Source organism: Notothenia rossii (assembly GCF_949606895.1).
Source record: "Notothenia rossii genome assembly, chromosome: 5".
NCBI classification, from domain to species: Eukaryota; Metazoa; Chordata; class Actinopteri; order Perciformes; family Nototheniidae; genus Notothenia; species Notothenia rossii.
This window is the reverse complement of record NC_136903.1, coordinates 46,341,508-46,413,596: the sequence shown is the minus strand read 5'-3', so window position 1 is coordinate 46,413,596 and position 72,089 is coordinate 46,341,508. Positions and strand designations below refer to the sequence as shown.

At 40.5% G+C, this 72,089-nt stretch overlaps 2 protein-coding genes across 5 annotated transcripts; one reads left to right on the top strand and one right to left on the bottom strand.

Annotated features, from left to right (window-relative positions):
• Positions 1-31,754: 31,754 nt before the first annotated feature.
• Positions 31,755-71,125, bottom strand: LOC307039967 (uncharacterized protein). 4 transcript variants are annotated; one of them, XM_079682436.1, is made up of 9 exons: positions 70,942-71,125; positions 68,224-68,302; positions 35,099-35,318; positions 34,848-35,016; positions 34,308-34,568; positions 32,819-32,866; positions 32,323-32,396; positions 32,133-32,176; positions 31,755-31,960 (listed from the first exon to the last, which is right to left on the bottom strand). In XM_079682436.1, the coding sequence occupies exons 3-7, from the start codon at positions 35,309-35,311 to the stop codon at positions 32,365-32,367; spliced, it is 723 nt and encodes a 240-aa protein (XP_079538562.1). In that variant the 5' UTR covers positions 35,312-35,318; positions 68,224-68,302; positions 70,942-71,125; the 3' UTR covers positions 31,755-31,960; positions 32,133-32,176; positions 32,323-32,364. The 4 variants fall into 4 exon arrangements, with proteins under 4 accessions (XP_079538562.1, XP_079538564.1, XP_079538565.1 ...); XM_079682438.1 differs by lacking the exon at positions 68,224-68,302; XM_079682439.1 differs by lacking the exons at positions 68,224-68,302; positions 70,942-71,125 and adding an exon at positions 36,239-38,775.
• LOC307041594 (uncharacterized protein) lies at positions 60,930-64,387 on the top strand. The gene is made up of 7 exons (XM_079685056.1): positions 60,930-60,965; positions 61,486-61,921; positions 62,253-62,379; positions 62,637-62,717; positions 62,947-63,154; positions 63,347-63,516; positions 63,609-64,387. The coding sequence occupies exons 2-7, from the start codon at positions 61,820-61,822 to the stop codon at positions 63,692-63,694; spliced, it is 774 nt and encodes a 257-aa protein (XP_079541182.1). The 5' UTR covers positions 60,930-60,965; positions 61,486-61,819; the 3' UTR covers positions 63,695-64,387.
• Positions 71,126-72,089: the final 964 nt, after the last annotated feature.

Genomic DNA, 72,089 nt, shown 5'->3' with positions numbered 1-72,089 from the left:
GTGTGTGTGTGTGTTTGTGTGTGTGAGGGTGTGGGGACCTTCACTGATGTCCTCCCAAGGATGTGTGTGTGTGTGTGTGTGTGTGTGTGTGTGTGTGTGTGTGTGTGTGTGTGTGTGTGTGTGTGTGTGTGTGTGTGTGTGTGTGTGTGTGTGTGTGTGGGGAGACCTTCACTCCAGAGCTATAGGTGCCTGTCTTAACACCCCATGGCCCTGCAGTCGGCCAGAGGCTGTAAAAAGTCCTGGAAAGCAGGCAGGCACCACAGAGATGACTGTGTGTGTATTAGAGAGCCTGAGGAGACACATTTTTACCGCCCATGCTTGACTGTTTATCTGTGCACTTTCAACTGTATACAATACAACACAAAAATGCCCAGTGTTGCTAAGAAATAAGTTCAGAAAGCTCTGAAAGCTCTAACAAAAGTAACTCTCCAGGTATTTCAGACAGAGTATGCGGATTCGGTCTGATCAGAACAAAGAAAACACCTTTTGCCTTCCTAATGTCACACTTTCCTCTTTTCTATGGCCTGTGTCTGTAGAGTTGGGGGAGACTTCCTCACCCCTTCCTTCCATCTCTCTCTCTCTCTCTGTTTCTGCTGATGTGTAAAATATACAAAATAACGTTTTATATACTTACTCTCTTGTTAAAAGGCGATGAAATTTGCAGCGTATGCCAGCCATCAGTGTTCTAGTTTTAAGGCTTTGCATACCTCAAAGTGTGTCTAAAAGTATCTTGGCAAGAGGAAAAAAAAAAAAAAGCCAAAATTCGCCTAGGCCATTTAAAAGAAACCGAATTGCTGCTAAGAAATAAGTTCAGAAAGCTATGACTCCAGTGGAACACTGGTAGAGTCAAAAGTAACTCTCAATGTATTCAGACAGAGTATGCAGATTGGGGCTGATCAGAACAAAGAAAGCACCTTCCTCGTCAAAATTTAGTCACACAACCCCTTACTGTCACCCTTACCTCGTCCTATGGCTGTCAGGCCTTTTGGTGTGTGCGTGTGTGTGTGTGTGTGTGTGTGTGTGTGTGTGTGTGTGTGTGTGTGTGTGTGTGTGTGTGTGTGTGTGAGCCTGGCCCTGCCCCCTCCTCCCCCCTTCCTGCCATCTTATCACTAGACAGAGGGGGGATGGGTTCTCTCTAAAACAAAGTGTCTGTAAAGGTGCCTGCCATCTCTCTCTCTGTTTCTGCTGATACTTACTCTCTTGTTAAAAGGTGATGAAGTTTGCAGCGTAAGCCAGCCATCAGTGTTCTAGTTTTAAGGTTTTGCATACCTCAAAGTGTGTCTAAAAGTATCTTGGCAAGAGAAAAAAAGCCAAAATCCACCTAGGTCATTAAAAAGAAACCGAATTCCACGTTTTACAAATGAACAGACACAAATGCAGACTTGACTACTTGGCAGTTGATTAAAGCATATATGTCCTTTTTCATCTCTCAAAGGTTTGGGTCCTGTTCAACACTGGGTACAGAAATATATTCAATATACAGTCATTTGTACGTAAAGATTTCTTAAGTTGTAAGCACTTAGAAATATACATTGATTGCATTTAAAGTGGCTGTAGACAACTTATCATAATGAAGTAATTGATTGCACAAATTTGTAATGGATGTAAAATAAAGACGACATTAGCATTTAAATTGGCTCCCTATAAGACTCGCTTTCTCTATGAAATTATGTCTGGTTCTGAGTAGTGGTCTCCCTTTCACAATAAAAAGCCCAAACACAATACTTTCTGAATCACTGCAGGAAGTAATGTGCTAAAATGCAAATACAAATAGCTTACAGTAGCTCCCAATTAGTTGAACAATCGGAAAACCGCAAGGACTGTGGAAACACCTACTGGCAAAGGATTGTGGATGCAAATTATGCAAAGAGGAAGAAAAAACATTCTATCTAAAGCTAGATAACACAATCTACGTATTGACAGCATGAGTACAACAAAAACAGTATGCATGTTGATGCAAACGACGATGTTCGGTAAACGATCAATCAAAATCGAAGGATCAAATGTATTTTTAAATGGAGCAGATATAGAACTAGTCTCCCAGTTCAAGTATCTTGAACAGGGATTGTCATATTGGACTCGCACTTGACTTTTTAAGAAACATATCCAGAAAGTATCCAATACCATTAAATTCAACTTGCAACATTTTAAACAAATTAGACCTTTTTCTTAACTGTCAATGCTGCAAAGTCATACCTCCACTGTATGATTCTATCCCACATTGAATACTGTTTTACAAACTGGTCGTTTGCTTGTGCCACACACCTGAAACCCATAGAACAGCTGTTCAAGAGAGCTATACAGGTGTTTGACAGAAAGCCACAGTCATACCACCACTGTATCATCCTTGAAAATCACAATTTCTTGAGTTTTTGACATTTTTATGTCTTTTAAAAGTATGTGTTTTTAAAAAAATAATATTTGCATTGGCTGCCCCCCCCCTCCCCCCCTCCCCTTGGGGGAATTCATCCACAGAAAACACACTGGACGCAGCACTAGGTCAGAAACCAGAGGAGACTGTGAAGTCCACCACAGACGGACCACCTTTGGACAAAATGTCCTCTCCATTAAAGGCAGCTCATTGTGGAATAGCCCCCCAACTGAGATACGGGATTGTCCCACTCTCAATAGTTTTAAAGGTCAACTTAAAGAATGGTTGAGCAACAAACAGACGTGTAATCACCGCTAAATAAATGCACTTTAACACAGGGGTATCTCCTCTTGCACTTTATGTAGCGCTTTTATCTTATCTTGCACTTTATATATCATAGCTGCTACATTGTACTGCCATATGGTAAATGCTTGTATGCTGCTCATGCTCTTTCTGCATATCATGTATTTTATTTTTGCTATATATATATAAATGTCATGTTCTTATATGCTGTATGTGACGGGGCTACAGATGGAAATTAGCTCAGAGCTAAAATCCGGCTCATTTACACTTGTAGGCATTATTTTTGTTTTAAAGTGTTCATCAATGTGCACTACGGTAGCCCTGAAGAAAATTAAACATTAAAATATGTTATCGATGTCCCCATTCCCAGTTTGTTTTTGGGAATAATTTTGATGTTTACTATGTTTTGGTAGCTCTTAACAAAACAGAATTTTTGTAAAAGACTGCGACTCTAAAAGGCAAGTTTGTGATTTTAACACTGTTTCGATGAAACAATACATTATACAATATTACGACTTTTTTGCCATATTTTTAACACAATCTTTTTTTTGTGGTTGTAGGGCTTCAAGATATTTTGCATGTCATGCATAAACACGGTGTCATCTTTTCCTTGAAACTGACGTGCTGCCCGTTTTACAAAACAAGTTATTTTTCTGCTTCTTCATCCTCTGAATTTTCCTCCCCCGTCCCTCTTCCTTCAGCCAGCACAACAAGAATCAAGGTGGATCTGTGAAATGAAACACCTCTTCCCAAAGCGTGACTTCCCTATTGAGAGCATGCGTCTAGGGCAGTAGGGTCTAAACCAATTGGCCAGATAAACTAACATGCAGAACGTACGGTATGTTTGAAGACTAACCATTTATCCAGTTCAAGCTGTCTTTAAGATGTGACATTGCGCTCTGACTATTTCCCGTAAAATGGTGAAAAACTATTACTTATTCTTAAATTTGACCTCTTGCTGCTTGGTTGAAAATGATAGTTGAAAAATAACTTTAAAAAAAAAAAAGACTCAAACAGCGAGGGACATTATACTGGTGAAAAAACTCTCAATTCTACAGATGACTCCCCCCCACTCAACGCAATAAGTCCCTCCCTCCACTCAGCAAAGCATCTAAAACTAAGGACCCCACTAAGACGACAGTTTGAAAACTAGCTATGGATCTGAGAAAAACCAAGTCTCCCCCCGTGAGTTGCAGCCAGGAACAAACTCCTGGACTACCATCATCACCACCATTCTGGACACCCGAATCTTGCAGTACTACTGCTGCTTATTTTGCTCCTTGGGCCAAGACTTCTCTGTTTATGGACACAGTGAAATCAGTGTTGGTTGATATTGTGGAGGGGGTGATACATCGGTCCAGAGAAGAAATATGCAACGGATGCCGAGTCATTCACCCCGGCCAGAGGCAACACGATTGTGTGAATGACATGCCCGATTTTTTCTTCAGAAACAATTAAAACACGTTAATGAAAAGACTCTGGCTCACCGACTTCATTACTGAGATCAACCAGACTCTTATTGATAAAGACATTTTCACGGATGATTGGATGATCCAAGGCGCTTCGGAGGCTTTTCTGCACAATCTCAAAAATTGTAGACGCCTCAAGGAGAGACTTGAAAAGATCCATGCCGAGTTGGATGGAGAAGAAGAAGACTAATAACCTGCGGTTGGTTGAAGCCAGGGATTTTTTCTTTTTCGATACATTGACTTTTTCTTTAAAGTAAAATAAAAATGGGGAACTACTATGCAAAACGCTCGGTATATAGTGATCAGAATGTAGTCAATACCCTTTTAATAAGTGTGGTGATGAGGACGATTGAAAACAGAGTGAATAGTGATCCCCGTGTAAACAGAATGGCTGAAGTTTGTAAACTAGAAGACATTTTGGATATCGTTCGTTCTGGCAGTACTATTCCTGGTCATTGGGAAACTATTGTAAACGAAACATTTAAAGTGGTCCTGGAATCTTCATTTTCCGAAACATTCTGTAACATTACCGAAGAAATGAAACAAACATCAAAAGTGTATCATGTGCTCTCATTGTATGCTCTGTTTGTAGATGTAATGCATCTTTGTGTCAAAAACAGCATACACATGAATATTTTGACTGAAGATAAAAAACTCCATCATGATATTTCCAGTAATCTGGGGAATTCTAAGCTGGAGACGGTCCTGGGGATGTTACAATCAGTATAACTATTGATTTTGTGTGTGAAAATGTTTAGATGTAAATAGGACATTTTTTTTTTTTTAAATAAAAAAAAAGTGTTTTTTACATTTTAAAAACTGTTGTCTTCATTATAGCAAGGGGAGCGTGTCTGATACATGTGTATTACAGTCCTTCACATGCACTGTTGTCTTCATTATAACAAGGGGAGGGTAACAGTGAAGATGTATGATACATGTGTATTGAAACGTGCGTATTATAGCCCCACAGAAACACAGAAACATGGAAACACAGAAACACAGAAACACCGAAACACAGAGACACAGAATTACAGAAACACAGAAACATAGAAACACAGAAACACAGAAACACAGAGACACAGAAACACAGAAACACAGAAACACAAAAACACAAAAACACAAAAACACTGAAACACCGACACACCGAGACACAGAACCACAGAAACACAGAAACATAGAAACACAAAAACACAGAGAAACACAGAAAAACAGAAACACAAAAACACAAAAACACTGAAACACCGACACACCGAGACACAGAACCACAGAAACACAGAAACACAAAAACACAAAAACACTGAAACACCGACACACCGAGACACAGAACCACAGAACCACACAAACACAGACACAAAGAAAACACAGAAACACAAAAACACAGAAACACCGACACACAGAAACACAGAAAACACAGAAACACAGAACCACAGAACCACAGAAAACACAGAAACACAGAAACACAAAAACACTGAAACACCGACACACAGAAACCACAAAAAACAGGCTTGTGTGCTAGTCTGGTTTTTGAATAAACACATCAGTATTTTAAAAAGTCGATGGGAGGCTGATACTATTTGACTTTTTTTAAATACTTTTTAAAATACTTTTTTTTTGTTTTTGTGTTTTTGTGAAGATGTATGATACATGTGTATTGAAACGTGCGTATTATACCCCCACAGAAACACAGAAACATGGAAACACAGAAATACAGAAAACACTGAAACCACTGAAACACTGAAAAAACACAGAAACACTGAAACACCGACACACAGAAACACCGAAACACAGAGACACAGAATTACAGAAACACAGAAACACAGAAACATGGAAACACAGAAAACACAGAAACACAGAAACACAAAAACACAAAAACACAAAAACACTGAAACACCGACACACCGAGACACAGAACCACAGAAACACAGAAACATAGAAACACAAAAACACAGAGAAACACAGAAACACAAAAACACAAAAACACTGAAACACCGAGACACAGAACCACAGAAACACAGAAACACAAAAACACTGAAACACCGACACACCGAGACACAGAACCACAGAACCACACAAACACAGAAACACAAAAACACAGAAACACAGAAACACAAAAACACAGACACAAAGAAAACACAGAAACACAAAAACACAGAAACACCGACACACAGAACCACAGAAAACACAGAAAACACAGAAACACTGAAACACCGACACACAGAAACACCGAAAACACAAAAAACAGGCTTGTGTGCTAGTCTGGTTTTTGAATAAACACATCAGTATTTTAAAAAGTCGATGGGAGGCTGATACTATTTGACTTTTTTAAAATACTTTTTAAAATACTTTTTTTTTGTTTTTGTGTTTCTGTGGTTCTGTGGTTCTGTGGTTCTGTGTCTCGGTGTGTCGGTGTTTCAGTGTTTTTGTGTTTTTGTGTTTCTGTGTTTCTCTGTGTTTTTGTGTTTCTATGTTTCTGTGTTTCTGTGGTTCTGTGTCTCGGTATGTCGGTGTTTTTGTGTTTTTGTGTTTTTGTGTTTCTGTGTTTCTGTGTTTTCTGTGTTTCCATGTTTCTGTGTTTCTGTGTCTCTGTGTTTCTGTGTTTCTGTAATTCTGTGTCTCTGTGTTTCTGTGTTTCAGTGTTTCTGTGTTTTTTCAGTGTTTCAGTGGTTTCAGTGTTTTCTGTGTTTCTGTGTTTCCATGTTTCTGTGTTTCTGTGGGGGTGTAATACGCACGTTTCAATACACATGTATCATACATCTTCACTGTTACCCTCCCCTTGTTATAATGAAGACAACAGTGCATGTGAAGGACTGTAATACACATGTAAAAATGTCCTATTTACATTTAAACATTTTCACACACAAAATCAATAGTTATACTGATTGTAACATCCCCAGGACCGTCTCCAGCTTAGAATTCCCCAGATTACTGGAAATATCATGATGGAGTTTTTTATCTTCAGTCAAAATATTCATGTGTATGCTGTTTTTGACACAAAGATGCATTACATCTACAAACAGAGCATACAATGAGAGCACATGATACACTTTTGATGTTTGTTTCATTTCTTCGGTAATGTTACAGAATGTTTCGGAAAATGAAGATTCCAGGACCACTTTAAATGTTTCGTTTACAATAGTTTCCCAATGACCAGGAATAGTACTGCCAGAACGAACGATATCCAAAATGTCTTCTAGTTTACAAACTTCAGCCATTCTGTTTACACGGGGATCACTATTCACTCTGTTTTCAATCGTCCTCATCACCACACTTATTAAAAGGGTATTGACTACATTCTGATCACTATATACCGAGCGTTTTGCATAGTAGTTCCCCATTTTTATTTTACTTTAAAGAAAAAGTCAATGTATCGAAAAAGAAAAAATCCCTGGCTTCAACCAACCGCAGGTTATTATTCTTCTTCTTCTCCATCCAACTCGGCATGGATCTTTTCAAGTCTCTCCTTGAGGCGTCTACAATTTTTGAGATTGTGCAGAAAAGCCTCCGAAGCGCCTTGGATCATCCAATCATCCGTGAATATTTCTTTATCAATAAGAGTCTGGTCGATCTCAGTAATGAAGTCGGTGAGCCAGAGTCTTTTCATTAACGTGTTTTAATTGTTTCTGAAGAAAAAATCGGGCATGTCATTCACACAATCGTGTTGCCTCTGGCCGGGGTGAATGACTCGGCATCCGTTGCATATTTCTTCTCTGTACCGATGTATCACCCCCTCCACAATATCAACCAACACTGATTTCACTGTGTCCATAAACAGAGAAGTCTTGGCCCAAGGAGCAAAATAAGCAGCAGTAGTACTGCAAGATTCGGGTGTCCAGAATGGTGGTGATGATGGTAGTCCAGGAGTTTGTTCCTGGCTGCAACTCACGAGGGGAGACTTGGTTTTTCTCAGATCCATAGCTAGTTTTCAAACTGTCGTCTTAGTGGGGTCCTTAGTTTTAGATGCTTTGCTGAGTGGAGGGAGGGACTTATTGCGTTGAGTGGGGGGGAGTCATCTGTAGAATTGAGAGTTTTTTCACCAGTATAATGTCCCTCGCTGTTTGAGTCTTTTTTTTTTTTAAAGTTATTTTTCAACTATCATTTTCAACCAAGCAGCAAGAGGTCAAATTTAAGAATAAGTAATAGTTTTTCACCATTTTACGGGAAATAGTCAGAGCGCAATGTCACATCTTAAAGACAGCTTGAACTGGATAAATGGTTAGTCTTCAAACATACCGTACGTTCTGCATGTTAGTTTATCTGGCCAATTGGTTTAGACCCTACTGCCCTAGACGCATGCTCTCAATAGGGAAGTCACGCTTTGGGAAGAGGTGTTTCATTTCACAGATCCACCTTGATTCTTGTTGTGCTGGCTGAAGGAAGAGGGACGGGGGAGGACAATTCAGAGGATGAAGAAGCAGAAAAATAACTTGTTTTGTAAAACGGGCAGCACGTCAGTTTCAAGGAAAAGATGACACCGTGTTTATGCATGACATGCAAAATATCTTGAAGCCCTACAACCACAAAAAAAAGATTGTGTTAAAAATATGGCAAAAAAGTCGTAATATTGTATAATGTATTGTTTCATCGAAACAGTGTTAAAATCACAAACTTGCCTTTTAGAGTCGCAGTCTTTTACAAAAATTCTGTTTTGTTAAGAGCTACCAAAACATAGTAAACATCAAAATTATTCCCAAAAACAAACTGGGAATGGGGACATCGATAACATATTTTAATGTTTAATTTTCTTCAGGGCTACCGTAGTGCACATTGATGAACACTTTAAAACAAAAATAATGCCTACAAGTGTAAATGAGCCGGATTTTAGCTTTGAGCTAATTTCCATCTGTAGCCCCGTCACATACAGCATATAAGAACATGACATTTATATATATATAGCAAAAATAAAATACATGATATGCAGAAAGAGCATGAGCAGCATACAAGCATTTACCACATGGCAGTACAATGTAGCAGCTATGATATATCAAGTGCAAGATAAGATAAAAGCGCTACATAAAGTGCAAGAGGAGATACCCCTGTGTTAAAGTGCATTTATTTAGCGTTGATTACACGTCTGTTTGTTGCTCAACCATTCTTTAAGTTGACCTTTAAAACTATTGAGAGTGGGACAATCCCGTATCTCAGTTGGGGGGCTATTCCACAATGAGCTGCCTTTAATGGAGAGGACATTTTGTCCAAAGGTGGTCCGTCTGTGGTGGACTTCACAGTCTCCTCTGGTTTCTGACCTAGTGTTGCGTCCAGTGTGTTTTCTGTGGATGAATTCCCCCAAGGGGAGGGGGGCCAGCCCATGTAAATATTATTTTTTTAAAAACACATACTTTTAAAAGACATAAAAATGTCAAAAACTCAAGAAATTGTGATTTTCAAGGATGATACAGTGGTGGTATGACCGTGGCTTTTCTGTCAAACACCTGTATAGCTCTCTTGAACAGCTGTTCTATGGGTTTCAGGTGTGTGGCACAAGCAAACGACCAGTTTGTAAAACAGTATTCAATGTGGGATAGAATCATACAGTGGAGGTATGACTTTGTAGCATTGACAGTTAAGAAAAAGGTCTAATTTGTTTAAAATGTTGCAAGTTGAATTTAATGGTATTGGATACTTTCTGGATATGTTTCTTAAAAAGTCAAGTGCGAGTCCAATATGACACTCCCTGTTCAAGATACTTGCACTGGGAGACTAGTTCTATTTCTGCTCCATTTAAAAATACATTTGATCCTTCGATTTTGATTGATCGTTTACTGAACATCGTCGTTTGCATCAACATGCATACTGTTTTTGTTGTACTCATGCTGTCAATATGCAGATTGTGTTATCTAGCTTTAGATAGAATGTTTTTTCTTCCTCTTTGCATAATTTGCATCCACAATCCTTTGCCAGTAGGTGTTTCCACAGTCCTTGCGGTTTTCCGATTGTTCAACTAATTGGGAGCTACTGTAAGCTATTTGTATTTGCATTTTAGCACATTACTTCCTGCAGTGCTTCAGAAAGTATTGTGTTTGGGCTTTTTATTGTGAAAGGGAGACCACTACTCAGAACCAGACATAATTTCATAGAGAAAGCGAGTCTTATAGGGAGCCAATTTACATGCTAATGTCGTCTTTATTTTACATCCATTACAAATTTGTGCAATCAATTACTTCATTATGATAAGTTGTCTACAGCCACTTTAAATGCAATCAATATATATTTCTAAGTGCTTACAACTTAAGAAATCTTTACGTACAAATGACTGTATATTGAATATATTTCTGTACCCAGTGTTGAACAGGACCCAAACCTTTGAGAGATGAAAAAGGACACATCTGCTTTAATCAACTGCCAAGTAGTCAAGTCTGCATTTGTGTCTGTTAATTTGTAAAACGTGGAATTCGGTTTCTTTTTAATGACCTAGGTGGATTTTGGCTTTTTTTCTCTTGCCAAGATACTTTTAGACACACTTTGAGGTATGCAAAACCTGAAAACTAGAACACTGATGGCTGGCTTACGCTGCAAACTTCATCACCTTTTAACAAGAGAGTAAGTATCAGCAGAAACAGAGAGAGAGATGGCAGGCACCTTTACAGACACTTTGTTTAAGAGAGAACCCATCCCCCCTCTGTCTAGTGAGAAGATGGCAGGAAGGGGGGAGGAGGGGGCAGGGCCAGGCTCACACACACACACACACACACACACACACACACACACACACACACACACACACACACACACACACACCAAAAGGCCTGACAGACATAGGACGAGGTAAGGGTGACAGTAAGGGGTTGTGTGACTAACTTTTGACGAGGAAGGTGCTTTCTTTGTTCTGATCAGCCCCAATCTGCATACTCTGTCTGAATACATTGAGTTACTTTTGACTCTACCAGTGTTCCACTGGAGTCATAGCTTTCTGAACTTATTTCTTAGCAGCAATTCGGTTTCTTTTAAATGGCCTAGGCAAATTTTGGCTTTTTTTTTTTTTTTCTCTTGCCAAGATACTTTTAGACACACTTTGAGGTATGCAAAGCCTTAAAACTAGAACACTGATGGCTGGCATACGCTGCAAACTTCATCGCCTTTTAACAAGAGAGTAAGTATATAAAACGTTATTTTGTATATTTTACACATCAGCAGAAACAGAGAGAGAGAGAGAGATGGAAGGAAGGGGTGAGGAAGTCTCCCCCAACTCTACAGACACAGGCCATAGAAAAGAGGAAAGTGTGACATTAGGAAGGCAAAAGGTGTTTTCTTTGTTCTGATCAGACCGAATCCGCATACTCTGTCTGAAATACCTGGAGAGTTACTTTTGTTAGAGCTTTCAGAGCTTTCTGAACTTATTTCTTAGCAACACTGGGCATTGTTGTGTTGTATTGTATACAGTTGAAAAGTGCACAGATAAACAGTCAAGCATGGGCGGTAAAAATGTGTCTCCTCAGGCTCTCTAATACACACACAGTCCTCTCTGTGGTTCCTGCCTGCTTTCCAGGACTTTTTACAGCCTCTGGCCGACTGCAGGGCCATGGGGTGTTAAGACAGGCACCTATAGCTCTGGAGTGAAGGTCTCCCCACACACACACACACACACACACACACACACACACACACACACACACACACACACACACACACACACACACACACACACACACACACACACACACACACACACACACACACACACACACACACACACACACACACACACACACACACACACACACACACACACACACACACACACCCTTGGGAAGACATCAGTGAAGGTCCCCACACCCTCACGCACACAAACACACACACACACACACATGGGGGGCGGGCCCACCTGTCACTTTTTATGCATACTAATGTGATTGAAACATTTTTTATGAGACACCATAAGGCGCAACAGTGGGGGCTTTTCACACCTGTGAATACACATCAACCCCCTCCTATTGACGGATCTCACACCTACTTAGGATATCACACCGACTTGAGATCTCACACCTCGAACAAAGGGGAGGCGGGACTTAGCTCATTAGCATAAGTAGGTAGAGGTGTGACCTGTCACAGCACCTGTCACCTTCTATGCATACTAATGAGATGAAAGCGGGATGAATCTTACTACTCAGGTAGCCTATCGGTAGGTAGACCTTCTGTAAAGACACTTTGTTTTTTAAGTAAAACACAATACTTTCAAGTACATTCAGAACATTGGAAACCTTGACTATTAGAAAACATCTCTCTGTTGCTTCAGAGGCCATAACAGACTTTGTTGATTTACCAACAGTTGATTTAAAAAATCTAATCAATTTCAGTCCAACTCTCTCAATAACCTTGGCCAAAACAATAAACAGTTCAACATAAAGTGCCAGTTGCACCAACAACGTCATAAATAGTTCAACATAAAGTGTACCATTTCAAATCAAAGAAAAAAGTGCCAGTGATTGACCTCAATCCCTCCTATTCTTCCAATATCCAAATGAAAAATAAAATCTCTCTGTTGCATAGGCCACTGTTTGATCAACGCAAATTGGGTGTGGGTCCTTGTACTCCGAATCGGACTAACGTCCACGCTAGCTTCCACGCTAGCTGCTATATGTTTTGCATTGAGGTGATACTTGAGGCTTGATGTGCTGCGGTGATATGCAAATTCCTTTTTGCATAATTTGCAAACAACCGTGCTCTTATCGATGCTTCCATCCGTCCGTTTTTTAAAACCAAATGTCCCATCCACGGGGCCAACCAAAGCGGTCTCATCAGCATCTTCGTTCACGTTTGACTATTGTTCACTGTGGTTTGTTGTTGTTTGAAGTCATGAACGTTAGTTGGTGCTCCAGTATAATCGGTACCCCTGAAACTCATCCAGTGAGAAACGTTCCGCGGTGCAAAAATAAGTGCGATTAAAATGCGTTAATTTTTTTAACGCGTTACTTTTTGTGTAATTAATTAATCTTAATTAACGCGTTAAAGTCCCGGCCCTAATAATAAGGCTCTGCTACTCCGAGATGATGGTCTAGCTTCAGCAGCTACATTACCTACGGGTGCGTTCGTTAATATTAACTGTGCGTCCGGAGTCACTGTGGCACAGACTGGACCGCTGGTGAACAGCTGTTAGAACGGGCTGTTCAGGTGTTCAGAGCAGAGCTCCCTGTCGGAGCGGCAGAGCGTGATGTGAACTGAAAAGTTTTTCTGTGGCAATATTATTTAAGGAATCGTTGAGCTAGCTAGCTTGCATACATTGTCACTATCTGCTAACGTTAGCTTTAGCCTTCTATTTCTAATAGTTTTTTTCATAGGCTATAGACAGAGGTGGTATAAGTATATATATATTGTACTTGAGTAAAAGTAGAAGTACTCAGATCTTGTACTTGAGTAAAAGTAGAAGTACTCAGGTCTTGTACTTGAGTAAAAGTAGAAGTACTCAGATCTTGTACTTGAGTAAAAGTAGAAGTACTCAAATCTTGTAGTTGAGTAAAAGTAGAAGCACACAGATCTTGTACTGGAGTAAAAGTAGAAGTACTCAAATCTTGTACTTGAGTAAAAGTAGAAGCACTCAGGTCTTGGACTTGAGTAAAAGTAGAAGCACATAGATCTTGTACTAGAGTAAAAGTAGAAGTACTCAGGTCTTGTACTTGAGTAAAAGTAGAAGTACTCAGATCTTGTACTTGAGGAAAAGTAATAGTCCCAGAGTGTAGGAATACTCTGTTACAGTAAAAGTCCTGCATTCAAAATGTTCCTCAAGTAAAAGTAGAAAAGTATTATCATCAAAATATAGTGAAAGTAGCGACAGTAAAAGTAGTCATTATGCAGATTGGTCCATTTCAGAATAATAGATATGATATGTTTTATAATGATTGATCATGAAAGTGTTCTCAAAGCTGGTAAAGGTGCAGCTAGTTTGAATGACTTTGTATACTGCAGGGTAGCTTGTGGATTTACTCCAGGTGGAACTAAAGTCTGATTTAACACTTGATTATATTTCACTTAATTAATCCAGATCTGTGAAGTAACTAAAGGTATTAAATACATGTAGTGGAGTCAAAGTACACCATGTACCTCTGAACTGTAGTGGAGTAGAAGAACAAAGTAGCAAAACATTGAAATACTTAAATAAAGTACAAGTATCTCAAAATTGTGCCCAAGTATAGTACTTGTTGAGTTTATGAACTTAGTTACTTTACACCATGTGGCTAAGATAAAAAGACTTAAGCCTTGCACAGAGGCACGAAAATACATTTTCAAAATGCTCAACAGTGCTGCCAAAATTATAAACTGACTGCTACACAATTTAAAATAAATGCTTTTATGTATTTCTATTAGATGTGACTCTTTGGCGTTTCTGTTATTATTAACACTGCTGCTTTAGTTGTTCTGACTGCTAACATCATCTGTCATTCCGTGGGGTGGGGGAGCCCGGGGCTTGGATCCTTGTCACCTTTTTCATACCTGATGAGAGTTTGCATCCCTGTATGTTAAAAAGCCTCAGTCACCTTAATTCATGTAATAATAACATCTCAGGTCAGTAACACTCAAAGCTAAATGTGCAATACCATGTTCAGCTTTGTTACTATTTATAATGTTATTGTTGTTACATCAGAAGATGTACATATTGAAATGATTTCTTAACTTACAGTAGGCTATTTTTTACAATGTGTGTTGGAAGGATTTATTAAATTACATTGAATATTGTCATTGTTGAAGGCTTTTAGAGAAGGGTGAACTATAAGCCTGAATTACATAACATTTTATACCTAAAAACATAAAAGCCACAATAAATAAATCACAATTATTCTAGTTATTTTTACCTCCCGTATTGCTTTCAACCCACCAGCTTTTATGGTGTTGTTACGTCACTAACTGTAAGCTTGTCACATACAGTCTATGGTCACTCAGAGTAACCTACTGTTAATTTAGCTGCTGGAGAAGAAAGATCAGGGGGGGGTGTTAGAAATTAAAATCAATGTTTTAATGGGGAAATGTAGTTTAAACATGCCGTCAGTTTTAATGCTCTTTTATACTGAAAAACCAGAAATTCTTGTGCACAAGCAATTAAGCTTTTAAGCTTTTATTCTGAAAATCCTTCATCTCCGGTTAGCATTTAGCATGTGGCTAATATACGATTTCCTGAAGAGGTGAATTTAGTAGCGAAATGATATGGAGTGGTGCAAACCGAAGCCTACTGATTTAACACTACAACTATAGATGTCGAGATACTATCATGCTGAATATTAAATGAAGGTACAGTTTATTTGAATACATTGTTTACAGACGAGAGTAGCATGTGACAACATCAGGAATGACCGGAAACCAAACGAGCCGAGAAGTATTGTTTAGAGTATTGATTACAGCGTTTAGAATGTGTTAAATGAAAAGTGATGAAAGAGAATATGAGGAGAAACGGCGTGTTAAGCATATATTGAATGTGAAAAGAACCTATCCTCTGTTTAAATGCAATAACGGACATTAGAGACGAGGCGAGCCGGCTGGCGGGGAGGAGCCAGCACACCATATATAAACCACCGGAGGAGAGATCCAGTCTCTTCTCTTCCCTATCGAGGAGCGGATCACAGCTGTTTGTCTGACTGAACAATATTCTGTCTGTAACACTACCGCGCCTTTTTTAATTAAAGTACCCAATTGAACTTTCACAGAGACTCCATTTAGTCTCCTATTTTAAAGCTTCTCTCCTGGTCGGGAGAATAACGAACACAGTTAACAATCTGGTGAGTTCCCTGACGTGATCTCGCTGACCGAGGAGAGAAAACCAACCGGCTGTTTTCTGGAGACGCTTGCAGCCATTCGACACACAAGAGCTCAAATCAATCGGTAAGAAGATGCCTGTTATGACAAAGATTCTTCACTAGTTAAACTAGGCAAAGTTAGATTTGTGTGTTTGATGGCAGCCGGCTGATCCTGAAAATAGCTGTGCATTTTAATGTTAAAACAACCCAAATTCATAAAATAATCACTCTAAAACCACGAGGCGTTGTTTTGTCACAAGCAGGGTGAGTTCACACTTTCTTTTGTTCCATTAACCCTGCATGCTATTAACCACGTGTGGGTGTTGAATTTTAAATATATAGTGTGTGGACATTGTACTTCGGATAGGTGCCTTGCTGCTTTCACATGGGTGTCTCTTGTTACGTTAATAGTTATTTAGCCTATGACGTAAGGGTATATAGCCCATTTAACGACTTTTTGTTAAGATCTGGAGACATAGCGAATCGGTTAAGGGCCGAGAAAGTGAAAAGTAGCGGGGCATAGTGAATCAGCTAAGGGCTAAGACCGAAGTCAGTGAAGAAAGTCCTTTTCAAGAAAGGCTTGGTTAAGGTCTAGGCCTTTACCAGTGGTTAAAACTGTTCTGTTTAAAAAAAGATATTGCGGGTGGGTTACGGTAATCGGAGTTACAGCAGCAGTGCAGTAATAAGACGACGGTCTATTATCAGTGGCTGATAGGTCTCCATATTAGTCCCAGTTTGGCGTGTCCAAATAGCAACAGTTAACCATAGTCGACTATAAAGTCAAATATTACGTGAACAGGTTTATAGCTAGTGCGTAAGGGTTCCTAACTTTAAGTGATGATATCAATAAGATAAAGCCCATAGTCGACTATAAAGTCAAATATTACGTGAACAGGTTTATAGCTAGTGCGTAAGGGTTCCTAACTTTAAGTGATGATATCAATAAGATAAAGCCCATTTTTTCATAGTAAACTAGATAGAAATGTGGTTATTTTAAACTAAGTGTTGTTTTGGCTTGTATTTCAGGGTTTATGATACCACACCAGTGGTTTACTTTGTTACTGTTCGTTTAAAGATCACCTAGCCATTGTTTAAACTCCCACCTGGGAGCCGCATGGACAAATCTCTTTGTCTACAGGTCAGAGTGCGAAATAATCGGGTGCCATCTTGTTTACACCCCACATGTGGAAAAACAAAGACAGGGCAATCGCCATTTCGTGAAATGCTAATTCAAAGCACTCCTTTCTTTGTTCTTATGCAGCTGGTTTCACTCCAATGAGGCATTTTCCTGACCTCCATCTTGTGAAGAACGAATAATACTTCTTGTCACAGTTGGAACTAGAAGGCTGAATCAATTTTTGGATATTAGAGAGAAGGATTGTTGTATTTCCAAAGATTTGAAGTATTGCTGCTGGCAAATGTGTTTTGGCGGTTTTTGAAATATTGCTGCTGGCAAATGTGTTTTGGCGGTTTTTGAAATATTCTTCTTTGCAAATGTGTTTTGGCGGTTATGTGTGTTATGTGTGTTTAACCATAGTGTAAATTCCTATTTTAAAGATATTTTTGAGGAAACTAAGTTTCTCCTTGTTAAAAACGAGTCAGTTTTGAAACAGCTATTCCCTAGTGGATTAAGCTGGAATTTAAAATAGCGCACTCTGGTGGTAGTACAGAATGATTACCCAAATAGCGGAAACACCATAACATTGTGAATATTCTTCTTTGCAAATGTGTTTTGGCGGTTATGTGTTGTGTTGTTTAACCATAGTGTAAATTCCTATTTTAAAGATATTTTTGAGGAAACTAAGTTTCTCCTTGTTAAAAACGAGTCAGTTTTGAAACAGCTATTCCCTAGTGGATTAAGCTGGAATTTAAAATAGCGCACTCTGGTGGTAGTACAGAATTATTACCCAAATAGCAGAAACACCATAACATTGTGAATTTGAACCAAATTCATATTTCAAAGTCAAAACTATACTGTACACTGTACAATTTTTATTTTTAACAATTTAAAATTTGCAAAAATTTTTATTTTTTAAACAATTTAGAATTTGCAAAAATTTTATATTTTAATTTACTTTAATAATATAAAAAAATTAAAAAAAATTAAAAAAAAAAATTTAAAATTAAAAAAAAAAAAAAACCTGATTTAAAGTTAAGATCGGATGACATAGGATATTAAAATCAGGAACAAAGGTGCTAGTCGGAGGATTAGTGCTTCAATCCTTGATAAACTTCATAATTTCATTCGAATAAGAAGAGAACATGTCACTTAAAGACACTAAGTTGAGACCAGACGCAGAACCATGCACAACTGCAGTTATTAAGGAAAGGGTAAAAATCAGATCAGATGCTACAACAGTTCCAAATCTTAGATGGAAGACATGGACCCAATATAAGAAACTGTTGGAACAGTGGCAAACGAGAGGACTGCTTCCAGCAGATAATCAGCCTGAACCAACGAAAGCCCATAGAAAAGCAGTAATTGACCATGAAAATGGAGAATACCTGCGAGAACAACAAGCATGGATCAAAGCCGGACAACCCTCTTGGTATGGACCTGAAAACATTGCTATGAACAGAGCTGAAAAAAGAAAAGCTATGGTTGCAAGTCTGGTATTCCATCTGGAAGATGCCAGCCAAGGATTGACAAACAGCTTACATGTGGTAGAACTCAGCAGAAGAGAGGAAGAATCCAACAGAAGAATAGAAGAACTCGGCAGAATAATGGAAAAGGAACTCAACAGAAGAATGGAAGAGCAGCTCAACAGAGGAATGGAAGAGAGACGAAAGGCAGTTGAAGCCCATAATGACATTATTGCCGAAAGACAAAGGGAGGTGTCTGATAGGGTCGCTTGTCTCAAACCAGTGAAGAAGTCAACAAGAACCCAGCTGAACTAGAGAGTGACTGTTAACGGGAGAACAGTGACGGAGCGACGGAGACTGGCCCAACATTTTCCAGCCAGTACATAAATGGACCCCGTCAGAAGACCGGGGCTGTGTTTAAAGGGGAACTTCACTTATTCTTAGCCAGAAGTGTAGTTTTTAATCAAACAATTATGTGATTTATGGAGTCAGATTACATTTTTCTCAAACACAATTTTATAATCGGTCTGAAGTATCTGTTTTAAGGCATGAGCCGCAGATTAAATAACATAACACTGATTGAGAGCTTGGATGAAGAAGTTGTAGGGTTTTTACAACAGTTTCAAGAATCAGTCTTTATTTATTTATTCTTGAGTAACTTTACTGATTTATAGTGTTGTGCGTAAGGCAATATCTCATTTGAGTGAGGGGCACCAGCCCTTCATGCAGGTCACTCTCTGTGAGAATAGTTCATATTTTCCCTCCAGTTTGGAGAAATATTATTTTATCATATGTTAGTTCAGCAGTGTCAACCAATCCTCTAATCCTAGAATTATTGAGACGCATTAGCGACACCAGGGGTATTGTTTTTCGCAGCAACGATGATGCATAATACCATTACAAAAGCCATTATTGAAACAAGTAAACTATTAGAAGTGCTAATTGCTGATTTTTTTTATAGTGAATATGCATTTATACCATCAGAAAACCATAAATCATACGATATTTTTGTACCCCTTGTGGGTACACGGAGAAGTTATATTTCTTTAATGCAACGTTATGGGTTTTACATGTCCTGTTCAGAATAGGGTAATCATTGCAATATTAATTGAGCATTTTATGCTCAAAGGAGGGAGTGTCATGATTATACAGATATGTTGATTTCAGTGACGTTGTAGTTAATAAATAATAACATGTAGTCAACAAGAGGTATGCCGAAGCTCGGGCCTTCTCCAAGGAGGGAGTGGTCCAGTTTTAGATATTAGACAAACAGAAGTGGATGAATATGTCAGAACTCTGAGTAATATTATGCAAGTTTTGTCTACACAGCAGGCTAGGAAAACTACAGAGATACCAGACGAGACACCAGAAGAGACTCCTGTTCGGCCAGGTGATTGGGTGAGGGTGAAAGTTCACAAAAGACAGTGGGCTGATCCCCGGTGGACGGAAGCGTGAAAGGTTGTAACAAACTTCACACGCGCTCCGGTTTAAAGGTAAAGAAAAAGGAGCAAATTGACACCACCTCACACATTGTCACCCTTCACTGGCGACTTCCAGAACATTATTGGGAGTTAGGACTGATTTGGCAGAGCTGGAACAAAACAATAAATAGAAATAAGATAAAGATAGAAACAGCTCAAAAGACAAATTGTCTATAGATTTTTATAGATTGTACATTAATGTGAAAACCTATTTTTTTTGTTTTACATCTGAAAAAGAGTCCAATTTTTTTGTATGTTATTTTTGTACTCGTTATTTAAATTCTGTAACGGACACAACCAGGGATAAAATAGAGATGATGACGAGAACAAAGCCAAACCAATTGTGGGGTCCCCTAGGGATAAGAGTACACAGGCTACTAACCCAAAAGTACAGCTTTGTACGTACAAACTCTATGAACAAAATTTCCCAGCAGACAGTGGCGACATTGCAGATATGTCCAGTCACCAAAGTTACTTATGTTCTAAATAACAGTGAGATTTAAAGTGATGGAGAAAATATGGAGACGTTCCTTTATAGTGTGTGAAATATGTGGTGCTTGAAGCATCTAGGTATTTAAATGTATGGAAGAAAGTGGTTTCCTGAAAGTTAATTGGAGTAAACATGTTACAGTGGGTGAAAACAATGTTTAGGGATATGGTACAATTATTAGAAAACATTAACTGGTCTTAGATGACATTTAACATCAAAGAAAGATAGTATGGTTAGGAAAATGGAGTGGGAAAGATTGGATTTATTTTACCTCAGTGTGTTAACTATAGATAATGCGTCCCGAGATCTCTCTCTCTCTATCTCTCCGCCTGTCAGAACGCTACGACCCCAACTTCCAAGCAGACAAAAGACCTCACCACGGAAGACTCCTCCTCCTCCATCGAACAGACAGAGAAGCAGAGCTGAACCAACAATGACAAGACTTTATCCTGAACCATCTCCACCTGAGGCATCCAGAACTACAGGTGACATAAAAAGGCACACTCTCATCGGTCCCCCACAGGACATGAAGTTCCAAGCTGAGCCACAAGATTTGGACACAAGAGCAGAGTGTGGGACATGAGAGCAGAATACGCCCTCCATGCAACAAAGTAGAGACTAAAGGAGGAGATGAAAAGCAAAGCAAATGGGACACTGAAAAGAGTTACAGCGGAAGGGTCCAAGCGCAGATGGACTGAGGAGAAGGTGGACGGAGGAGAGGAAAGAACGGAGGAGTTGGCATGGTCCGGCAGAATGTGAGGGGGTCGTGGCTTGACAACCAGAGGGGGAGAGAAGGAAAACGGGAGTGAGTGAGTTTACACATAAACACACTTATTCACCAACGAGAAATACGTAAAGAAAAAGATTTATTAGCCATGAATTAATCAATTGGTGAATTTATAAAGAAAGAAAGAGGAAACTATTAAATAACCCTAAAAACACACTGAGGGTAGAACAGATTATTCAATCTTTTCATCATATGAACAAATTATTCTTTAAGAGTTTTTTATTCATGTGTGAATTTGGGTAAGATTGAATTTGTTACAGTATAGACCTACAGTTTAAAGGGATGGTTTTAGTAACCACTCTATAAAAGCAGACAAATCTTTATTTGTATGGAAAATGTTAAAGGTAGAGCTAGTACCAAGCCAAATATAGTATTCCAATCTAGAGTATTGATATCTCCATTGTGGCTTGGTTATTACCTCAGGAGGGAAGATTAGGGTGGAAATAACATTTGTTTTTCGTCCAAGATGTAGAGTTTTAAAATGACACTGGGCAAAGAGCGAAAGCAAAGTTTAATTTAAAAAAAAAACTAATGTAGTTGGGAGCAATACATGCGGGGCCTTGGAGCACTCATTGTGATGGTGCATATTTGTTACAACAAACATCGTTCAGGGAGAAGGGGTCGCTCAACCCACCCTGCAGATGTTTTAAATCTTACTTGCAGCTTCAGAGGGAGCGCACGGCACCAGAGTATGAGTTTTAAAAGACAAGCGCCACCAGCTCCTAATGGTCATCCATTCACCAGATGACCTGACATTTAGAGATGTTATTTAAAGGAGAAACATATCTGCCATTAATGTAAATTCCTGAATTAAACTACAAACCATTGATGAAATGACTTCTGTTTTTGAAATCCTTGTTAAAGGAGGGAGTAATTATCACATGCTCGGGCACCCAAGGTTCCACACACTGTTAAAGGGGTTAGCATAGCTATTTAAGTAGACCAGAATTGAAAATAAATTAGTATAATGCGTTATTGACATTCCACTGCTTCTCACACCATTTCAGGGACTTGATCACTGCATTAGAACAGACCACCCAAAGGTAATGAGAAGGAACTTTTAAGTGATGAAACTCTACAACTGTTGTAACTGAGCAAAATCTTCTCCCAGAAATGACTGTCTAGAATGCCGTACCCCAGAGTAGAACGTACAACGGCCCCTTCTAGAGAACATATTACTTTCATACCTTAAATGGTATGAAAGGAGGGAGGGTACATTTCTCATGAGGAGACGGTTACAAATGCTAGCAGAACAAGACGACCCACCCCGTATACAGATGTGGATGACAATGATGAGTTAGTTTAAATGATATGGATGTTCGGAGATGAGATTGATCAATGAATGTCCAGCCGATGTGATTCTTTAAATGATATCATGTGAAGAAGTGAGCAAAATTAAAATGGAGTGAATCCATTTCAATTTACTTCATACTATTCCAAGATAGTATATTTTTAATATTTTTATTATTCCAATTAATTTTACACAATTCTAAGATAGTCCATTTTATTTGACTTTATTATTTTTATACTATTCTAATATGGTAGATTTCATGTTGTATAAATCATTGCTATTCTAAAATGGTTTGTTTCTTTTCACTTTGTAAAAACAAGTGCCTTAACACTGAGAGTGGTATGAGAACGGTTTCTGTGAAAGGAGGGAGGAAGAAATGTTCTGATACCAAGCCATTGCTGCTATTTTGAAGAATGATATTGAATGTAAACACTAGAAGTTATGCACAAGGGAAAACTTTTATGTTTGAACACAGACAAGAATTTATTTTGTATTTTTGTAAAGCCGGCTGTAAAACCATTCCATTTGATTGTATGTTTGTTAATATGAGATATGTAATATGCAAAGTTCAGATGAAGAACTCATTGATTTCAGTATTATACACACCTTTTAGGTGTGTAAGGAGGGACTGTTAGAAATTAAAATCAATGTTTTAATGGGGAAATGTAGTTTAAACATGCCGTCAGTTTTAATGCTCTTTTATACTGAAAAACCAGAAATTCTTGTGCACAAGCAATTAAGCTTTTAAGCTTTTATTCTGAAAATCCTTCATCTCCGGTTAGCATTTAGCATGTGGCTAATATACGATTTCCTGAAGAGGTGAATTTAGTAGCGAAATGATATGGAGTGGTGCAAACCGAAGCCTACTGATTTAACACTACAACTATAGATGTCGAGATACTATCATGCTGAATATTAAATGAAGGTACAGTTTATTTGAATACATTGTTTACAGACGAGAGTAGCATGTGACAACATCCGGAATGACCGGAAACCAAACGAGCCGAGAAGTATTGTTTAGAGTATTGATTACAGCGTTTAGAATGTGTTAAATGAAAAGTGATGAAAGAGAATATGAGGAGAAACGGCGTGTTAAGCATATATTGAATGTGAAAAGAACCTATCCTCTGTTTAAATGCAATAACGGACATTAGAGACGAGGCGAGCCGGCTGGCGGGGAGGAGCCAGCACACCATATATAAACCACCGGAGGAGAGATCCAGTCTCTTCTCTTCCCTATCGAGGAGCGGATCACAGCTGTTTGTCTGACTGAACAATATTCTGTCTGTAACACTACCGCGCCTTTTTTAATTAAAGTACCCAATTGAACTTTCACAGAGACTCCATTTAGTCTCCTATTTTAAAGCTTCTCTCCTGGTCGGGAGAATAACGAACACAGTTAACAGGGGGGGGGGGGGGGGGGGGAGAGAGCTGTGGTTGATGGGCCATTAGTTGTGTAAATACACAGCTGAGAGCTGCCGTTTCATTCAGACTGTTTAAAAAACGGTAACAACGGACTATTTTTCTTAGCGGATGCATGTCAATTTAAATCAATACATACAACTATTTTTTAAATCAATAAAAACATTTTCTAAATCCATAAAAGCATTTCAATTAATATTGGGAGTCATGTCGTTACTTTGTTGAGAATGTGGCCATGTAATAAGCGGGATAATTTGCAGCGACTTGTTCCTTATGGGGACAATAACACCCTTCATCCAGATGAGGATCCCTCCGCTACACTTTGGAATCCTGATCGACCGACGAAGCTCCATTAAAATATACATATTTTTGGTGAATTACTGAGTTTAGGCACGTTAATAACTTTTTAATGAAGTTGAATACAGTATATTCATATGTGTCAGTGATTTCATTTCAATTCGGCGAACATAAACAAAAATGATCGTGGTGAAGATGATGATTAAATTAGGATTAAAAATCGAGAGCCGGGCTGCATTTCCTCCCGTTCCTTTTTTTCGAATAACAAAATTATTTTGTTAAATAACAACATGGTGATGTTTTGTAAATGATTACATGTCTCTTATTTAGCACAGTAGTATGATATCCGTGACATATGGATCTTAACAAAGTTCCGCTGTACATCCAGCATACTGTATCTCACTTTATTTCACATGAGCTCCAGTGTGGAACTCCACTGCACCCCCTGGTGGATCAATGGTCCATTGCAGCTGGCTTCATTATAATTACATTTATCTATCACGGGGGCGGTCTCAAGTCAAGCTGGAGGTTTTCCCTTGAGCGAGGGCAGATCACGTACCAATCACGGCCCTCGCGTTTCAAACTGTCTGAAATTAATCGCTACATCTGTAGGTAAACTAGATTTTGTCCGCATTTGGGCAAGCTCGACTGACGCTGACGTCATTGTTTTATCAGAAACATGGCTAAATAAATCTATTTTGGCTTCTGGACATTGCCTTAAATGGCTATAATGTGTATCGTTCCGACAGGCCTAATAAAGGTGGTGGCGTTGCCATTTATGTTAAGAATAAGTTCAGTGTATCCACATTAGCTTCCATATCTATCAGTAAGCAATTAAAATGTTAGCCTTAAATATAAAAGTGGCAAAGGGGCAACAGGTCATGGTGGTGGGCTGTTACAGACCCCCCTCAGCTGTCAAGGACTCCTTGTCTTCGCAAGCAAATCTTTTATCGGAGCTAGACTACAAGGAAATAGTGCTACTTGGAGATTTTAACTGGGACTGTTTAACTGCAGTATCAGAGGATTTTAAAAACCTTTGTATCTCTTTAAATGTTACTCAGATTATTGACAGTCCTACTCACCCTAACGTTAAGTCCCCTAATAAATCCTCCCTAATTGATCTAATTTTAACTAATGTTCCCCATAAATACTCATCTGTGGGAGTATTTGCGAATGATATGAGTGATCACTGTCCTGTAGCCAAAATTAGGGACACTAAGGTCCAAAAGGTTAAACCTCGTATTATTATTAAGAGAGACATAAAACATTTTGTGGAGCAGGGTTTTGTTCATGATCTGTTTGGGTTTGATTGGGGAAAAATGTATCTGTGTGCTGATGTAGAAACTGCATGTTTTAATTTTTTATCTTGGTTTTATGGAGATCATTGATAGACATGCACCCCTGCCTAAATTTAGAGTAAAGGGACGAGACAATCCTTGGTTTTCTGCTGAACTGTCTAGTCTCCTTCATGAGGAAACAAGGCTTGGGCAAAGGCTAGGAAATCAGGCTCAGAGGTAGAATGGCTGCGTTTTAGGCAGCTAAGAAATAGCTTCACTTCACATGTCAAAAGTGCTAAGTCGAAGTACTATTTGTCAGTTACCACAGAAAACCTAAATAATCCTAGGAAATTTTGGAAAGCCATAAAATCGATATCCACCAGTGAGATCCGTAATGAGCTACCTCCTTGCCTTACCACAGCATCTGGCACTAGATCGGACAGGGCCACCATGTTAAATTGCTTTAATAAGCATTTTGTGTCCTGTGGTTCTCTGTTTGATTCTGTTTCTAACTCTGCTTCTGTGAACACCCCAATCTCTGAACAATGTGGTCTGGAAAACCCTTTCAGTTTTACTCCTTGTACTGTTAATGTTGTTCATGAAGCCTTAACCAAGTTAGATCCTAAGAAACCGGCTGGCACGGAAAACGTAGAACCTTTCTTTTTAAAGATAGCTGCAGATTTTATTGCTCTTCCTCTCACTACTCTTTTTAACCTCTCCCTCAACACAAATGCAATTCCAAAACTCAGCTTATGTCTTGCCTTTACTAAAAGGAGGGGAGGCAACTATTTTAAATAACTATAGGCCAATCTCTAAATTGTCAGTTCTGGCGAAGGTGCTCGAACGCCTAGTGAGTGAACAAGTAAAGGAGTTTTTATGTAAAGATAATATCCTGTCTAAACATCAGTCAGGCTTCAGAAAGCAACATAGCACCATCACTGCGACAATGAAAGTGGTGAATGACATTACGTGTATTTTAGATAATAAGCAGAGTTGTGCAGCTCTATTTATTGACCTTTCCAAAGCGTTTGATAACGCATCATAGGATCATCGCATCTTAAAGCAGAGGCTACTCAGTATTGGCATATCCAGCCATGCAGTAGGGTGGTTTGTGAACTACCTCTCTGAAAGGTCCCAATGTGTTCACTTTGATGGGCTGTCTTCTGAGTGGTTAAACATTGCTAATGGTGTTCCTCAAGGTTCTGGTTTAGGTCCACTTTTATTCTCCATATATATCAACAGTTTAGGTGAAAATGTGAATGAAGCTACTTTACATTTTAATGCGGACGATACCGTTATGTACTGTGCAGGTCCCTCCATTAATGAGGCTGGTGTTCAATTACAGGCTGTTTTTAACATTATTCAGACTCAGCTCGCTGAGCTTAAGCTTCTTTTAAATGTTGATAAACCAAGGTAATTCTATTTTCAAAAGCTAAAAAGACACCAGAGCCTGTTTTAGATATTGTTACTATGCAAGGACAAGTACTTGAAGTGGTTATCTGTTATAAATACCTTGGTATCTGGCTTGATGATTGTCTTACTTTTAAACTTCATGTCAATAATCTGCTTAAAAAGCTGAGGGTTAGACTAGGTTTATTTTTCAGAAACAAGTCCTGTTTCTCGCTTGAGGCCAGGAAAAGGCTAGTCACTGTGACCTTTTTACCTGTGCTGGACTATGGTGATTTGTTGTATATGAATGCACCTGCCTATTGCCTGAACAAGTTAGATGCCGCCTATCACAGCGCACTGAGATTTGTCACTAATTGTAAAGCACTTACTCATCACTGTACCCTGTATGCCAAGGCAGGTTTGCCATCACTTACTGTAAAGAGGCTCAGTCATTGGTACACGTTTATTTATAAAGCTTTGTTGGGTAAACTCCCGTATTATATCTGCTCTCTGATAACACAGAGAGTTGCAAGCAGCTATTGTCTGAGATCGCATTATGTAGTATTGTTAGATGTGCCAAGAGCAAGGACTGTCTTAGGTAAGACAGCTTTTATGTGCGCAGCTCCACTTGGAACAATCTTCAGCAAGAATTGAAACTGAGCAATCTCATTCCTCTGCATGTTTTTAAAGCTAGGCTAAATTAAATGCTTTTTGATACTATGGGCACTTGTAAATGTCTATAACTATGTAAATGTATCCTGTAAATATAATGTATGATGTCCTTTATTGTTTTATGTTTCATGTGGAACCTATATGCGGCAGGTCTCCCTTGAAAAAGAGATCTAAGATCTCAAGGGACCAATCTGATTAAATAAAGGTTTGAAATGAAATGAAATGAAACACAATTATTTGAACAGCAAGTGGAGGCAAAAGTGACTGCACCCAAAACAATAAACCTGCTAGCTAACTAGCCTAAACTCAGTAACAGAATGTGGGCAACACGTTCTTCTCCACAGACGCGCAACCTCTGAGTCAGACGTCACTTCCCCCTTTTCTATCCTACGGGTACAGCCACTCCCCCTGAACCCCGTTTCCCTGCCCGGAAGTTAAGTAAGTATTAATCAATGTGTACATATAGTTTACTATCATTTTTAGTCATGCATAGTACTGCCTTCCTGATTGCTTTATTTTTGAGAAACCTATTCTGCACCTACCTGGGTTTTAAGAGAGTCCAATACCCTATGAGTAGTATTCGTTTATTTGTCCCGAGGGGAAAATGGGTTGCAGCACATCACAAAGGCATTTAAAAAGATAAGACAGACGTCACCGACAACAACATAGACACAGATTAAAACAAACAGCCATAAAAAAAAAACCTCATGAAAGACGACACACGAAGTGAGGATACCCGGCCCGGAGGAAGCCCGGGGTCCCCTTCTGGAGCCAGGCCCAGAAGGAGGACTCGTCGGCGAGCGTCTGGTGGCCGGGCTTGCCCCGGAGCCCGGCCGGGCAGAGCCCGAAAAGGCGCTGTTCCCGAGAGCCCTCCTCACTAGTTGTTGGACGACAGGGCGTTTAGGCATCAGGGCTTGGGGCCCTGTCTGTCCTATGCTTCTCGCTGAAGAGAAGTGTAGGATGACGGGAACGGGAGGCGTGGCCGCCTTATATACGGTGGGCTTGTGCACGCATCCAGGTAGGCCCGCCCCGCGGGCCGGCTACGGTTATAAATATCTCAGTAAGTGAATGCTCGAATAGTATGGTTGAGAGGTAGTATCCATAGAGTCCAGTAGAGGGCTCCGCCTGTGCTTATATAACTAGGGTTACAATACGTAACCCACCGTTTCTCCCTCTCAAGTAGCCTCCGATAAACAGGGCATAGATGGACTACACTGTGGTCAGATGTCCCAAGTGGTGGAGGATGCAGTGTAAGCACCCTTAACAGTTCCAAAGCACATATCCAAAGTCTTCTCCTTCCTAGTGTGGCAGTCAACGTGCTGGTAGTAGGTACGCAGGGACTTTTTAACGGGACTGTTATTAAAATCTCCTAGAAAGACTGTTCAGTCTCATAAACAGGGTTCGTACGGGTGCTGGAAATCCTTGAAATTTAATTTGGTGTTTTCAAGGTTTGAAAGGTGCTTGGATTTTGGGAATGGTGCTTGGATTTGGGACAAAGTGCTTGAAATTGTAAATGCTTTACTTTTACAATAAATTGCTGTCTGACTGAATAGCTCGCTTTTTATATTAAAAGGAAAGAAAGAAGTTGGAGCGAGCTTAATTGCTTCGCTTCTACATACAGCTCCGCGTTTGTTTTACGTGTGACCTGGGCATTCTGATGAGAGTGATAGATGACAATATGCCAGGAAGTTGCCGTTTCAATGAGCGTTGGCTAGCAGAAGACAAATACAAGCCATGACTAAGATGTGGATTAACCCCACGAATAGCCTCCTGCAAAGTTTGCAAAAAAGACTTTCAGTTATTCACGATGCCAGACTCTGCGCTGACGAGCCACATGAAAGGTATGCCGTAGTAGAGCATTTCGGATTAGGCTAACGTTGCATCATGTTACGTTTGTTTAAGCTAGTAACGTTAGCAAGTTGAATAGCGAACTAGATGAGGGATAATTGCTTATGCAGGTGACAATAATTTCAGAGGAGCGTACCTATGTCAGTACACATGGTCCCTACACGCAGATCACGCAGACTGCGTGGGGCCTCACCTCGCGAAGGGGGCCTCATCTTGCGGAGGAAGCAAAAATTTGGAGATATGTGCTTATTTCGCCGCTGCGAGACTCCACTCAGCACCTATTTTTATGCAGCTCTGCGTGATTTTGTGGCTACATTTCAGGCTAATATGCTACCAGGGGTGGAATAAGTACTCCGATATTGTACTTAAGTAAAAGTTGAAGTACCAGAGTGTAGGAATACTCTGGTACAAGAATAAGTTCCTCAATCAAAATGTCAAAAAAAGTCCATTGGCCTTCGAAGAGCTGATAAGGAAAAGGAAAGACATCTGGAGACTTTTAGAGAGACAGCTAACTGACAAACTCAAGGAACTGAAAGACACTCCCTAATAGGCCGTATGCTGTTTAGCCTGACCTTGAATGATTCAGTGCAGTGTTCTGGGCAGGTTTTTGGTTTGCTTTTTCAACTCGAGGAGCTAAAAGAGTCAAGTTGATTTGATTTGCACAATTTCTGATTGCTGATTCAATGTGAAGGAAAATTCACATTTGAGTTTATAAAGTATATGTGTGCATATAATGCACCCTTTGGCCTAACCTGGGAGAGCCTTATGTTTACTGCCAACCTAAAAGTACCTCAAAAATGTTAATCAAGAATTTATTGAAAAGTTATTTGGCTGGTTGTTTTATATTGGCTCAGCCAGGTTATATGGGATGCCCAGTCTACTTACAGATGGGTCACTCATTTTGAAATATTAAACTTAGTTTTATTTTCTTTAATTGTTCATCCTCATGTAGAATGCTTTTACGAAACACACATTTGGTTGTTTATAGCATGAAGAACATCTGATTTAATGTGAGGTAGGGAAATAATCATTTGATTATAAGTATGTGTATATAAATATGTAAGATGCTTGAAAAGCTTGAAAATGCACCTTGAAAATGCTTGAAAAGTGCTTGAATTTGATTTGGGAAAAGTTGGAAGAACCCTGCCTAAAACATGCTCAATTTACTTTTTGAGAACACAAGTTCACAATAAAGTCAGATGGGAGATCTACAGAAGCAAAGTGTGATCGACCAACCCAGTCTCACATCAAAACGTGTAATAACTACGTTGGTCCACAACTTGGGACGTAGTATTTCTACAAAAACGGCTCTGAAATTGTAGGATTGCTACGTTTTCTTTCACCATTCATTTCCAATGGCTGGAATCTATGTCACGTGATCTTCAACTTTCTCTCTGCAGAAAATAAAAACATGGCCGACCTTCGTTTTATTATCGGTGGAAAATGCCTATTTTAAGGTTAGTTTGCCCATTAAAATGCGTTTTGATGTCATTTGATGCGAGAAATATGAGTTGTTATTTCAGATTATTTGTGCAGCGGATGTACATGGTCTTTGGTTTGCTAACTATTACGAAGATTACTTCAGGAAATGGTACACATGGTTTCAAGGTTGCTAAGGTGGTTGCCATGGACGCTGCTATCGAGTGCTGTTGGCACACAGCTCTGACGTAACAAAAAAGATGGCGGAAATTAGTTTAATTGTCAGTGGAAAAGGCCTATTTTAAGGTTAGTTTGGCCATTAAAATGCATTTTGATGTCATTTTTAGCGAGAAATACGAGTTGTACTTTCGATTGGTTGTGCAGTAGATGTGCATGATCTTTAGTTTGCTAGTTATTACGAAGATTACTTCAGGTAATTGTACACATGCAATCTTTTTATGGTTGCTAAGGTGGTTGCCATGGACGCTGCTATCGAGTGTTGTTGGCACACAGCTCGAACGTAGCAGTTTTACGAATAAGCCTCTACAAATGTGGTATGCATACGTCTTTGAACTCATCTATTTGTACTGATGTTGGGTCAAAACGCAGGAAGTAGTATTTCCATAAAGAACGCATCGGAAAATGTGGTATAAGTACATTTTCTCCCATTCATTTCTAAGGGCAAGTGAAACCATTAGCCCATCCCATGCAGTTTAAACATGGTCTTTGCTTCTTTTTTTTCTGCAACTGTTCGATGATGTTCCTTGAATAAAAAAAAAAATATTTACCCATTTGAAGTTGTTTATTTATTTATATTGTTGATGTCCATCAAGTGGTTTAAAATTATTATTTCATTTTTATTTGAAGAAGAAATTATACAAATATGCAAAGGAAAAAACAATTCTACAATAAAAACAAAAGGCTTTGAGGTTTTTAAGTTGAATAACATAATTTTTTATTACAAATGAACATGAACATTCAGCAGGTATATACAAAAACAATAACAATAACACCAATAACTATAACCAAAAGAAACAATCAAAACAGATAAAATAGCAGCACAACGGGTAGGAATATTCAGTCCTGCTGTTCCTCTGTTGTGGTGTTGTCCTTCTCCACCCACTGTCGGGGCCACTTCTACCCACTGTAATAAATTGTAAAGATATTTTGACATCATCCATAAAAATAATTCAAAATATGGCAATATATGTTACACCTCTGTCAGGTAAAAATGGTAATCAAATGCTTGGACTAATTAGTTATTGGTACATTTTGCAGTGCAATTTAAAATACCGTAATAATAAAATGCTACATACCACGTGGAACAAGGTTCCCACTCCACCGATTGCTTTTGCTTCCCCTAAAAAATTATCGAAAAGATTTTTACCATTTCAAGCAAACATATGTAAGTTATGTTGCATTCAAATCCAAAAAGTGCATCTGTAGCATGCTTTAGATGTACATTATATGAACGGACACAGTGACCTGTATTTATGACGAACAAACCTTTTGCCTTCTGGTCTTTACTACCGTCTTTACTGGGTAGTACTACTCTCCTCCCACGATGTTATGGCTGCATTCTGAAAGAGCAAAAATAATGTACACTCGTTTTTGACCTTATAGATGTTACTGTTACTTTTGCACAATTTGATCTGTAATTTATAAAATCACATTCAGTTTGCTTTTATTCGCATCAATTATATTTCCACAATAATGTCAACTGTTTATATAAAACTGCAAAAAGGACAATCATAACATATATTGTTTAAAATATATATTTGACTGTTGTGGGTTGATCTACCACCACCGTTAAACAAATTATGAATTGTTTTTTTTAAAAGTGTTTCTTTATTGCTAAATAGTTGTAAAACAAAAATGCCCTAGAAAGTATTTGTTTAGAAAAGACAACAGTTGACATTTTTAAAACTTCTCTATACAGAGAACATATACTAGAGCTATTGTCTTTACTGTCTAATCCCAATTATAATTGAAGCTAAATAACCTTCAACGTCTTGGGGGTTCTTCTCCTTTAGCTTCCTTGGAGACATGTCTGTTGAGATGAAAGAAAACCTTTTGTGAAGAGCTGTTATTATACTGTACACTTGATGTTACTGTTTAAAATATCATTTAGTTGTTTAAAACAGCTCTGTTTATGTGGCTAATTGTCAAGACTTACCAGAAGTGTTTCTTATTTTTAATATTCATATCATAACAGCAATACAAAGTCCTCAATAATTAATTTCACCTGGCTCCAAAACAGCTAGAGTGTGCTACGCATGCTTGGCACCCCGATTTAAAGAGTCATTACCGCTCATCGTTTTGCTTATGGTTATTGTTGTTGGTGTAGATGGCCCGTAAGGGTTTCTTTTTAACCTTTAGTAATGTTCACTTAGTTGTACAACACCTTAGAAGTAGCTTTACTGTTATCATCAGGGTTAGGAAGTTACTAGATATATATATATTTTTTTTTATATATATATAAAAAGGAACTAGTCATTTGTAACCTTTTAAAAGTGTCCAACACTGGTTATCATCAAACATCAACATGTTTTGTGCGCAGTGAAAATCTTGTTTCGCCCAAAATATAATAATAATAGTAATAATAATAATAATGATAATATAATATAGATTGAAGCTGAATATTTGCTTAGATAAAACATGTTGTGACATTTTTTTTTTTAAATAAATGTTGACTTCTGGGCTTTACAACACTGGAGTTCAAAGTGAATGGTTGAAACGAGTCAAAAACGATACTCCGCAGCCAACAGTGGAATGTTATTGTTTTAAAAGTATAATACTAATAATATTAGTGAAGCATCATTCTTATCTGGTAGTATGCAAAATAAACAAAATAAATATATAAAAGCTGAATATCATTCATATGATTTAGTATTGAAGTATCAACATTAAGAATGGAGTATCAAAGCTTTCCACTATTCTGTAAAGGCCTAGTTATATGTTTAACCCCGCAGGGTTGCAGCTGAAAGACTACGACTAGAACTGTCATAAAAGCCATGCTTTCTCAAATGGGGATATATAAATGATTTTATATTTATTTATTTAAATATATTGACATATCATATATCAACTTACATGTTACCAACACATTCAATTATCGAAATACACAAATGTTATTAGGTCATATCTACTTGTGCCCTTCATGGAGCAGTCCTATTAATTTAAACATTCACACAGTAAGGTTTTTTTTGTCAGCAGCAACTGTGCTGCTTTTAGTCTGGATTATGAGTTTAAATTCTTCATATTAATAATATTACAGTCTGATTTTTGGTTGTAAAATATGCTCATGGCTAGTTGGAAAACCCCTGGGTTTATTTACCAAGTTGATAACTACTGTTATGTGACAATTTAGCTTGATTGCGGCTATTAAGGTTTGTGAAGTAAGATAACGCAAAAATACCTAATATGTGAATTTGCTTTGTAGTATTGTCCTCTGGATGTATAAGCTATTTAAAATTGCCACTAAAACCTACCCTGTTTGTTTTTTGCAGCTGCAGTCCTTTTTCTTTTTGCTGCTGGAGTTGCAGGACCTGTAGAGGGTTGTATGGCAGGACTACTGCTGGAGGGTCGGTCTTCTGGACTGGATGAGGGAATGGTGGTAGGACTGGGTGAGGGGATGGTGGTAGGACTGGGTGAGAGGATGGTGGTAGGACTCGGTGAGGGGATGGTGGTAGGAGCACTTGTGGGGGAGGGTTCATCGTACAGACTGGGTGAGGGTTGTGGGTTAGTCCAACCTCAATGACACAAAAAGACAAAACTATCAGAGTAATGTTGATTTGTTTTGCATTCAGCAGCTCAATTTCTACTTTGAATATATATTTATACAACATAACAACACAATTGTTTCTGATGTCAGCTTCTTCTTAATTACACATTTATTTGACCTAGACTGTGCGTGTACAATTAAATGAATTGTTGAATCATTAAGTATTTTTTCCATAAATTGTTCATGAGCATTTTAGAATAGACTGAGCTATATGGTAACATTTGAAATGACAAATATAATTGCTTACCATCTACTAACACCTCATACAAAGCCTTCATCCGGTCAAGGCATTTTTCAGCCTGGTCTGACAGATGCCATCTTGGATGGGCAATATTTGTGTTCCAGGTGGAAGGCTTTTTCCCTGGTTTCGAGAGAAACACCATGGCCCTATACCCAAGGGTGTTCAGTTTCTCAACCTAAAAAAAATGATTTAAATGTAATACAGAAACCTTATCAGACGTAATTGTGTAAACTACAATTAGAGACATAAACACACACCAAAACAGATGCCTCATCAAGAACATGTGAGTTGGTTTTGTTCTTTTTTTGGTTTTTTAACCAATCGTCTTTTTTGGCCTCCAATTTGAGCAGTTTCTTGGCCAATCTTTGCTTTCTTGGCTGCAGGGTTTTGCAGAACTTGCAGGTCTTGGTGGCTACAGCAATGACTGCTTTGCAGCCGATGCAGGTTGTGTTGGTTGACCCTCTTTGCATCTTGAACCTGCAATAAAAACAAGCAAAAATATAAACACCAAGGAACTAAATAAGTTTAAAATGATCACTCACAATACCAGTCTGAACCTGGTTAACCATGCAAAGTAGTAGTATCGGAGAGAACCATCTTGCACAATGTCTGTACAGGCAGGTCTAGAAGATCCACTCTGAACTATGTACAGGCAGGGGGTTGTTGTTTTATTTTGTAGTGAAAGTTTACACTTATTTTGTTAAAATAACTATGACATATATATATAGTATGTATTTTACTATTTCAAATGTTCACTATAGATGTTCTTATGACTGACAAAAGAGGAATTAAGTATGGAAAGTGTTCTTGGACAGACATCAATCGGTAACACATTAGTGTCAGCGCATACATCTTGTGCATGAGATGCAGACTAAATTAAAGACATTGTTTATACTCTGTTCTATTTGTTATTGTTAATATAGGCTTACTAATCAACAGGTTTTCAAATATTACTCAACTGTTTTCAAGTAATAATATATTTGAGCAATACATCAATACATAGTATCAATAATGACATCATTGTCTTTGGGGATTTAACCTTCTCATTAGCAAAACAACAATCTATCTAAAAAATCTCTGGCCCTGTCACCCATATTTAATGCAGTTGTTAAATGCCGCTAACTAAAAATGAAAATAAAATAAAACCCATAAAAAAATAGTTAGATTAACTGCAACTGCCAAAAAGGAGGCTGCCACTTTCATTTTGAGCTATAAAATACAAAATAGCTCCTTCCGCACCCTATAGCTTACAGTTTAAGATGCATGTTAATAGATAAGTGGCTGTTTTGCATAAACATGTTTGCGATGTTTAACATAACGTTACCCGTTATAGGCAAACAAAAAAGTTAGTGTATATTTAGCTTTTTAATGCATAGAAATATGTGCTCATTACCTACCGTTCAAACTGTCCCGCTTAATTGGTGCCTCAGAAGTCAACGCAAGACCTTCTTATGAGCCCACGCAGCATCGATGTTGACACCTCCCCCCTCTCAGATGTCCAGCGGCTGAACTCTGTGTGACCCCGGGCAATTGACACTCTTTTTCTCTTTTTTTCTCCTGCAACTTTATCATACAAATATACAGTCTATGGCAGGGGTGCCCACACTTTTTTGGCTGGTGAGCTACTTTTGAAATGACCAGCTAACCGAGGTCTACCAACCAAAAATAAAATCCCAAATTGCAAGGGTTGCTGAATAACACGTTTTATTTTTACATGGGATAACTACAATAGGGCTGCAACAAACGACTAATTTGATTATCGATTAATCTATAGATTAATTAAACGATTAATCGACTATTCGGACTACTGCTGTGTGCCTTGCACAATTTCTCAAACGCTCTTATTTAGCCATCAACTTTTAGATTTAGTTTGAGGTTGTTTTAGGCATGTGGAAACTAACAATGAAGACAATAAAGATGAATACTTGATTCAAAAATACATATATTATTAAATTAACTGAACAAATTGTGAACAAAATTAACATTGCTTTTTATTTGAATTAAATAAATAATATTTCACATCAAAAGAAACAACAATGTTTTAACAAATCGTATTAAATAATGTGATGACAGAACTGTAAACAGAATAGCTGAAACTTTAACAAAATAAATAACTCAGTTACTAAGTCTAATCATTAACCCATGTTTGTATAATGTAGTTAACTCCGTGTGTTGCTGCTAGCATACATAACACCTGACGTGGAAACGTTACTCGTGGATGGGGCTACAGAGCTACGAGAAAGACAGTCGAACCCGGTGCATTCCTCCGTCTGAATGTGGTGCACTTTTGCTAAATGTTTAGACAAATTGCTCGTGTTACCGCCCTTACATGCTAAACACTTTTGGTGACGAGCATTGTCCACCTCAAGACGGGTAACATGTAACCACACCTTGGAGCGCTTCTCTCCACCATCTCCTCCGTGTGTTGCTGCATGTAGCAGCTGCGTGTGTGTAAACTGCCCCGCCCCCTTGCAAACAGACGGGGGAGAGAGAGATCTCTTCTGGATTGGAAAGATAGAAAATACACCGACCATAGACGCATTTGTTTGTCTTTTTGCATGTTAGAAACGAGTTGGCGACACTAAGACTAAGAGATAATGTTTGTGTAGCAATAATACATGACCTTTCTCTTTCTCAACTCGCTACTCGGAGGGAAGTCGCTGTCATATGCCTTGTGAACACTCCGATAATGCCTCTCCACGTTACCTTTCTTTGGCAGAGCGACGCTTGCTTTACAAATAAGGCAAATAACCTTTGAATGTGACATCACAAAAAAAGATTCTCCCTCCCATTCTGTGTGGAAGTGGTATGTCTTTAGCTTTTTGCTCGTTCCCGCACTCATTTTGTTGTTTGTCTCTCCCGGCACTTGACTGATTTTGTATCGCTTTGCATTCTGGGTTAACAGACTGGAAAGCAATAGGTCGCTTTTTCTGTCAATCAAGTAAACTCCTGAATTAAGTGGCAGGGAGGCCAAGGGAGGAGGAATCAAAAGCTGTTTTGTCTATTTTAACGGAGCTGGATTTTTTTTTTTTATGAATGACTCGCGATCTACCAGCATTGCCCCCGCGGTCGACCGGTCGACCGCGGTCGACGTACTGGGCACCTCTGGTCTATGGCCTACATACACATTGGCTACTTATTTAATTTCGCACAACCGAAAAATAGTCCAACTTTTCCCAGAGTAACTGTATTGCACTGTGCTAATTCACTTTATGCACTATATTTTTTGACTACTTTTGAACATGTTCAAACTGTTATCATACTGTATATCTTAGTCTATTAATAGAACATTCACCTTCATAACACTTTTTTAAAACCCTTTATGCTACCACTGTTATGGACATTACTCTGCATTTTACTTTTTACTTTTTTTAAACTTCTGGTTAGATGCTAAACTGCATTTCATTGTCTTACTTAGTGTTGTGCAATAGACAAATAGACTCCACAATAGAGTATGTGGATATATTCGCCTTTGAAAGTAGATGTGAAAATCTTCCAGAACAATTGACCCCATGTCTCCCTTCTGTTGCTTTCACAGTGGCCCACAGTAGCTTGGAGTTCAAATTACAATATCTCAGTCCACAATCACTCAAATTCTCTTGGCATACATATGCTACTCCCCTGGTCATGTGATATTTACAACAATGTATTTTGTTTTTCCTACTACAAACTTTAACTTCACGTCAGTAGCCTCATCAACATTCTCTATAAAGCCTATACTTTTTGAAATTATTAAAAGTTCCAACTAATCTGTATTGTATTTGTACATATCATTAGGGCCCAAACACGATGTGCTAGGACCCAACGGCGTCCTAGCACGAAGTGCGAGGAAACCTATTGTTATTGGTGGAATTATTATTAGGGCCCGAGCACGATGTGCTAGGACCCAACGGCGTCCTAGCACGAAGTGCGAGGAAACCTATTGTTATTAGTGGAATTATTATTATTAGGGCCCGAGCACGATGTGCTAGGACCCAACGGCGTCCTAGCACGAAGTGAGAGGAAACCTATTGTTATTGGTGGAATTATTATTATTATTATTATTATTATTAGGGCCCGAGTACGATGTGCTAGGACCCAATGGCCTCTTAGCACGAAGTGCGAGGAAACCTATTGTTATTGGTGGAATTATTATTATTATTATTATTATTATTATTATTTTTAGTCACCATCTTTCCTGTTTTTGAGGCCTTTAGGATGCTGACAAAGTTGTATAATTTTGCACGGACGCCAGGACTGGTAAAAATTGCAACATTCTGGAGTCAATGGGTTAAAATATTCCAACGTGCTCAATAGCGCCACCTATCAAAATCCCATTTCGGAATACATTTACAAAGTCGCACCGTAACTCCGAATGACCTGATATTTTGCACACATATCCGGGTGGACCTGCTCTACAAATAATCCTCTCTAAAAAAATGTCCGCCTAAAAAAATGTTCTTCTAAATTAGCATAATGTTCAAAACAGTTAAATATTCACTTAAATTTCAATTTTCAGTTTTTCAACACCAAACCTCATATCCAGCATTCGTGGAGGGTCAGACACATTACCGTAGAAAATGAGCATGTTAGGACGATAAATATTGCCGCCGTCCATCAAAACATACTCGCAAAAAGGCGGGGCTTAGAAAGAAATGCTAATAACTCATCAACAATGTATCCAAACAACACAGATTTCGGTAAATAGGTTCAAACTGTCTTGGGGAATAGGCAAACCAAAGTATTTTCATTTTGGACTATAGGGGGCGCCAAAAACACAACCGATTTATAACTCAAGAGCGGATGGACTAATTAATTTAAATTTTTGTAGACATACTCTCAGGGTGACTACAAACTCAGATTTAAAGTGTCGCAAAAATTCAGAATGTGGGCGTGGCCTATACATTTTTTTTTTTATTGCGATAGCATAAAATGAGCTTCGGACGCAAAACTTGAGACACACGTCAGAGCCCACGACTTTTTCGAGAATGTAAAAAAAAAACGTAATTTTTCAAAAGAACTGCTCACTAGCGCCCCCTATTGTGTGCTAGTCACATATAGTTTCTTAGAACTTACCAAACAGATCATGCATTTTAGCCATGCCTCATTTTGCCTCACTCCAGCTCTGTCTTTGCATGAGCTGGAGCTGACACCCCCCCCCCTGCAAAGGAGGGGGCGAGGCACAAGCGTCATGTTACTATGCTGTTGCCATGCTGTTGCTATGCTGTTGCCATGCCACTGAAACCTCTCATTCCCCTGATAGGTAGAGAGTTGACCATACTGGTGGAGTGCACCTCTGTGACATCATAGAGGTGCAAATCAGAATCCGCATGTATCAAATACGTTGCAGCCCTGTTTTTAGGTCCCCTTTGAGGTAGTATGTGACATATAAATGGTCAAAAATGGTACATTCTCCATTAGCTTACGAGCTCCATGTTCAAGCGATCAACTATTCCTTCGCAATGTTGCATCACATTGGATATCCGCTTAAATTGCCCTAGATTAGAATTTTTCCGATCATTTCCCTATGACGAATTAGCACAAATGTGCTTAAAATGCATGAAAAACTCCCATTCTTCAGAATGGCCAGCTTTCTGGGGGGCGGGGCTAATGAAAAGCAATTTCAAATATGTGTGCAATCATAATAGTAATGTAGATATAGCGTTTCCTGAGTATTGGAACAACTGTATTTGAGTAATTTGGAGTAGTTTGGAGTCATTTGCGACATGTAAATCGTAAAAAATGGTTTATTCACTGTTAGCTTACGACCTCCAAGATTGAGCTATCAAAAATGTTCTTCTCAATTTGGCATCATATTGGATAGGGGCTGAACTTGTCCTGGACTGGAATTTTTCCGATCATTCCCCTAGGAGCAGTTTGCAAGAATGTGCTTAAAATGGCTGAAAAACGCACATATTTCAAAATGGCCGACTTTTTGGGGGGCGGGGCTAATGGAATCTATTTTAAAATATGTCCGCAATTCCATGAGGAATGTCTGTGCCAAACATCGTGAAGTTCTAAGAAACTATATGTGACACCCACGCAATAGGGGGCACTAGTGAGCAGCTTTTTTGAAAAATTACGTTTTGTTTTTACATTCTCGAAAATGTCGTGGGCTCTGACGTGTGTCCCAAGTTTTGCGTCCGGAGCTCATTTTATGCTATCGCAATTTAAAAAGAATGTATAGGCCACGCCCACATTCTGAATTTTTGCGACACTTTCAATCTGAGTTCGTAGTCACCCTGAGAGTATGTCTAAAAATAATAATAATAATTAGTCCATCCGCTCTTGAGTTATAAATCGGTGGTGTTTTTGGCGCCCTAGAGTCCAAAATGAAAATGCTTTGGTGTGCCTATTCCCCAAGACAGTTTGAACCTATCTACCGAAATATGTGTTGTTTGGATACATTGTTGAGGAGTTATGAGCATTTCTTTCTAAGCCCCGCCTTTTTGCGAGTACGTTTTGATTGACGGCGGCAATATTTATCGTCCTAACATGCTCATTTTCTACGGTAATGTGTCTGACCCTCCACCAATGCTGGATATGAAGTTTGGTGTTGAAAAACTGAAAATTGAAATGTAAGTGAATATTTAACTGTTTTGAACATTATGCTAATTTAGAAGAAAAACATGTAGGCGGAGCTTAGGGTTCCAAGAGGATTATTTGTAGAGCAGGTCCACCCGGATATGTGTGCAAAATTTCAGGTCATTCCGCGTTACGGTGTGACTTTGTAAATTGATTCCGAAATGGGATTTTGATAGGTGGCGCTATTGAGCACGTTGGAATATTTTTAACCCATTGACTCCAGAATGTTGCAATTTTTACCGGTCCTGGCGTCCGTGCAAAATTATACAACTTTGTCAGCATCCAAAAGGCCTCAAAAACAGGAAAGATGGTGAATACAAATAATAATAATAATTAAAACTGCGGTCGCACTTTTGCGCGCAGTGATGAGTGGGTCCTCGCGTCCGTGCGCCTGTCGGGGAGGGCGGCCGGTCGTCCTGGCGTCAAACAGATGCGCGCGAGTACTCGGAAATGAGCCGTTTGTCATTTCTCTAATTTTGCGTCCCAGACTCCAAGGTCAACCTGCAGCAACCCGGAAACGGATGTCGGCACGCCGTCTGGAAGGAAAACTAATTTCTCTAAAGGCTCGTCGAGGATCGATTATTGAGGAGGCTGTCTGGAGAAGCCGTGACCGAGGATACACTGATTTAGAGGAGAGAGGAGTGTCTCTGGAGGAGCTATAACCGAGGGTACACTGAAGTATTCTCCGGAGACGATTTCAGCCAACAGTGATGTTTAAAAGAGGCGTGATGCATGGCTGGATGTCAACGAAGCACAGCTCTGCAAACTGTTCCAGTTGTGATTATAAGTTATTCAAGATGATCTAATGTGCATCAGACTTTCTGCCCTTTACCGTTTGTTTGTTTACTCACTAATCACATCTCCCCTGGATGTTAGGTTATGCTTTCATTATGAGGCGATGTTTACAGTGAGAACAGCTGCTGAGGTCAGTGCAGAAAGCAGAACAGTGTGTATAATATATATCGCTCAATAATATATGTAACAGGCCTACATTTCACACTTTATTTGTAGGCTTCAGGAGATATCTACCAATAAACAGTTGATATTTTTCATGAAACCATATAGTGCTTCACATAATAAAATATACAAGGGCTGTAGCCTGATATTTAGTTATGCTTTATGTGTGTGAGAGTGTGAGTGTGAGTGTGAGTGTGAGTGTGTGTGTGTGTGTGTGTGTGTGTGTGTGTGTGTGTGTGTGTGTGTGTGTGTATGTGTAAGTAAGTATTATTTGAATTATTTGAAGTATTAAAGTAACGTGTTATGGCAGGAAAGTTCAATCTGGTATATTCATTTCATATTTCACCTTATATAGAATGTGTGTTAAACTTGTGATTTCTGCATTGAGTGACTTCTGCCGAGCAGATACCAAGAAGAGGCCCCTAGGGTCTCTCTGTTAATTATCAATAGTCCTTGCAATTAACAGGGGAATTCCCAGATACATTTTCAGATATAAGGCAGTTAAAGCCTTGTAGAATTAATGATTTATCTCCTACAGACCCCAAAAGAGGCCTTGAGACTTGGGTCACCCAGCAGTAAACGAGATAAACGTCCTTTTGAGCTTATCAATCAAATGTATTCATTCCTAGTAAGCTGACTTTGGGGTGAAGGGAAGTTCAGGGAAGCCATTAAGCCACAAGGACAATTAACTTATGAAAAGCAATTTGAAATATGTGTGCAATCATAATAGCAATGTGTATACAGCGTTTCGTGAATATCAGAAAAACTATATGCGAGCAATTTGGAGCAATTTGCGACATGTAAATCGTCAAAGATGGTGTATTCGCTGTTAGCTTATGACCTCCACAATTGATTTTTCAAAAATGTGCTCCGCAATATAGTATCATATTGGATAGGGGCTGAACTTGTGCTGGACTGGAATCTTCCCGTTAATCCCCCAGGAGGAGTTCGCAAGAAAGTGCTGAAAATGGCTGAAAAACGCACATCTTTCCAAATGGCCGACTTTCAGGGGGCGGGGTTAATAAAAGCCAATGTGAAATATGTCCGAAATCATAAGAGCAATGTGTATACAGTGTTTCGTGAATATCGGAATAACCATATCCGAGTAGTTTGGAGTCATTTGTGACATGTAAATCGTCAAAAATGGTGTATTCGCTGTTAGCTTACGACCTCCACGAGTGAGTTATCAAAAATGTTCTTCTCAATTTAGCATCATATTGAATAGGGGCTGAACGTGTCCTGGATTGGAATTTTTCCGATAATTCCCCCTAGGAGGAGTTTGCAAAAATGTGCTTAAAATGCATGAAAAACGCAAATTCTTCAAAATAGCCGACTTCCTTGGGGGGCGGGGCTAATGGAATCTATTTACAAATATGTCCGCAATTCCATGCGGAATGTCTGTGCCAAAATGTGTGAAGTTCTGAGAAACTATATGTGACTACCACACAATAGGGGGCGCTAGTGAGCCGTTTTTGGCGCCCCCGATAGTCCAAAATGAAAATGCTTTTGTGTGCCTATTCCCCAAGAAAGATTGAACCTATCTACCAAAATCATTGATGTTTGGATACATCGTAGATGAGTTATGAGCATTTATTTCTAAGCCCTGCCTTTTTGCGAGAACGTTTTGATTGACGGCGGCAATATTTATCGTCCTAACATACTCATTTTCTACGGCAATGTGTCTGACCCTCAACCGATGCTGTGTACGAAGTTTGGTGTTGAAAAACTGAAAATTGAAATTTAAGTGAATATTTAACTGTTTTGAACATTATGCTAATTTAGAAGAAAAAGAATGTAGGCGGAGCTTAGGGTTCCAAGAGGGTTATTTGTAGAGCAGGTCCACCCGGATATGTGTGCAAAATGTCAGGTCATTCGGAGTTATGGTACGACTATGTAAATGTATTCCGAAATGGGATTTTCATAGGTGGCGCTAGCAAGCAGGTTGAATAATTTGAACCCTTTGACTCCAGAATGTTGCAATTTTTACGGGTCCTGGCATCCGTGCAAATGTATACAACTTTTTAAGCGTCCTAAAGGCCTCAAAAACAGGAAACGCCAGCACTATAATAATAATAATAATAATAATTAAAGCTGCGAGCAGCGTTGAGCGGGTCTTCGACGCTCCGCAGGCTGTTGTCCGCACGTCGACGTCAGGCAGATGTCTCGAGGACTCGGCCGTTGGCAAACGTGGGAAGTTTCAGGCCGATCGGAAAACTTTGGCGCCAAATCACGGCTGCGCCGTGCGAAAGAAAAGAAGTTCCGTGATAGCTTTAGATCGCCCATTTGTCGAGAAGCTACCCGACGAATTTGGAGTCGTACGGATAAAGTCCCTAGGAGGAGTTCGTTAAAGTGCGGAGGACGAAAAACGCGATAAATCGCGTTTTTCCAATGCCAAATTCAAAATGGCCGACTTGCTGTACGTTATTTTATACCCCTCCAAGAGGCTTTTTTGCTCGTCTCCGCACCCTAGATATGCGTAGCGAGTTTCGTTGGTTTACGTGAAAGTTAAAGTAGGGGGAGTTAACGTTAAAAACGGAAGTGGGCGTGGTCTACGCAATTTTTTACGCAAAGTTCCGGTACCAATTACACATCGCCATTTTCACGACTTGTGATGCGCATGTGAAATTTGGTGAGTTTTCACAAATATTGCGGGGGTCAAAAGTGCGCGCAATGTATTCAAATAATAATCAGAAGAAGAATTAAAGCTGCGAGCAGCGTTGAGCGGGTCTTCGACGCTCCGCAGGCTGTTGTCCGCACGTCGACGTGTCTAGGTGTCTGAAGGACTCGGCCGTTGGCAAACGTGGGAAGTTTCAGGCCGATCGGACAATGTATTTAGGAGTTACAGCAGTATCAGATACATTGTGTTTGATGGCGAGGGATCTGTCGCCATGGCAACGGAATTTGATGAAACCCCATAATACGCCTAGATGTGTTGAGGGCTGCATCGTTATCAGATCTGTGAAGTTTTGGGCCGTTTGGAGCATGTTAACTGGAGTTATGAGAAAACCGTGTTTCACGGAGACCATTTTGTTATCATAGCAACGAAATTTGACCAAATCTCAAAAACTGACACATATATGTGTCGAGGGCTTGACAGTTAGCACACATGTAAAGTTTGAACAGTTTTCGACCATATACACAGGACTTATAGCAATATCGTGGTTAACGGCGAGGGGTGTGTTGCCATGGCAACAGCTTTTGGGGAAAACTCACTATTGTCATATTGAGGTGTTGAGGGACAAACCATTAGCCATCATCGATTTTCCATTGACTTACAACAACATGGTATTTTATGGCGAAGGAAGCATTGCCATGGAAACGGCATATGATGACATCCCATAATTGACATAGAGCTGTTGAGGGCCGGACCATTAATGATAGTCTGAAGTCTGGTGCCGTTTGGATGATTTTCCATTGAGTTACGTCAATACCGGGTTTTTTGGCGAGGGAAGTGTTGCCATGGAAACGGCATATGGTGAGATCTCGGATTTCACGTAGAGCTGTTGAAGCATTGACCGGTGATATAAAAGTTAAGTCTGGGGGACGATGGGACCTTGTCCATTGGAGTTACGACAACACCAGGTTTATTGGCGGGGGACGCATTGCCATGGCAACGGCATATGAGGACATCCCATAATTGACATAGAGCTGTTGAGGGCCGGACCATTAATGATAGTCTGAAGTCTGGTGCAGTTTGGACCATTGTCCATTGAGTTAGGACAACACCGTGTTTCATGGCGAGGGAACTGTCGCCATGGCAACGGCATATGAGGACATTCAATAATTGACATAGAGCTGTTGAGGGCCGGACCATTAATGATAGTCTGAAGTCTGGTGCCGTTTGGACGATTTTCCATTGACTTACAACAACATGGCATTTTATGGCGAAGGAAGCGTTGCCATGGAAACGGCATATGATGACATCCCATAATTGACGTAGAGCTGTTGAGGGCCGGACCATTAATGATAGTCTGAAGTCTGGTGCCGTTTGGACGATTTTCCATTGAATTACAAAAAGACCAGGTTTTTTGGCGAGGGAAGCGTTGCCATGGAAACGACAAATGGTGAGATTTCATATTTAACGTAGAGCTGTTGAGGCATGGACAGGTGATATAAAAGTGAAGATTGGGGGACGATGGGACCGTGTCCATTGGAGTTACAGCGACAACGTGTTTAATGGCGAAGGATCCGTTGCCATGGTAATGGCAAATGAAGTAACATCAGATTTGACCTAGAGCTGTTCAGGGCCGCAGTGTTAACCATCATGTGAAGTTTGGTGGCGTTCTGAGTATTTCAGTTGGCGTTATGCCATCATCGTGTTCCATGGCAAGGGACCGCCTAGCATCGAGCGAACGCGAACTTTGGCGCCAAATCATGGTCATGCCGTGCGAAAAACCAAAAAACTGCATGATAACAATTTGCCGCCCATGTCTCGAGATAATACCTGACGAATTTCGAGTCCCGAACGCGATACAAAATTCGTACGGAGGACGAAAAACGCGATAAATCGCGTTTTTCCGACACCAAATTCAAAATGGCCGACTTCCTGTACGTTATTTTATACCCCTCCAAGAGGCTTTTTTGCTCGTCTCCGCACCCTAGATATGCGTAGCGAGTTTCGTTGGTTTACGTGAAAGTTAAAGTAGGGGGAGTTAACGTTAAAAACGGAAGTGGGCGTGGTCTACGCAATTTTTTACGCAAAGTTCCGGTACCAATTACACATCGCTATTTTCACGACTTGTGATGCGCATGCGAAATTTGGTGAGTTTTCACATATGTTGCGTTGGTCAAAAGTGCGCGCAATGTATTCAAATAATAATCAGAAGAATAATAATAATAATAATTAAAGCTGCGAGCAGCGTTGAGCGGGTCTTCGACGTTCCGCAGGCTGTTGTCCGCACGTCGACGTGTCTAGGTGTCTGAAGGACTCGGCCGTTGGCAAACGTGGGAAGTTTCAGGCCGATCGGACAATGTATTTAGGAGTTACAGCAGTATCAGATACATTGTGTTTGATGGCGAGGGATCTGTCGCCATGGCAACGGAATTTGATGAAACCCCATAATACGCCTAGATGTGTTGAGGGCTGCATCGTTATCAGATCTGTGAAGTTTTGGGCCGTTTGGAGCATGTTAACTGGAGTTATGAGAAAACCGTGTTTCACGGAGACCATTTTGTTATCATAGCAACGAAATTTGACAAAATCTCAAAACTGACACATATATGTGTCGAGGGCTTGACAGTTAGCACACATGTAAAGTTTGAACAGTTTTCGACCATATACACAGGACTTATAGCAATATCGTGGTTAACGGCGAGGGGTGTGTTGCCATGGCAACAGCTTTTGGGGAAAACTCACTATTGTCATATTGAGGTGTTGAGGGCCGGACCATCAACTGTCATCTGAAGTGTGGTGCGGTTTGGACGATTTTCCATGGAATTAAGAGAACATTGTGTTTATGGCGAGGGATGCGTTGCCATGGCAACGGCATATGATGACATCGCATAATTGGCGTAGAGCTGTTGAGGGCCGGACCATTAGCCATCATCTGAAGTCTGTTGCCGTTTGGACGATTTTCCATTGAGTTAACACAACACCGTGTTTCATGGCGAGGGATCTGTCGCCATGGCAACGGCATATGATGACACCCCATAATGGAGTTAGAGCTGTTCAGGGCCTGACCGTCACCCATCATATGAAGTCTGGTGCCGTTTGGACGATTTTCCATTGAGTTAACAGAACATCGGGTATTTTGGTGAGGGATGCGTTGCCATGGCAACAGCTTTTGAGGAAAACTCACTATTGTGACATTGAGGTGTTGAGGGCCGGACCATTAACTGTGATCTGAAGTCTGGTGCCGTTTGGACCATTTTCCATTGAGTTAAGACAACATTGGGTTTTATGGAGGGGGATGCGTTGCCATGGAAACGGCAAATGATGACATCCCATAATTGGCATAGAGCTGTTTAGGGCCTGACCATCACCCATCATATGAAGTCTGGTGGCGTTTGGACGATTTTCCATTGAATTACGACAACATAGAGTTGTATGGCGAGGGATGCGTTGCCATGGAAACGGCATACGATGACATCCCATAATTGGCATAGAGCTGTTTAGGGCCTGACCATCACCCATCATATGAAGTCTGGTGCCGTTTGGACGATTTTCCATTGAGTTAACAGAACATCGTGTTTTTTGGCGAGGGATTCGTTGCCATGGAAACGGCATACGATGAGATCTCAGATTTCATGTAGAGCTGTTGAGGCATTCACCGGTGATATAAAAGTGAAGAAAGATTGGGGGACGATGGGACCGTGTCCATTGGAGTTACAGCGACACCGTGTGTTATGGCGAGGGATCCGTTGCCATGGTAACGCCATATTAAGTAACATCGGATTTGACGTATAGCTGTTCAGGGCCGCAGTGTTAATCATCATGTGAATTTTGGTGGCGTTCTGAGCATGTCAGTTTGAATTATGACATCATCGTGTTCCATGGCGAGGGATGGCCTAGCATCGAGTGAACGCGAACTTTGGCGCCAAATCACGGCTGCGCCGTTCGAAAGAAAAGAAGTTCCGTGATAACTTTAGATCGCCCATTTGTCGAGAAGCTACCCGACGAATTTGGAGTCGTACGGATAAAGTCCCTAGGAGGAGTTGGTTAAAGTGCGGAGGACGAAAAACGCGATAAATCGCGTTTTTCCAACGCCAAATTCAAAATGGCCGACTTGCTGTACGTTATTTTATACCCCTCCAAGAGGCTTTTTTGCTCGTCTCCGCACCCTAGATATGCGTAGCGAGTTTCGTTGGTTTACGTGAAAGTTAAAGTAGGGGAAGTTAACGTTAAAAACGGAAGTGGGCGTGGTCTACGCAATTTTTTACGCAAAGTTCCGGTACCAATTATACATCGCTATTTTCACGACTTCTGATGCGCATGCGAAATTTGGTGAATTTTCACATATGTTGCGGGGGTCAAAAGTGCGCGCAATGTATTCAAATAATAATCAGAAGAAGAATAATAATAATAATAATAATCGGACCGATATCAATCATGTTTATGGACGGCCTAGGATGGCGCGAGCGCCCATGTGACTCGGTTGGCGTGGGCTACCTACTGTCATGATTTAGGCCACTTTTGCCCGTCTTTTGCCCTGTTTTGTGTGGGTTTTGCATGGTTATCGCTCGCGTTGCGAGCGACTAAATTGATCCTACCGATATCAATCATGCGAGTTGCAGTCTGGGCTCACGGGGCCTATCACCCGTCATGATTTCCGAACCTTTTCTGTGCTTTTGCCGGTCGTTTTCCCTGTTTTGTGTGTGTTTCGCAGGTTTATCGGTCGCTGCGCGACCGATTTCAATAGGGTCTTCGCCGACCTAGGTCTCAGACCCTAATAATGATTCCACCAATAACAATAGGTTTCCTCGCACTTCGTGCTAGGACGCCGTCGGGTCCTTGCACATCCGTGCTCGGGCCCTAATAAGAATAATTCCACCAATAACAATAGGTTTCCTCACACTTCGTGCTAGGACGCCGTCGGGTCCTAGCACATCAGAAAAGGAAGTGGTGACGACTGCTTGGTGAGTAAACATTGCACTGCTTCATGAGTGCTGAAGTACATTGGCTTGACCGTGGTTTCTCCCAGGTATGGACTTCTATTGGTGAGAAAGACATGATCGATCAAGGTTCCCTTTTCTGTCGTGGGTTCAGAGAACAGTTGGGAGTATCCAATGGTAGTCATGAATGTGGACAGGGAAGGTGATTTGAGCAGGTCTTGGTTGAAGTCCCCCAACAGGACAATGCTGTTTGATGTGGTATGGAGGAAGTTGGTCAACTGGGTGAACAGTGTAATGGGATAGTTGGGTGGGCGATAGACAACCACTACAATGAAATTGTCAGTGGTGAAATGACAGGCAAGACATTCTATGTTCACATTAGGAACATCCAGTTTGGTGTACTGAAGATAGTCTAGGAAGTAGATCCCAACGCCTCCACCTTGTTGGTCTTTGTATGTCGCCAAAACCGGGTCCGGTGTGTTGTAGGCCTTGCAACGTGGCATACTGTGAAATGTGTAGTTTGGAATGCGTGTAGTGTCAGGTGTGACAGTTTGAGGTATCCATGTCTCTGTGACAGCCACACAGCTGTAGGGAAATGGCTGAACGGCAAGTGTTAGATCAGGTAAATGACTGGTCAAGCTCTGTAGATTCATAGAGAATATTGAGAATGACAGAGTGTTCTGTGTGGGTGTAGTACTGATGGGTACAAATGCTGGCATGCCTGCAAGGGAGTCTTGAATATTGGGTTTGCAATAGATGGCGCTGTCTTTGAAGTCCTGCAGTGTCAGGCCAAGTAAGCTGCTTACATGGCTCAAAGCCACATATGACTGTCCCGGTTCAAACACGCCTTTAAGCGAAACGACGGCTTGGTCTACAGTTAGTCCTTGCACCTTGTGGACAGTACAAGCCCAGGCCAACTTCAATGGGAACTGTTTTCGCAATTGGCCCTTGCCGCCAAACCTTTCCTCCTCCATTTGTATGGGAGTAGCTGAAATGTGTGCAGCAGCTGTAGGGGAACGCGTCCTTCGGTGACTTCCCACCTTGTCAGAGTCAAATTTCACAAAGACAGTGTTGTCAGAGGTTTTGTTGACATTCATGACAATGTCCATGACTTTGCCGCACACTCCGTTCACCAATCCGTCAGACACATCGATGTTTTTGATCAGCATGACAAGCGCTCCATGTCCTATGTCCAAGGACTCGGGTAGAATGGATTTGTAGACATGTTTGAAGTGGCCCTGTCTCAATTGCATTAGTCTGGTTTTGGGATTTTTCTCATAATCCAGTGCCTGCACACACAAGTGGTCTGGACATGTGGCACCTCACTGGGTGATGTTGTGAGAGTTGACTTGTGGTGGGGAAAATATGCAAGGCCGAGCTGGAGAGTCCAGTTTCACAGTTTCTCAAGGGTGCGATGTCACTTGGATGAAGGGCGGTGGTTTTGAGTCTTGTACGCAGTCTGTTCAACATTTCGGCAAAGACAGTGTCTGGTTGGCGTACAATGTTGGTCAACTGTGCAATGGAGAAATTGCCATTCCATAAATCACATGGTGGTTCTATCAAATACAAGGCCTTGGCTTGAACTGGGCTGAGCTGGAAAAAGTCTCCCACAGCTATGACACAGACGTTTCCAAATGGCGAGTGATCCCCGGGTTGCATAATTTGGCGAAGCCTGCCGTGAATGTAGGCCAGCAAGTTGTGACTGACCATTGAGATTTCATCTATCACCACGATTTGCAGGTTGTTTAATTCAGTACGTAAGGTACTGAGTTTGGCCTCGCCTAAGGGCATGTAGGGGAGTTTGACATTCATGCCTATAGCCAATGTGCTAGGTATTGTGGTGGCTTGTATAGAATAGGCAGCAATGTCAGTTGGGGCAGTCAACAAGACGGTGACCTAGTCCGGGGAACTGGCAAGCTGGGACAACAATCTAGTGGCTTCATATTGGATGGCCTTGATGAGGTGTGTTTTGCCTGTGCCATCCCCGCCAGTGATGAAGACATGGAAAGGTCTTGGCTGTTTGCCATTGACTTTGGCAATACACCAATGTCTGACTTGGTAGAAAATGTCTCTCTGTTGGACGTTCAGTGATCTGAGGAGGTTAGGTGCATGAGGACGACACAGAGTTAGCATGTGCCTCAAAACGACTTCCCTGGGCGCCACTGTCAGGGAAGTCCGGATTGTCATCAGTGTCTTCATCCACGGTTTGCACGCGTAGCCTCATTTCCTCGTCACATTCCAAATCTTCCAGTTGGTACTGTGGACACATTTGGCACCAGGCGTCTTGAAGGATGTCATTGTTGACAATGTCGTTGTCAGAATGTGTAATGTCTTGACATTCCCTCTCAAATGTTAGCCTGTTCACGTCAACAGTGTCTTTCAAAGAGTGAGGCAGGCCGTCAAGCAGCCAGTGACCGTGGCGATAGAAGTGTAAGTATGTGGGACAACCTGGAGGTTTGAGGTCATCAGGTACACGGTAAGGTAGGTACAGCTGCAAGATGTTTTGGAAGTACTTTTCCGGCTGCGTGTCATTTGAGAACCGCACATAGCGCACCACGGCAGTGTATGCCGTTGCCTTTTCACGATAAATCCAAGTCCCTGGTGTAGTTGGATTTTTTTGCGAGCACTCTGGCTGTTACACAGAACTCTGTATTCTGACAGAAAGGTAGCCAAACACATTTGATGGAAAACTGGTTTGTTTGGTCTGGCTGCATATCGTTCCACAGGACTGGTCATCCACATGTTGTCGTTTGTGAGCGTCTGTGAATTGGCCATGCGTTTCAGTGTCGCCATACAGATGCAGCGATTCATTTCAGACAGTTTGAAACGCGAGGGCCGTGATTGGTACGTGATCTGCCCTCGCTCAAGGGAAATCCTCCAGCTTGACTTGAGACCGCCCCCGTGATAGATAAATTTAATTATAATGAAGCCAGCTGCAATGGATCATTGATCCACCAGGGGGTGCAGTGGGGTTCCACACTGGAGCTCATGTGAAATAAAGTCAGATACAGTACGCTGGATGTACAGCGGAACTTTGTTAAGATCCATATGTCACGGATATAATACTCTGTGCTAAATAAGAGACATGTAATCATTTACAAAACATCACCATGTTGTTATTTAACAAAATAATGTTGTTTAGTCGAAAAAAACGAACGGGAGGAAATGCAGCCCGGCTCTCGATTTTTAATCCTAATTTAATCATCATCTTCACCAAGATCATTTATGTTTATGTTCGCCGAATTGACATGAAATCACTGACACATATGAATATACTGTGTTCAACTTCATTAAAACGTTATTAAAGTGCCTAAACTCAGTAATTCACTAAAAATATTTATATTTTAATGGAGATCAGGCAGATCAGGATCCCAAAGCGTAGCGGAGGGATCCTCATCTGCATGACGGGTGCTATTTTCCCCATAAGGAACAAGTCGCTGCAAATTATCCCGCTTATTACATGGCCACATTCTCAACAAAGTAACGACATGACTCCCAGTATTAATTGAAATGCTTTTATGGATTTAGAAAATGTTTTTATTGATTTAAAAAATATTTGTGTATTCATTTAAATTGACATGCATCCGCTAATAAAAATAGTCCGTTGTTACAATTTTTTAAACAGTCTGAATGAAACGGCAGCTCTCAGCTGTGTATTTACAAAACTAATGGCCCATCAACCACAGCTCTCTCCCCCCCTCCCCCCCTGATCTTTCTTCTCCAGCAGCTAAATTAACTGTAGGTTACTCTGAGTGACCGTGACTGCATGTGACTAGCTTACAGTTAGTGACGTAACAACACCATAAAAGCTGGTGGGTTGAAAGCAATACGGGAGGTAAAAATAACTAGAATAATTGTGATTTATTCATTGTGGCTTTTATGTTTTTAGGTATAAAATGTTATGTAATTCAGGCTTATAGTTCACCCTTCTCTAAAAGCCTTCAACAATGACAATATTCATAGTTATTTAATAAATACTTCCAACACACATTGTAAAAAATAGCCCACTGTAAGTTAAGAAATCATTCCAATATGTACATCTTCTGATGTAACAACAATAACATTATAAATAGTAACATAGCTGAACATGGTATTGCACATTTAGCTTTGAGTGTTACTGACCTGAGATGTTTTTATTACATGAATTAAGGTGACTGAGGCTTTTTAACATACAGGGATGCAAAATCATCAGGTATGAAAAAGGTGACAAGGATCCGAGCCCCCGGCTCCCCCACCCCACAGAATATCGGCTTTAAAATGAGGAATAACAGAGGATATTAGCAGTCAGAACAACTAAAGCAGCAGTGTTAATAACAGAAACGCCAAAGAGTCACATCTAATATAAATATATAAAAGCATTTATTTTAATTGTGTAGCAGTCAGTTTATAATGTTGGCAGCACTGTTGAGCATTTTGAAAATGTATTTTCATGCCTCTGTGCAAGGCTTAGTCTTTCTATCTTTATAGCCACATGGTGTAAAGTAACTAAGTTCATAAACTCAACAAGTACTATACTTGTACACAATTTTGAGATACTTGTACTTTATTTAAGTATTTCAATGTTTTGCTACTTAGTTATTCTACTCCACTACTGTTCAGAGGTACATGGTGTACTTCTACTCCCCTACATGTATTTAATACCTTTAGTTACTTCACAGATGTGGATGAATGATGTGAAATATAATCAAGTGTTAAATCAGACTTTAGTTCCCCCTGGAGTAAATCCACCAGCTACCCTGCAGTATACAAAGTAATTCAAACTAGCTGCACCTTTACCAGCTTTGAGAACACTTTCATTATCAATCATTATAAAACATATCATATATATTATTCTGAAATGGACCAATCTGCACAATGACTACTTTTACTGTCGCTACTTTAACTATATTTTGATGATAATACTTTTCTACTTTTTCTTGAGGAACATTTTGAATGCAGGACTTTTACTGTAACAGAGTATTCCTACACTCTGGTACTTCTACTTTTACTCAAGTACAAGATCTGAGTACTTTTCCTTTTACTCAAGTACAAGATCTGTGTGCTTCTACTTTTACTCAAGTACAAGATCTGTGTGCTTCTACTTTTACTCAAGTACAAGATCTGAGTGCTTCTCCTTTTACTCAAGTACAAGATCTGTGTGCTTCTACTTTTACTCAGGTACAAGATCTGAGTGCTTCTCCTTTTACTCAGGTACAAGATCTGAGTGCTTCTCCTTTTACTCAGGTACAAGATCTGAGTGCTTCTCCTTTTACTCAGGTACAAGATCTGAGTACTTCTACTTTTACTCAAGTACAATATATATATATATATATATATATATATATATATATGTACAATATATATATATATATATGTAAAATATATATGTACAATATATATATATATATACACAGAACTCTCAAGTTTTGAACAGAGTTCAGAGTGAGATTTTGGCAGCAGTGTTTGGTACTCCAACTTCTGGCTCCCCTCAAAGTTCTCATGAAGCCCTCTGTATCGCGAATCTCAACGGGGGGGGGGGGGCTGCTAGTGGAGTGCACGCGTCTCAAACAAGCCTAGTTCGTTTACAAAATTGCGGCGCAACTTGGTGGGCGGTACCCTGGAAAGAAATCTCTGCGTGAGAAATACAAGGTGTGGCGTGTGAGCGTGTGAATGGAGTGAAATGCGTGTCTCACGCCAAATGCGTGAGACTTGAGAGCTCTGTATATATATATATATATATATATATATATATATATATATATATATATATATATATATATATATATATATATACTTATACCACCTCTGTTTATAGCCTATGAAAAAAACTATTAGAAATAGAAGGCTAAAGCTAACGTTAGCAGATAGTGACAATGTATGCTAGCTAGCTAGCTCAACGATTCCTTAAATAATATTGCGATAGAAAAACGTTTCACATCACGCTCTGCCGCTCCGACAGGGAGCTCTGCTCTGAACACCTGAACGGCCCGTTCTAACAGCTGTTCACCAGCGGTCCAGTCTGTCCCACAGTGATTACGCACAGTTAATATTAACGAATGCACCCGTAGGTAATCTAGCTGCTGAAGCTAGACCATCATCTCGGAGCAGCAGAGCCTTATTATACAACCATGAGCAGAGCCGACAGGCAGGAAGACTCGAGCACACAGCTCGCACTTCATTATAATATATAAAAATAGAACACCATGCGTGTCATGATGGCACATAACAGCTCACGGCCGCAGATTACTCCGGGTCCCAGACCCCCCAATACCCCAAAAATATTTTTATTGCAGATCTACATGAATCACACACGACCTATCTTGGATTGAAAACGGCGAATTTCGCCGAAAGGTGACAAGTTTGCATCACTGAACATAGACAGAGCACAACTGAAACATAACATCTGAAACGATGTAACAACATAATACACGATATGACTCCCAATATTAATTTAAATGCTTTTATGGATTTAGAAAATGTTTTTATTGATTTAAAAAATAGTTGAATTGATTTAAAAAATAGTTGTATGTATTGATTTAAATTGACATGCATCCGCTAAGAAAAATAGTTCGTTGTTACCTTTTTTTAAACAGTCTGAATGAAACGGCAGCTCTCAGCTGTGTATTTACACAACTAATGGCCCATCAACCACAGCTCTCTACCCCCCTCCCCCCCTGATCTTTCTTCTCCAGCAGCTAAATTAACTGTAGGTTACTCTGAGTGACAAGCTTACAGTTAGACACAACACTGTCATTGCAAGTGACCCTCAGTTAGTTGATTTTATGTTCAACTGCTAAATTTGTTACCGATAAAAAAGGGCTTCTACTGTACCTAATTACCTTAAGACTAGAACCGCCAGAGGTTTTTGTATAGGCCTACCTAAACCCGTCAAATCCCGCTATTAGAATGCAATTTTTAACAACATAGGGTGCTACATAACACACTTTCAGGAAAAGTCACGGACTGGGAGACTTTAATATTTTATTGAAAAAAAGTTACATTGCACACACACAACACACATCACACAAATTGACCCGATTGGCGGTTCTAGTTTTAAATAAACTCACTAATTAATGAAACCAGTTCAATACGCATTATTCTTATTCTTATCATTCTTTATGAGCGCAGAAATAGTCTTAAAATCAGATCCGTTTTTTAAATGAAATCTGACGGCAGGCAGTTAGCTCTGATCACCTATGATAAATGCGCCACACCTAATCGCTGGCCATTCAGCCACAGAGGTCCTTCTATACAAATCAAACTGTAGATGGTGTGAAAGCACCTATTGTTTTAAATAATGGTCGGAATGTGACCTGTGAGACTTTTGAATTACCTTGGGACAGCACATTCTAAACTAAAATGTTCAATCAATAAAGTAACATCTTATCTTATCTTATCTTAATAATATCTTCATGTTAATAATAATAATAAATCATACAGTATGTGTCCGAAAGGGAGCAGGAGGAAGCAAACACAAAAATATGTAAAACATATACTGCATATTAAAGCAAACGATTGTAAAGGCTAAAGTATGAGCATAACAAATAAAGAAGTGTAATGTAAACATTTACATTATAATTATGAATATTTAATATATAAAGACTATATATTATTGAATTACAAGATTAGATATACTTTAGTTGATCTAAAATATTGATGTGTTCAAATGCTCCTCAAAAACACAACTGAAAGTCCATGAAACTTGTCTTTCTGTATTTGTGAATGAAGCGCCATCTCCTGGTTAAAACCTGAAATTGAAAATCTGGCAACGCCCTCTTGGAAAATAGTGGGAGGGCTTAACATTCCTCAATACTGGTCTTAGGCAGGTCGTAGGCAGGAAGCTATAAGCTGGAGTCTGAAATTCGGTGCTACATCTGTAGGCCGGCTGATGCGCGTGGAGTCTTTTCCTGTGGGAATGTAAACGGTGGCGCGCGAGCATCCTTTTAAAGGTATCTGGAGCAGTCTGTACACGGCTTCTTGTGCGCACACATCTCGATTATGCAAATACACACGTCCCATTTTGCGCATAGCCTGTCTGGCATCTGTGTTGCCCTCCTGTGTTGCTTCGCGGTGAGCGGCGCTGAGAAGTAAGCCCATTTCGCGCTCAGCTTTAACAATGTATGAAATGATGTACACAATGCAGGCATATGCATTGACAACAAATTGAATGTCCATGTTAGCATTCCATGCTGAAAGTAAGTGGCTGTTGTATCGATTCACCCATACGTCTGTGGGTTGGGAACATTTGCGTTTTGCCAGCAAGGCAGGCAAAAGCTGTTTCCAACAGCTGCTGGGTAATGCCAAGTTTGTCATACAGCTGTGACACAGTAGTGAAAGTCAGCGTGACATCAGTGACTGTGTCTTTCACCTTGGTCATGAGTTTACATGCTGAGTCTTTGGTCATGTGGTTGTTGGTGTTGTCCTGGGGCGAGCACACGTTGTCAGTATTCCGTCCTCTGGAAACGAAGGACCTGTAACTTGGCGGTTGTGGGAAATTGAAGCGACATACAGTGCGTTTCTTTCGACAGGACTTGGAATGCTTTTTGCTATGCGTTTGGAGGGTTGATACCTGTTCCTGAAGACTGTCATCACCTTCTGGAAGTGAGCATGAAATGTATTTGTCAACAAACAGTAACACCTCCTCATCACTGTCGCGATCCACTTGTGGGCTGTTGGCAATCCAGAAAATGGCATGAATATGAGGACTCCCTCTCTGCTGGAATTCCACACGATAGAAGAAGTCTACGACCTTTCCTATTGGTTGGCTTGGTGATTGTTTGACATCTTTTAGAAAGGTCCGTCATCTTTTCTCAAACATGCGGGCTGCAGTGACAGGATTGCGACGTAAAAGACCGCATTTGTCACTCCAGTCTAAATCGGCGACATTGTCACATCGTCCTTCTTGATGCATCATGCTGATCCGCAAATTCTCCCACCGCATGTCAGCAGCGGAAAAGGAACAGAAGAACGTGGGCAATCCAAGCTGCCTGACCATGGCAAACACATCCTTTTGGGCTCCAGCCCAAAACGCAGGTGTGCCACGAATGGGCCGCAGGAATCTGTAGCCGTTATTGGTTTCAAGTATTGTTTTCAGAGTGTCAGTGTTGTTTAGCTTGGCCCCTGTAATGGTACATCGAGATGTCCCAAAATGTATTTTACGTAAAGCGATGGAGATACTTGACGATACCATCTGTACTTCAGTCATGTACTGAGCGTAGAATATGTAATCGACATTATGTGCAAACCGACCATCGGCATGCATGATGCGACTTTTTAAGTAACTGGCCAAGGTCACCCTGCGGTTCCGGAAATCGTGGTATGTTGGCCCACCCTGTGGGAAAAGGGCCGGGAAACTTTTGGCCTCGTTAGTTTTGTCTGTAAGAAGGCTAACAGGGTTGTTACCTTCAGCAGGAGCAATGTTCAGAGTTGTGTCATAATGGTCTAAGATTTCCTGTCCTAGATCCACTGGTTGGAGACATGTGTCCATGAACATGCCATGTGTTTGGCGGTCATGTGATGTTTCCTCTTCAACACATGCTTCTTCTGGCTGTGCGTGTTCGTCAGTAGGCTGTTCGTTGACGTCTTGCTCATAGCGATTCAACCATTTGGTGTTGAAGAGTATGTCAGCGTAATAAGGGTTGTATGCGTGTAACCACAGCAAGGCTTTTTTGATACGCTGAACACTGGCGTATTGGTAGCCGTAATTAGCCGTGTATGACATCTTGCGTTTCAGGTGAATTCGCAGTAGTGACTCATCGTCGTCTAACAGTGGCAAAACGTTTGTGGTCTCCGTAATGTTGGCAGGGACACATGTCACCGCAACCCAGTCTCACGGCATTTCGTGTTCACCAACACGATTTTTAATCTATTGATTCGTGTTCACCAACACAAGTTTCCCCTTTTTTTCGTGTTGCACAGCACGATTTTAAAAGCAATGTATTTCTATTGGTAGTCTTTCCCCTTTTTTTTCGTGTTGCACAGCACGATTTTAAAAGCAATTATTTCTGTTGGTAGTCTCACGGCATTACGTGTTATAGGAAGACCGGAAGCTTTGTGGTTCATAAAAACATGTTCTTACTCAATATCAAGCCACGATTATTGCTTTTATTTAAAATCGTATCATTTCGGACTTTTGTTGCTGTCTGTAAGGAAAATAAATGGGGCTCATTTTTCCTTCTAATTTGTTATTCTTTTCAAAATAACACACTGTTATTTAGTCAACAATAACACACAATTATCCTTGTTTTTATTTATTTGTTTAATTCTATAATCTCAGGCTTTTTTGCCATCCTTCAGGAACTGAATTTCAAAATAAAAATAACCGGAAACAGACGTAGGCCTATAAGGGACATTTCGAGCATCATCGAGTTTAGGATGGCCGAAGACACTACACTACCCATAATCCCCAGCTATCGTTTAGGACTACAGTCCCCGTGATTAAACTTCAAGTCGGGATTGGATGTTGGAGTGGCAGTGCGCCAAGGTTACGGAATCAAAACTGGATCGAACGCCGCCTCCCCCCCAACAATTAGTAGTTGCCAGTATTAAACACCAATTATTAACCAATTAAAATGAACCGATGAAACATCTCTCTGACACAGTTTAAACACATTTCAAGTGGAAGAATTGTTCGTATCTCCTCTTCGTGTCTCGGGAAACTGGAAGATGTATTATTTTCATAAAATAAAAATAATATATATATTTTTTTAACCTTAACGGGTACTTTACACAACATTGAGTCAAACTTATCCTTGTTTTAATCCTTGTTTTATTTATGTTAAATTGTTGTTGTCGTTTAATTTTCCATTTTATTTATTTTGGTTTAAGATATCATTATTTTTTATTTATTATTATCATGTTAGATGTTTAAACTTTTCTGCATTTTATAAGGCAATATATACTTTTTTGTTTTTTGTCCGTAGGCTACTTAGGTTATTAAAGAGTTATCGTGTCAAAATATAGGAAATGTATTAATATTTTATTGTATAATCGGTACAGGAAATTACATCATTCACAGCACCACCTATTGGCCAAAGACGCTGCCACCGGCATTGCGATCCATCCTCTGACAAAGTAAGTTGGGTCACTAAAGTCTGATACATGTTTTGCTTAGATTTAATAATTGGGGCTTTTTTTAAGCCTTTACTCGCATGGTTCATCATACATACTGTCTGAGAAATGCTTTCGCCATAATCAGCAAAGCAACATTAATGTGAAATTATTCTTGCGGGCGGCTAGCTAGCTAGCTCACGTTGAACATAAGCTTAAACTAGTTTAGCTACATTTATATCAGCTCATAAGTGGTGTGTGAAAAATATTTGTCTTAATTACGGCTACATACGTCGGTGTTAAAGTGTGAGTTATACGTTATCTTAATCGCTTTTGTTTTACACATGACAGTACTAACGCTGGCCGACATTTTAATATATGTTCGGGGGGGAGGGGCATAGTCCACGTCCATGTGCTTGTTACGCGTATGAAACAGGAAATACGTAAATGAACTCAGTCTGTCTAAAGTAGTTAAACCGTCACAATGTGCATTTAAAAAAGCTAGTTTCACTACATAATTCACTTTTTCTGTTCTCTCCTGCAGCTCCCGTACCCACACCACAAACCCATACACTGATCTACACCATCATAAAACCAACGGCACTTTTAAGAGCCAAACTCAACCTATCTCTCTGTCTATCTACCTACCTTTCTTATAGTTATTGTCTCTATCTTTTTCTATCATTCATTATTTATTTCTTCATCTATCCATCTCAATCTTACAATATGTCTCTCTATCTCTGTTTGTCTCATACAGCAGCTGTTGCATATCTGTTGTGTCTGTCTGTCTGGCTGTCTGGCTGGCTGTCTGGCTGTCTGGCTGTCTTGCTGGCTGTCTTGCTGGCTGTCTGGCTGGCTGGCTGGCTGGCTGTGTTGCAATGGCAACAAAACACAACCCAGACCCCAATAATCCCAGATCCAAAGAAGGGAAACGCATGGCTCTTGAGCTGAAGCGTGAACACATGCTAGCTGAAGCTAAGGTTGGTGTTTTAACCCATATGAACTCATTCATTTCCCACTTGAATTTGGCACTATCTGTTATCCAAAAAATGCTGAACAGGCCAAGAGTAACTGGATTTTGGATCAATGTATAGGGCCTTTGCAAAACGGTTCATCATTACAACATGGGGGGCAGAGGCTTACTAAATAAAGCTTGTTTCAACTTGTTTTACTTCATTAGTTGTATATGGTAGGAAAAACTTGAAGCAAAAATGTTCTTCAAGTGAATGAATTTACTTTTATTTGTCCACTCTCATATGGTATCAGTTTATCTGCAACATCAACCTTACATGAGTTGTTAATTGGTCACAGAAAGCAGCTGAGGAGAGGAAACGGGCACGCTCTGTAGGAGACACTTTACAGTCCCCTAAAAGGGGCTGTGTAGGACGTGGAAAGCCGAGAGGGAGGCGTGGACGGCGACGCCAAGGCTCAGCTACAGGTTGAAATCCCAATTATTTTAGATTTTTATGAATTGACTAAGTAAATGGTTGGAAAATCGAATTAAAACAGTAATTGCTTGTTAAGGGTCTACAATCATTCCAATATATAAACGCATAGTGGCACTACAGTCGGAGACATTCCCACTGTGGTGTCATAAGAACTATGCTTTATTTAATTTCACAAGCTTTTAAACAATAGGTAGATAATACAAATCATCAGTTATCTGTTGTTGACCCTCTGTTTGATGTTTTACAGTCACATCCCCCCCGACTGAGGCCTTCCAGTCTTCCAGTGTGGAGGTTCTGCGTACTGAACCTTCAGCACAACACGAATTTGGTAAATTACAAAATGGCTTTAAGTTTAAAACTAAAATACATTTTTAAATAAATTGTGTTAGTGAGAGAAAATAACCTTATACACAACTGACAGTTCAGGACTCGAACAAGGAATGTAATTCAGTAAAGATATTGGCCAGTTCCATACTGAGCAAAGAAATTATCCTTGATTTTTAGTGTTCATCTTAAATATAGTCATGTACAGTTAAAGTTTCCCATTCTGTTCACAGAAAAGAATATGGAGAGACTCTCTGACATTCTTTCCTCATGTCCTCCTCCTGAGTCTCAAAAAAGCTCTGCCTCATCCTGGTCTTTTCGGCAGCAGAAAGCCTCAGAGCGCTGGAAAGAAGCGAGACCACACCACCTACAATGCCTTCTAGAAAAAGAGGCTGTTGGTCATCCCCTGTGTGGCCTCTGCCACAAGCCGGCTGTTATTAGGTGAGATAACATTTACCTTTATTTAAATTACTTTACCTAATTGTAATTTTTCAGTATTAATGCTCAGTGCCCTGCTATTTCAGCTAACATGCATGACTTTTGGGATGTTAGAAAACTGGACACCTAGAGAAAACCCACATGAAAATGAAAGTAATTCTAGGATATTAGAATAATTTTGTATTTCCTCCTAAGGTGTAGAGAGTGTCTCCCCGAGGAGTGGTTCTGTGGAGACTGTGATGTACTTCATCACAAGAACCAGCCACTCCACAACAGGGACAGTTTAATGAATGTTTTTTTTAAACCAATTAGTCCAACAACGTGTGTTGTTAGAGTGGAAGGTGGATATGACACCCATGACCAAGGTATGCTCTCTCAAACTTGCATTTTGATGTTCACATGTCTCTTCGGCCAGCATATAATGGTAATTAGTACTTTTCTTTTTTTTTTTTTACAGCTTGCATATTGCCAACTGTGAAGGCACCCAACTGCTCCTGTAAAAGCACAAACTTCCCTGTGGTACCAGGCAAACCAGTGATTTGAATTACCATTAATGGTAAACAAATATACATATATATATATTTTTTTTTTGGATTTCTATTGAATTATTGTTCTATGTTTACTGTTGTGGGCTGAGGCATTGTGCTTCCACTTGGAGTAAAACCCTCATGTAATATCTGTTCATCTTTGACTATTTGTAGATGGAACTGTTGTAAAATGTGTCTTAATTATGTTTATTTACTTGTTCCAAGGGCGTTATGACCACTATATGTCTGTCAACAAACCGGAAGTTTCGCCCCCAAAATACCGGAAGTCCCGCCTCCCAATCAGGAAGTCCCGCCCCCAAATACCGGAAGTCCCGCCTCCGGAACCGGAAGTCACGCCCCCAAACACCGGAAGTCACGCCACCTGTCACTCTGAAATCAGACTTTGATCCTCTTATCTGTTCAGACCTTTGACCCCCTTATCTTTTATGACTTGTTATTGTGAAAATTGCCCCCAATAGCGGCAGTTAAGCCCTTTGATGTGAATCTTAATATAGCAATGTCATGATCGGTCAATGATAAACCAGATATAACCCCGATAAGGATATGGCACCACATGTAAGACTTTGATCAGCCCCTTTAATGTGAATCCTGTTCATATCTCACTAGGTCGACCAAAATAGTATAGGCTATCTATCTATCTATATATCTACATATATATATCTATATATCTATATATATCTGTCTATCTATATATATATATCTGTCTATCTATATATATATATGTATCTCTATATATCTATATATAGAGATATAGATATATATCTATATAGGCCTAGCCTATAAGACGGCCTGCTATAAGATAGTGTTCTTTAATAATAATAATACGACATAGCGACTCTTTTTACGGTAATATGAGCCCTGGAGTGTTAAAAGGGGATTAAAAGGATCATCTGGGCTAGTTTATTATTTTTTTTAAATCAAAAATATAAAAATCATAACTCCCCTTTCTTTTCTTCCTTCCTCCACCCCTGCTCCACCCCTCCCCTCCCTCCCGACTATTTTACGGTAATATTTGTTCATATGACATTTAAGTAGATATTTTAAAGTTGTAGAAGTAGGTAAGCATAGATGAGACCTGGAGTGTTAATAGGGGATTAAAAGGGTCATCTTGGCGAGTTATTTAAAACAAAGTCAAAAATATAAAAATCATATCTCCCCCTTTCTTTTTTCTTCCTCAACCCCTGCTTGCTAGATATAGACAGATATAGCAAAAGATGAACGTAAACGACAAACGAGGCGATCGACATGTTTCTTTCCTGGTAAGTCAACAATGGGTCCTCAATGTACACGCCCCGGATTCCTATGACGAAAATAATAGAATGTCGCCAGTTGTCATGACTCAACTTATACTGCAACACCGGCATGGTACCGCGACGTAATTTGCAATGGCAGTCAGTACAGATCCATGACTGTCCCATGGGTGAGGCTTTCTGCCTGCAGGGAACTGGGCAGTCACGGCATTTGTGCAAGAACTGCTCTGTGATACAGTGTTCTGCTGCAGTCCAGGCAGCACTGCTGTGCTGGTAGTTCTGGCGTTTGTTTTCTGAAACAGAACCGTTGGCATGGATTACACACGTAATTAGGACCGTGCTGTACATCTTCATTGAACTTGGTCAAAACACATGCAAAGTCCTGTTTGTTGAGTTTGGTCCCAGCCGCTTGTCTTGCACCGCCCGCTATCACGGACAGTCTATGTGGCTTGTGTGTGCGATATTTGGTGATGCTGGCATTTTTAACAGCACAGCGATGCTTCCTGTCTCGATAGTATTTGGTAATGCTGGCTTCACGTTAGGACGATTTATGTGGGTCGTTCGTGTTGTATTTGTGTTGGCGGGCTTCACGCATAGCACGTCGGTACTTATAGCTTCTGGCGTATTGGGCGACGCTTGCTTCACGCCTAGCGGTTTCGAAGATGGTGCTTGTCTTGTATTGCTGCTTTTTTGTGTCGAGTAATTTTGTTTTGTAACTGTCCTGGTCTTTGTAGTGTGTTTTCCAGGCTGCCTTCACTCTGGCTTAGTATGGTAGATTGGCGTGATATTTTTCTGCACGTGTTGTGTTCTTCAGGTGTTTATAGGTTGTGTCAGCATGATATCGACGTTTACTATTGAGTCTTTTCCTGTTTCTGATATACTTGGAAGTGGTCCCAGGTTGGTAGCGAGGGGCGCTTGAAGGACAGGTGGGGATTTCAGTGGGCTGTGTGTCAGACATGTCACCTGCAACCTTTGGCACAACGTTGCCCCTCGTAGCACTCCTCATTACCATTGCTGTAGCGTAAGGCAAGGCTGGAGACCTACACAACATGACATTCCAACAAGTTTCCCTTCTTTGTGCAAAGAACGGGTTCATAGTGTGTGGCATTGCAATGTTTCAAATAAATGTTTTGCTCTGTGACTCTCCGTCCTCTACATTGAAATTTCAACCATGTGCCACTGTGTATGTAGATATCTAGTCCAAGCAGGTTAGCAGCACCGTGGATCTCTACCTCTGTAGCCCAGGTTGATGTGTGAGACATGTTGGATTGTTTCAAATAGTCCTTGACGCTGGAGTGCTGGTGTCTGAGAAAGCAAGTTACCTGCTCCTTGTTGCACATCATGTGTTGAACTATGTTATGCCTCAATATGTGATGGGAATCTTGGCTCCCACACACGACTTGTGATATGGCTCCACTGGGGGGGATCCCATTGTCTGTGTAGTGCAACTGTAACTGATCCCTCAAAGTGTGTGCCACGTCTTTGGACAAGACATTGAACTGATATGCTGGCATTGCCGTTACGCCAATGATTCTAACATCTTCGTCGTCCATACTGTGAGTGGGTCCTACCAGCTGAATAGCACTTGGGGTAAGTATGTCCAGATTCACTACACAATCAGGCTCGGCAGGTATGTCTGTACACTGGCGCAGTGTGTGTTGCTGTGTGTGTTATGCATCCGCATCAATATCAGGAGGTTCTGAGGTGGGCGGCGTAGCACTGACATCAGAAGAAGTGCGGCAGCTTGAAATCATCACTGTGCTGTTCAGAGTAACTCCTGTAATCTCAAAGTTGGCCCCGAATGTGGATTATGTGTAGCCTCTGCAAACACGAATGTGAACACATAAGTCATCCAAAGTCCTGTAGCATAGCAGTATGCTTTTTCCTGTTGAACTGGGCTTGCCTTTCACGTCACGTGCATGCGATTCAACAACAAAATAATGTCCGTCCTGATGGAATATAGCACAAGTAGTTCCTGCAACAGTGAGGAAGCATTGATTGTATGTGGCAAAGATCTTGTTAAGACCCTCCTTTAAAGGGAATGCAAGTCCTTGACGGTAGAGCTCACCGGTGTCCTTAAACAGATCTCCACTGACGGGACTGCTGCAGTCCAACATGTATGTGTAAGTTGGTAAAGTGAGAGTGGATGGCAAATCAGCGATCAGAAGATGTTTTCGGCGGGACAGATCAGATATGCAATGGCTTCTAGTCAGGAAAGAGTACAGCTTGTTCCCAGCATTGAGAACCTCATCAAGTTCTCGTCGCTTCCAAGTCATGACTGATTTCCCCTTGTGACAAGCCATAGCGGCCAAAGACATGGCAACACATTGACGTCCTGCATTTGCACGGTATTTGGGGTGGGCTTGATGGAAATGCCCTTGAACATATCTGACATGTTCAGGGGGCGCCGTACAATCACTGGGACTCAGTACTTCAGGCACAGTGTGACTTGGCAGTACGTGTTTGCCGCCATCTCCGTTTGGGCACCACTTGTCAAGGGGCACAAAGCACTTTGTCAATACAACACCTTTGGGTATTGACAATTGGCAGCTGTCATTGGGAGATGTACCACTGAAGGTCACTTCAGAAGATGTGGTGTGCACCCTTAGTGCAACCTTATCGGCTTTGTGTGAATCACTTGCCACACCATGTAGTGCCGCCTTGGCATTCACAGTGATGACGCTGAATTCAGGAGCTTGGTAAGTGTGTGACAAAGCAGTGATATACAGCATGAGGTCATCGAAGGTGGTGTGCAGAACAGCCACAGACCTGCCACATGACATGTGCAGTGCTCTGGAATCACCAGGCTGAAGATGCACAACAGAGAAGTTGTCATTGTGCTTGATAATGGCACAATAGAATCCACCTATGTCTAGCAAACATGATGCATGTAAAAGCAAAGCCAGTTGCAAAGCTTCATACAGTGCAGGACACTTACCATCAGACAGGGTGACGTTACAAAGACCTTTAGTCTCAGGGCCCATGGAGAAAGTCCAGAGAGAGTCAAAGATGTCAATGTGCCCTTGAAATCCTGGGGCCAGCACTTCAATGTCCAGCTTCTGTGCTTCCATCTAAACGGAGTCCAGCACTGAACCCTTCCATGTGCAGATACATGAAAGTGTGTGTCGTATCAATGCAGCAACAGTACGCAACTTGGCCCTTGGTTGTCCTTTCATAGGCAATGTAAACCACCTGTTACCAACTGTCGTTGGCTGGACAATAACAGAGGAAGGCAATGTAGCACATGTGCATTGAATGGATTCATGGTGCATACCTTTGTTTTCAGGAGGAACTGCTTTTCGAGCGAAGCGACTCATCTTTTGCCTCTTCTGCCTTGGCATCCTCACATATATCTGAAAGATACAGCGAAACAGTTACACATCATGGGCGGACGTCATTGGTCATGTAACGACTGCTCATGTGTTAATTGACAATCATGTCAGTTATGTAGCATGACAGTAACTACTTCATAAGCAATATGGCATGACACATAACATGCCATGATGTAGAGGGTGCACAGCATATTACCTCATGATATGACCATTTGCTTGGGGACATTAAGCAACACAGATGTTATAGTGTGAACGAGCAACTCAGAAATGGTGGTTGTTGGAGAGCAGATATGGTAGACTACCGTCTGAAATGTGTGACAAGGACGTTCCACAAACTTCTCAGTTCCTGATTGCCTGTAGTTTGGTAATGGATTGGCATTACCCAAGCTTGGCTGCTGTCAGCTTGTCCTTTTACGCTATGCAGCTTTAAGAGTGAATGGGTGAAAGTGCAATGATTGGAAGTGCAGATGTAAGCCTTACACTGACATTGTAGAGATGACTAAGATGTGTATGTGATGAGTTTGACACATGAAAAGTCAATGAGGCAATGCAGTAGGCCACACGTAGGTCACATGGTGCCGTGGGCCATACTAAACTGATACATGGCTATTGTACAGCTAGCATTAGCTACAGTGACCTTCTGTGTATCTCTGTCTTTCTCTCTCTCAGCATGTAAAGAACATAGAGCAATACATTGTTGGATGTACAAACGTGCAAATTAGCTAACAGCGCTGCTCCTGTCCTCGTCCCACACACACCCTCTTGTAGCCATGATTACAACCAAGACACACTTGCCACTAATAGCACAGGGTATGATGTGATAAGTTGTAGAATCTTCAGTAGCAAATGCTGTTTGGCTAAACAGGGCCTTCCAAATAACAGTGTCAACACTATTTGCGCACACTGTTGAACGTTACATATGTTAGGTTAACAAGTAAAACAATATTTTTAAGCATGAAATGGCTTGACCACAAGCATACACCTACCAGCTCATAGGCAGCTGTGTAAATATGTGGATGTGTGAAATTAACCATAAGCTCAGTGTCCTGTATAAGGGTATCTGCCAGGCAACGTAATAAACATGGGCAGCCTAACCTCATAACCTGCTGTTATGTTATGGTAAGCTCACACACCCACACCCCTCCCCACACACGCATTAGCACTGTACACACACACACACACACACACACACACACACACACACACACACACACACACACACACACACACACACACACACACACACACACACACACACACACACACACACACACACACACACACACACACACACACACACACACACACACACACACACACACACACACACACACACACACACACACACACACACACACACACACACACACACACACGGTATCATTTTTTTCATACTGTCATACCTTGCTGACATCATACCGTGTTATACGGTATATGACGGTATCAGTCCCAATTTAAGGGGTAATTTCTCCCCCAAAAAATGTGTTTACTCACTATATCAACAGCCCCACCAAAAATATTTTCCACCAGCCGCCACTGACGGTATGACTTGGGTCGACTTGAGTGAGGTGGCGTTCGGCGGCAAATATATGTTTCGAACGGTATATTATATGTTCGGTGTCAAATGCAGCCCGAGCCGGTAGACGCTCGCAAAGTGCCGCGACGTGCGCGCAAGTGCAAAACAAGGGCTGCATACATGACACATTGTGCAAATGGCACATTTTGAGATCGGATACAGGACGGGTTTGTAGATGTCCGACGTTGTTTCCATAGTGAGCTAAGTTAACAATATATCATCATACATAAACATTTTCCGGGAGTAAATACTTGACTTATTGAATAAAGTTTGCTATATTCACTAACTAGTTTGGCAATATTATTCCGTGCATGTGTTAAAAACCTTATTTCCATTTGATTCATTGGATTACTCCCGTGAATGTTTAGCACGTAAATGCTTTCGTTTTTAAAACCGTCCGACCTCGACTACAAAACCATCAACCAGTTGCATAGGATTAAAAAATGTCAACACTCACTCACCCCGTCTTAAACATTCCCAAAGAAGTGCCTCCGTCTCTCGTTGTGCTGGATGAAGTCACTGGCGACGAGTAAACCCAAAATAGTCCCAAACAGGCGCAGAGGCATTTTTCTTTTTTACTAGTTGTCCGAGTTCGGGGCCGGCAAATGCTGCCGCCATCTTGCTCAGCTCAGCTCTGTGCTGAGCTCTGAGAGCGGGAAAGACGGACTGCCCTCCCCTGCCCTCTGCTGGCGCATGCTGTGCATTACAACCAATGTCGTCCCTGTCAAAACTCCGTGTCAGTGTAATAGAATGAAACGCATCTATGATTTGGCGCACAATCTGTGACGTCACGGTATGGAAAATCATACCGACGGTATTTCGAAATACCCTGGTATACCGTAATACCGTCATACCGCCCAAGCCTAACACACACACACACACACACACACACACACACAACTCTTAAAAGATTCTGTTGGAAATGCTGGTTGAGTAAACTGGGCCATCCAAATAACCGTGTGAGCGGAGCGCTAATGACCCCTAGCACTAGCGTTAGCACTGTACAGACACCACGTGTTCCACCGCAAAGCATACAACGGCAAAACATTTCTGTCAAACACACCAATTGCAATCAATGACTCACGTTTCACAAAGTAGGGCAGCGTTTGTATGTACTGCGATGGATCACTGATGTTTTCGGACCGTGTCTTCGGTTCTCTCATGCAGTGGATAGTTTTGCTGACTGTGTTGCGGAGTAAACCGCCGCGCCCACACACACAGCCAAGTCAAGCCACGTGAACGAGGTCCGTCTCTCACTACCCGATCTGCCCCCCTGCCCGATGTGTACTGCGCATGTGCGACACATCTCCGTACGGCAACCCAAGTAGGACTTTAGACACAGTGGCTTTGGGCAAAGCACAGAAAGAGAACTCCTAAAACCGCGAGACATGAGTTATTGTGATTAAAACGGCAGCTCACTATTATGTAACAAGTCTTTCTATAGGCTTATTGAAATGTGGGGTGACGTACATAGTCACAATTCCTGAGAAATTGATTTCTCTGCTGTTAGACAGCTATCATAGTGAATCAATATTGACTGAATGTATGCAAACATGTATGGTATATAGCTGTGTAACAGCAGTAAAATCCATGTCTCACTTATTCTGACTATGTACTTAACCGCAAATTAAATTAGAAATATTGGCAGAAATACAGCTTTCCCACTCAATACAAGTGGAACCTGGCTCCAGACGGTGTCCTAGGTTTGTAGAGTGTGTCATGTGATGTGTGAGGGCACTTTGCTAGTCACAATGGCTGTAATGGCTGGGATCATGACTGTGTGACACTGTGTATTGTGCGACAATGGTGTCTCTGATGGCTGGCAACTGTGGAGCACATTCCACAGTGAAAACAGTCAACTATCTGGTTCGCCGGAAATGAGCACATAACAGACGTTTACAGCAACGCGGTGTCATTTCATAAGGTGAAGAAGAGTGCAAAACCATTTCACAGAGTGACTGTATTTCAGCTGAAAGGACAGAGTGTTGCACTAAGACGTTACTACTACATCTGACCACATGCAAACACAACACACCTAATTTACACACAGCAGAAGAAGGGCTAGCCAATTAACATGACAAGAACTGTTGACCAGACTATTGGAACCTACATTGAGCTATGCAAGTGCCATGACAAGAAATGCTGATCAGACGGTTGACATTTACAAACATGGTAATTATAAAGCAATGGGTGTAGAGACAGGCTGTAGTCTGATGTAAGGAACATACAAAG

Coding starts and splice junctions, on each gene's coding strand:
- LOC307039967 (XM_079682436.1), bottom strand. CDS start 35,311: ATGCAAAGAGGGTCAACCAACACAACCTGCATCGGCTGCAAAGCAGTC. Junction 32,867..34,307: donor AGCTGCAAAAAACAAACAGG/GTAGGTTTTAGT, acceptor TCATCTCAACAG/ACATGTCTCCAAGGAAGCTA. Junction 32,397..32,818: donor GAACCCCCAAGACGTTGAAG/GTTATTTAGCTT, acceptor TTGCTCTTTCAG/AATGCAGCCATAACATCGTG.
- LOC307041594 (XM_079685056.1), top strand. CDS start 61,820: ATGGCAACAAAACACAACCCAGACCCCAATAATCCCAGATCCAAAGAA. Junction 61,922..62,252: donor ACATGCTAGCTGAAGCTAAG/GTTGGTGTTTTA, acceptor AATTGGTCACAG/AAAGCAGCTGAGGAGAGGAA. Junction 63,155..63,346: donor CACAAGCCGGCTGTTATTAG/GTGAGATAACAT, acceptor TTTCCTCCTAAG/GTGTAGAGAGTGTCTCCCCG.